Source organism: Scomber japonicus, chromosome 9 (genome assembly GCF_027409825.1).
Source record: "Scomber japonicus isolate fScoJap1 chromosome 9, fScoJap1.pri, whole genome shotgun sequence".
Taxonomy (NCBI): Eukaryota; Metazoa; Chordata; class Actinopteri; order Scombriformes; family Scombridae; genus Scomber; species Scomber japonicus.
In genome coordinates this window covers 9,294,206-9,355,153 of record NC_070586.1, presented here as the reverse complement: position 1 = coordinate 9,355,153, position 60,948 = coordinate 9,294,206, and the positions used below count along the sequence as shown (strand labels likewise).

General features: G+C 38.6%; 7 protein-coding genes across 7 annotated transcripts; 1 reads left to right on the top strand and 6 right to left on the bottom strand.

Annotated features, from left to right (window-relative positions):
• Positions 1-2,568: 2,568 nt before the first annotated feature.
• LOC128365225 (nuclear factor 7, ovary-like) lies at positions 2,569-4,118 on the bottom strand. The gene has a single exon (XM_053325885.1). The coding sequence runs from the start codon at positions 3,994-3,996 to the stop codon at positions 2,569-2,571; it is 1,428 nt and encodes a 475-aa protein (XP_053181860.1). The 5' UTR covers positions 3,997-4,118.
• A 5,332-nt stretch (positions 4,119-9,450) lies between these two features.
• LOC128365217 (nuclear factor 7, brain-like) lies at positions 9,451-10,969 on the bottom strand. Its single transcript, XM_053325878.1, has one exon. It carries the CDS (start codon positions 10,879-10,881, stop codon positions 9,451-9,453), a length of 1,431 nt encoding a protein of 476 aa, XP_053181853.1. The 5' UTR covers positions 10,882-10,969.
• A 4,682-nt stretch (positions 10,970-15,651) lies between these two features.
• LOC128364577 (nuclear factor 7, brain-like) lies at positions 15,652-17,236 on the bottom strand. The gene has a single exon (XM_053325137.1). It carries the CDS (start codon positions 17,112-17,114, stop codon positions 15,687-15,689), a length of 1,428 nt encoding a protein of 475 aa, XP_053181112.1. The 5' UTR covers positions 17,115-17,236; the 3' UTR covers positions 15,652-15,686.
• A 3,493-nt stretch (positions 17,237-20,729) lies between these two features.
• LOC128364576 (zinc-binding protein A33-like) lies at positions 20,730-22,219 on the bottom strand. The gene has a single exon (XM_053325136.1). The coding sequence runs from the start codon at positions 22,217-22,219 to the stop codon at positions 20,792-20,794; it is 1,428 nt and encodes a 475-aa protein (XP_053181111.1). The 3' UTR covers positions 20,730-20,791.
• A 3,251-nt stretch (positions 22,220-25,470) lies between these two features.
• On the bottom strand, positions 25,471-26,895 carry LOC128365216 (nuclear factor 7, brain-like). The gene has a single exon (XM_053325877.1). The coding sequence runs from the start codon at positions 26,893-26,895 to the stop codon at positions 25,471-25,473; it is 1,425 nt and encodes a 474-aa protein (XP_053181852.1).
• Positions 26,896-28,639: 1,744 nt separating this feature from the next.
• Positions 28,640-51,667, top strand: rufy3 (RUN and FYVE domain containing 3). The gene is made up of 18 exons (XM_053325771.1): positions 28,640-28,932; positions 37,219-37,392; positions 38,049-38,166; positions 38,380-38,481; positions 39,295-39,418; positions 40,694-40,758; positions 42,215-42,280; positions 42,373-42,442; positions 42,539-42,631; positions 44,069-44,152; positions 44,313-44,480; positions 45,666-45,763; positions 47,025-47,144; positions 48,116-48,233; positions 48,785-48,870; positions 48,973-49,000; positions 49,404-49,481; positions 51,195-51,667. The coding sequence occupies exons 1-18, from the start codon at positions 28,659-28,661 to the stop codon at positions 51,336-51,338; spliced, it is 2,010 nt and encodes a 669-aa protein (XP_053181746.1). The 5' UTR covers positions 28,640-28,658; the 3' UTR covers positions 51,339-51,667.
• Positions 51,668-53,893: 2,226 nt separating this feature from the next.
• grsf1 (G-rich RNA sequence binding factor 1) lies at positions 53,894-58,442 on the bottom strand. Its single transcript, XM_053325348.1, has 10 exons — positions 58,107-58,442; positions 57,541-57,685; positions 57,271-57,426; positions 56,440-56,574; positions 56,108-56,246; positions 55,288-55,430; positions 55,045-55,139; positions 54,798-54,933; positions 54,200-54,251; positions 53,894-53,977 (listed from the first exon to the last, which is right to left on the bottom strand). Exons 1-10 carry the CDS (start codon positions 58,326-58,328, stop codon positions 53,974-53,976), a joined length of 1,227 nt encoding a protein of 408 aa, XP_053181323.1. The 5' UTR covers positions 58,329-58,442; the 3' UTR covers positions 53,894-53,973.
• Between the last annotated feature and the right edge of the window lie 2,506 nt (positions 58,443-60,948).

Here is a 60,948-nt window from a genome sequence, read left to right as displayed (position 1 = left end):
CAATCTCTTTACGTGGTCACAATATTAACTGCATTTTATAGGCAAACAGTGTTTTATAAGTTAGTGAATTGTGACCTAAAGATTTAGGCTGTGTCATTTAAGCACCCTTTGACAATGAACATGTATTGTTTGGTTTCAGTTATTAACGCTTCTTCTAAGTCCAATAAGCAATATATCCAAATTAATCTGATCGTATTGCTAGCGACTAAAAACACATTCACAAATCACTGGCAATCATTCTTAGTCGTTTGAAACAATTCAAAGCAACAAATTTATTTTATACTTAAAGAAAGCTTACAAAACAGTAGAATTAGGCTATTTGATTTATTTTTTTTACATTCTTGACATTTAAAGGATGTATTGTATGATTTATTTCTCAGAATTTATAGCTATTTGTTGTACCGTAAATGTATAGTACATTCAGACTTTTTTTATTGTGTTTTTCCTCTGTTTGAAGCAGTTTGGATCAATATGTTATGTTTAATGTCCTAAAGTGTGTCCAATTATTTGTAACAAATAGCTGCCATTTTACCAAAAGAGTCGAAACAACAGCACTGCTATGAATTCTACATTTATGAAGTTTATACATTTTTGTGGACATTGTCAATAATAATATTATTCAGAAGAATAATATTCATAAGTGACGGTAATGACGTCTGGTCAACAATGTCAAAATCTGCTGTCAGTTCCGGTTTATAGAGGTAAATGCTGCTCTGTAACTCTGTCACCAGCAGATGGCGCCAACATCCCTCAGAGTCAAATAAAACAAATCAAACTCCATTGTACTGATGTTTTTCTTTATTCTAAAACAACACTTTCACAACAGAAATAACTCATCAAAAGACTTAAGAATATAAAAATCTAACTCTGATGACTGAAACTGTCACAAAACTAAAACAATCAAAGCATTCAGTACAGTGGATATATACTACTATACAATGTTGTTTGACTAAAAACAAGATTCATCTTTATTTTAAGAGGTCACACAACTAACTTACTAAACTAACTAAACATACTAAATCTATTTTTTTTTTCAAAAGCTAAAAAAAACATCAGAGCAATCAGAGTATTTAACATCATCAGTAAATATTCTGTTGAAATTCATTACAAAGTCAGCATAATATCAAAAGTAGGAGTCGCCATCTTTAATACATTTATTCTAAAGAGAAAATAACTAAATCCTGAACGGCTCAACGTCTTTAAAACAATTCAGATGAGAACAAAAATTTAGGTGTTCATGATTTTACATGAATATAAAATTTTCTGTGACAACAAATCAGATCTGTTGAAGAACAAAAGAACAAATAATAATCAGAGCCAGAATGATACACTGAACAACTGAAACTCATGGAGTTTTATAACAAAGTTCAGGAGCAGAGACCACGCCTCATGCCTTCTCAATTTCCGCACAAGCAGTATATAAGTCACACCCCGTCCGCTCTATCACCCTCTGTCTCATTTCGAATATGACTCCCCCCTCACCATCCTTCTAACGTCTTTCTCTCTTTTGTTCTATTCCAGGAACTGGGGACTGCATCACGGACCAGAAGCCGAGACAGCTCCCCCACCCAGAGTCTCAACCTGACCCGGTTCCCTCCACACACACCACTCGGAGACAGGTACAGCATCCTGCGCCTCCTCATCAACCAGGCTCCTGGCTTCAACTTCCACCCACACTACATCCTCCATATCTCTTTTTTCTCCCCATCTATTACATCCCATCCCTTCCCCCCATCCCCACGACCCTCACTTCTCCCTCCAACCCTACGACCCCTCGACCCTAACCCCTACATCCCCACGACCCTAACCCATACATCCAATCGACCCTCATCCCTCATCCAACCTCTTCAACCTTTCCACCGTTCATCCCTTCGATCCTCATCCCCTCATCCCTACCCTTCGACCCTCACCCCTCATCCAACCTCTTCAACCTTTCGACTGTTCATCCCTTCTTCCCTATCCTTCAACCCTTTTTCCTTCCACATAATAAATACTTAAATTCATATCTTAGTTGGTGTGGTCGTTGCTAGTGAATGAGTTTAAAGTGTAAAAAACTGAATTAACTCATCAAAAGATTGATTTCTAATTACAATTAAAGTTTTAAAAGTTCTCCACCTGTATTATTTCAGACATTACAGTGTTTATTAAATCTATATGATATTGTGTTCTGAAAAAATACAAGATGTTACTAACCAGGTTTAAAATTTATAATAAAAACAGATTTGATTTGTACCAAAAGGTCAACCTTAGATGATGTAACACAGTCTCAGTGATTCAGTGTTGTTTTTTCTGGATAAAACTTTATTTACATTGATAATGTGATCTAAATAGATACCAAAGTCAGAATATGTAAGCAATAGTTTTAATAATCTTTTAAAAGTGACTTTTCTATTGAAAACTGTTATTGAGGTTCACATGTGTCTGTTTTGTACATTAAAACCAGTTTGGATAATTTTTTTAATTGAGATTTTAAAGAGATGAAAACAGAAATCAAATCTGTTTAAAACAAAAGAAAAATATAATAAAAAAGTAAAATCAAAATGTTGATAACACAAACCTTCCTGAACATCACAGAGAAATCTCAGTTTGACAGATTTTGATATCAGTGGTTTTAGAATCACCAGCTGGTCCAATACAGAAATAAGGGAAGAGTCTCTCAGTAAAAATGTTTCTGTGAGTGAAGATGTGAGTCTCGTATTCAGGGTCGTAGAAGGACACCTCCCCCCTGTCATAGTCCACCTGGACTCTGATCCTCTGGAGACTCTTCTTCACTGTGACAGTCTTACCAGCTCCATTAGTGTATTTTCCACTGCAATGCAGTAAACACCAGAAGCCATATTTTGGTGAAGCTTTTCGTTCTCCCTTCCTGTCAACTGACTCTTTAACCAAACCCACATTCCAGTCAGGATGGTCTCCCACCTCCACCTCCCAGCTGTGTTTCCCTGAGCTGAAACCCTCAGAGCCCAGAACAATGGTATACTTAGTGTTTCTCTCTGGATTATCAGGGAGCTGCTGGTTTTTGTGTCCTTGTCTCACACTGGTCAGATCATCAGATAGACAGAGCCATCGGCTGGCAGTGTTTGGGTCCAGAATAACAGGACTGAAGTGGACCTTCTCCTTCATCTTCTCCCAGACTCTGGAGGACAGGTTGCCCAGGTGTTTGGCCTCATCTATCAGCGCTCCTGAGACCAGCTGTGGATCTGACAGTGAGCTCTGGGCTCTGGCTCTGGTCTGAGTGGGTTTATAACTGCTGAGGAATGACCCGTTGTGTTTCTGCAGGTCTTCTTCAACAGCAGAGATACTGTCTGACAGAGAGGAGATCTGCTCCTGAATCCTCTTCATCTCTCTGTTCATAGTCTTCCCCTTCTGCTCCTCTTCCTCCCTCAGAGCTGCCAGTCTGGACTCCTCTTCCTCTTTCAGGAACTGGTGGAGCTTGTTGAACTCTGCTCTGATCTGCTTCTCTGTGGACAACAGCTGCTTCTTGGAGTGTTGAATCATTTCATTGTATGTTTTCTCCACTTGTTTGTATTTGTCCATCTTGTCCTGTAGAGGCTTTAAGTCAGATTTCAACTGGTCCTTCAGGTCACTGACTGCTTGTTCTACAGGAACCACATTGTGACCGTAGTGGAGAGAAAACTCACAGACAGGACACACAGCTCTCTGTTCATCTTTACAGAACAATCTAGGCTCTTCTTGATGTTTGCTACACACCGCCTCCACCTTCTTTTCTCCTTTTTCTGTCTCAGATGATCCAGCTTTCTGTCTCCCGGCAAATGAGTCAGCTAGTTCCTTCAGTGTGAAGTCCACCAGTGTAAAATCCTTTGAAGATTTTCTTTTACAAATGGGACAGTTTTTGTTTTTAGCTTGTTCACAGACTTTTTGCAGACAGCTTGAACAGAAGCTGTGGCTGCAGGTCAGAGACACAGGATCTCTGAAAGTCTCTGAACACACATGGCAGCTCAGGAAACTTTCAAAAACAGCAATTTCTTTAGCCATTTTCTTTGTTGTCTAAATGATCTTTCAATAGACAGACTCACCAAATTACTGTCCCTTCACTTGATCACTTCAAATCCTTCAAACCAGTGTTTTCCAGCAGAGATCTCACACCCTGTAATAGCGTCTCAGCTCTGATCAACAATGTCAAAGTTTGCTTTCAATTTTAACTGTCACAGGAAATTATCAACATCAGGAAATGGTGTGATGTGGCTTTGTCACCAGCAAGGTGGTACCATCAGGACGTCTTTCAGAGGTACATTTTTATTTCTTCATTCATCGCAGTAACATTTCCTTGTACAGACATCTGTATGCTAAATAAAATAAAATGCTCATGTTTTAACATTTTTATTTCTTTTGTTTCTATTTCTACAGAATTGCTCAGAACAAATTATATAAACATAAAACAAGGAGAGGTTGGTGCTTTCAGAGGAGTGAAAGACTGACAGACACTAATCAAGTTTTTTAACCATAACCCCTAACCCTAACCATAACCCCTAACCCTAAGCGTCCTCATAACACAGTTATAAGGACGCTTTGCTCTCACATACGCGGCATTTATAGTCACAAAAACACACGGGCTGCATTTATAGTCACACAAACACACACACACATGCGCGCTGCCATGTCTCATTTGCGGGCGTCATGGAGACGCTATCAATATGCGGGAGACTCTCGGAGCTTCCGGGACAGTTTGGATGTCTGCACAGTGTAAGTTGACCGGCTAATGTGTATGTTATTATTACTCATTGTTGAACGTAACCGCTGTGAAACAATCAGAAAATAACGTGTTATTGATCTGATTCACCGACTTCTTACTGTCACCGCTCCCTCCCTCTTCATCCTCTCTACCTCACTCACTGCGCCCTCCCTCTTCATCCTCTCTACCTCACTCACTGCTGCCTCTTCATCCTCTCTACCTCACTCACTGCTCTCTCCCTCTTCATCCTCTCTACCTCACTCACTGCTCCCTCCCTCTTCATCCTCTCTACCTCACTCACTGCTCCCTCCCTCTTCATCCTCTCTACCTCACTCACCGCTCTCTCCCTCTTCATCCTCTCTACCTCACTCACCGCTCCCTCCCTCTTCATCCTCTCTACCTCACTCCACCACAGTTAACATAGCCTAACATCGTCTTGTAGCCGATCTCTGATGGAGCAACTTTGTCCTTCAATTCAGTGTTTTGAACTTTTATAAATAACAGGGAGACAGAATAAAGTTTAGTATCCCGCATTGAATAGACTGTCTGAGAGCAGAGGAGAGCGTCACCGTCACACACACATACAGTGAGTTAGCTCCTCCTCTCCTCCGTATCAGCGGGTGCAGCTGAGTGCTGTATGACACTGTAACCGTCTCCAGCCGTCTCCATGTTTCAAAGGCATCTCCCCTTGTTTTGTTTCTCAAATTGTCACGACGTATTTGAGAGTCATAATGAGTTTTTTTTGGTTTTGTAACATCAGACATTATCTGCAGTGTTCCTAGCTGCAGCTCAGTGGCAACTGGCATCCTGGCTGCTGAAACGCTACTGACTTGGTGATAGGTAGATAGGTGGTGGGTGGAGCATCAGTACTGACTTGGTGATTGGTAGATAGGTGGTGGGTGGAGCATCAGTACTGACTTGGTGATAGGTAGATAGGTGGTGGGTGGAGCATCAGGCCAAAACACAGAATGACAACATAAACATTACTTGAGGGCTGCAACTGAGCTTTTCAAATGTGAACATTCTGGCTGGACTACTACTATCAGTGATATCAGTGTTTGAAATTAACATGATTCCTTAATGTCTGGTGATATTTAGGGCAATTTTATGATTACTTGGAATGTATTTGTTACATACAGCTACTTTAAGTGTTATAAAATATAGTTTTACTAACTGAGACGACTCATTTGACCAAGACCACAGCAACAAATACATGCTGCTGTTTAATGTGATTTTGTTAATGATAGATATTAAATATGTCTGTCAACACAGTGACTTTAGTATCCTGAGTTATTTTAATGTATTTATGTTATGATGTAAAGTGATTGACTCTACTATTTTACAAATTCATATTGATTCAATAATTATAGACTATCAACATAGCAGCATTATACAGTCACCGGCCTCTTCATTGGGTACACCTGTGCAATCTAATTCAATCCAATACAACAGCTCTGCTATAAATTCTGCTTTTATGAAGTTTATACAGTTTCCGTTTTTGTTGACATTGTTGGGAAGGTGATATTTCTGCTTTATGTATATTATTGAGGTCGTAGCAGGTGATGGTGCTGCATTATATTGAATGGTGTTTCTAATATTTTGTCCACTCCATTAACATACATGAGGGGAGCAACATTTTGGGACAACCTTTCAATATAATGCACCTCAATATGCCACCACCACCTAGTACGACCTCAGTAATAAACATAAAATAAAATTATCATACTTTTGACAATGTTAACAAAAACTGAATTACATGTGAATTAAATTGTACAGGCGAACCTGTTGGAGTAGCCAATGATTGTATAAGAAAACTACCAAATTAACCTTTATATTGATTTAGCATAGACAACAAATTTGTGAACGTGAATTGATGAGCGAACATTAACCACTTTTAATGTAATAGATACATATTCAGAAGTGACGGTAATGACATCTCAGTTTTGGTCAACAATGTCAATTTCTGCTGTCAGTTCCTGTTTATAGACGTGAACGCTGCTCTGTAACTCTGTCACCAGCAGATGGCGACAACATGTCCCTCAGAGTCAAATATTTTACTGTAAACTAAAGAAAATAAATCAAACTCCATTTTACTGATGTTTGTTTCTTTTATGCTGATCATCATCATTGCAGTTTATCAATCCATGTTTACACCACCATTATGACACAGACAGTCTGCAGAAGCTCTGTCAGAATTAAAGCATAAATGTGTCTTTTTAGTTTTTTATTTGTTTAATATCTGTTCTCTGTTTTTTAGACAACTTGATTGTGATCATTGAGTGATCATTCAGCAGTCTCTGAGCCTATAGCCTTTAAGCATTACTCACTTCTATGATGTTAAATAATCTAAATATCTGCAGATTTCTCTCTGAGTACCAGAGGACCTGACAACCTTATCTTTACTTCTACTTGTATTGAAGGATCTGGCTGCTGCTGTGTTTTAGTTATTATCTTGATTTTATGTAACATTGTTTTTATTTTGTCTATTAATGTTCTTTGATTGTCCACCTTGATGTTTGTTTCTTGATTAAATTTATTAATAGATGGACCATTTGAATGCTGACTGTCTTCAGGTGTCAGCCCAGTTTTTCAATAATTTCAGTCAAGTCACTTTTTATCTTTTTCCTTTATGACTGATGCTCTATTTCACTTAGTGCCGCTGCATGGTATTCCCCCTTCTCTCCACGAGGTGGCGGTATTGTGTACAATCACACTTTCTCTGCTACTGGGTTGACAAAAACAAACAGCACTCAGATGGAAGACAGTGAGATTTTAGCTCCGCAAACTTTTGGTTAAATGTTGAGCTTCACCCCTTTCCCTACTCTACTCGCTAGCATGTCAACAGTGATACCAATGGATGTTTTAGGTTTTCCCGTTTCAGTCAACACCATGGTGGTCTACTATCTAGGGTCAATGATCACCTAAATAAACATCGTCTACTGTTTTGTGTCCCTGCCACTTACCAGTCCGTCTGCTGTCTGTCCCTCATCGTGTCCAGCCTGTAGATGCTCATCAGGTTCAACTTCCACCTGCTCCTCAACACTTTGGCTGACGTCCAGGACTACATCTGCTGCTGCTGCAGTTGTAATGCAGCCAAAAAGCTCTGTAAGCATTTTACATTTCTTGTCTTATAACTTTTCCCATCCACCTTACGTTTTCTGTTTGCTATTATCGCACAAATAATGATTTTACTCTTCTTCGTCGTTTTTTTTTACACTTGGCAAACCAATTATTGTATTAGCGCCCCCTGCTGTTGGCTGTTGCGTTATCTGACTTTTTGGTGGACTTTTCCAGAAAAGTCAGATTGCCAGTCTGCTCTTGGACAGTAATGACATCTCACTTTTGGTCAATGGTGTCAAAATCTACTGTCAGTTCCTGTTTATAGAGGTGAATGCTGCTCTGTAACTCTGTCACCAGCAGATGGCGCCAACATATACCGAAGAGTCAAAACATTTTACTGTAAACTAAAGAAAACAAATCAAACTCCATTGTATTGATGTTTGTTTCTTTTATGCTGATTATCATTTCAACATTGCAGTTTATCAATCCATATATACATCACCAAAATGACACACACAGTCTGCAGAAGCTCTGAATTAAATTAATTTAAAACTAAAACACTTGTTTCCAAAGAATAAAACAACACATTCACAACAGAAATAACTCATCAAAAGACTTAAGAATATAAAAATCTAAATCTGTTGACTGAAACTGTCACAAAACTGAAACAATCAAAGCATTCAGTACAGTGGATATATACTACTATACAATGTTGTTTGACTAAAAACAAGATGCTGATAACCAGGATAATTAACAGCTTTGATTTGTAAAGTTTGTGGCCTGATGATGTGATACAGTTTCAGCATTTTGTAGTCATATTTTCTTGTGGATTCATCTTTATTTTAAGAGGTGACACAACTAACTTACACACTAAATCTATTTTCTAAAAGCCAAGAAAGCATCAGAGCAATCAGAGTATTTAACATCAGTAATATTCTGTTGAAATTCATTACAAAGTCAGCATAATATCAAAAGCAGGAGTCACCATCTTTAATACATTTATTCTAAAGAGAAAAGAACTAAATCCTGAAAGGCTCAATGTCTTTAAAACAATTCAGATGAGAACAAAAGTTTAGGTGCTCATGATATAAAAATAAAAAACAATATCTGTGACAATAAATCAGATCTGCTGAAGAACAAAAGAACAAATAATAATCAATCAGAGCCAGAATGATTTTTGATACACTGAACAACTGAGACTCTGAGTTTAAAGTGTAAAAAACCTGAATGAACTCATCAAAAGATTGATTTCTAATTACAATGAAAGTTTAAAAAGTTCCCCACCTGTATTATTTCATACAGTCATTACAGTGTTTATTATATCTATATTATATTGTGTTCTGAATAAAAACAAGATGCTACTAACCAGGTTTAAAAGTTATAATAAAAACAGATTTGATTTGTACCTTTTATAAAAGTTCAACCTCAGATGATGTAACACAGTCTCAGTGATACAGTGATGATTTTATTTATCTTCAAATAATGTGATCTAAATAGATACTGAAGTCTTTAAAAGTGACTTTAAAATATATATATATATTATTGAGGTTCACATGTGTCTGCTTTGTACATTAAAACTTCATTGAGCAACAAAATTCAGTGACCCTCGACATGAAATCAAATTTGCGTCAGACAAAAGAAAAACAAATAATAAAAAAGTAAAATCAAAATGTTGATAACACAAACCTTCCTGAACATCACAGAGAAATCTCAGTTTGACAGATTTTGATATCAGTGGTTTTAGCATCACCAGCTGATACAATACAGAAAAAAGGAAAGAGTTTCTCAGTGAAAGTGTCTCTGTGAGTGTAGATGTGAGTCTCGTCTTCAGGGTCGTAGAAGGACACCTCCCCCCTGTCATAGTCCAGCTGGACTCTGATCCTCTGGAGACTCTTCTTCTCTGTGACAGTCTTACCAGCTCCATTAGTGTATTTTCCACTGCGATGCCATAAACACCAGATTCCATATTCTGGTGAAGCACATAGCTTTCCCTTTCTGTCAACTGACTCTTTAACCAAACCCACATTCCAGTTAGGATGGTCTCCCACCTCCACCTCCCAGCTGTGTTTCCCTGAACTGAAGCCCTCAGAGCCCAGAACGTGTGTATACTCAGTGTTTCTCTCTGGATTATCAGGGAGCTGCTGCTGCTTTGTGTCTCCACATCTCACACTGGTCAGATCATCAGACAGATAAATCCATCCACTGGCAGTGTTTGGGTCCAGAATGACAGGACTGAAGTGGACCTTCTCCTTCATCTTCTCCCAGACTCTGAAGGACAGGTTGCCCAGGTGTTTGGCCTCATCTATCAGCGCTCCTGAGACCAGCTGTGGATCTGACAGTGAGCTCTGGTCTCTGGCTCTGGTCTGAGTGGGTTTATAACTGCTGAGGAATGATGCGTTGTGTTTCTGCAGGTCTTCTTCAACAGCAGAGATACTGTCCGACAGAGAGGAGATCTGTTCCTGAATCCTCTTCATCTCTATGCTCATAGTCTCCCCCTTCTGCTTCCCTTCCTCCCTCAGAGCTGCCAGTCTGGACTCCTCTTCCTCTTTCAGGAACTGGTGGAGCTTGTTGAACTCTGCTCTGATCTGCTTCTCTGTGGACAACAGCTGCTTCTTGGAGTGTTCAATCATTTCATTGTATGTTTTCTCCACTTGTTTGTATTTGTCCCTCTTGTCCTGTAGAGGCTTTAAGTCAGATTTCAGCTGGTCCTTCAGGTCACTGACTGCTTGTTCAACAGGAACCAACTTGTGATCTTTTTGGTGAGGAAAATCACAGACGGTACACACAGCTGTCTGTTCATCTTTACAGAATAATTTAGGCTCTTCTTGATGTTTGCTACACACCACCTCCACCTTCTTTTCTCCTTTTTCTGTATCAGATGATCCAGCTTTCTGTCTCCCAGCAAATGAGTCAGCTAGTTCCTTCAGTGTGAAATCCACATCTGGAAAATCCTTTGAAGATTTTCTTTTACAAATGGGACAGTTTTTGTTTTTAGCTTGTTCCCAGAATTTTTGCAGACAGCTTGAACAAAATTTATGGCTGCAGCTCAGAGACACAGGATCTCTGAAAGTCTCTGAACACACATGGCAGCTCAGGTAACGTTCAAAAAGAGCATCTTTCTCAGCCATTTTCTCTGTTGTCTAAACGATCTTTCAATAGCCAGACTCACCAAGTTACTGTCCCTTCACTTGATCACTTCAAATCCTTCAAATTAGTGTTTTCCAGCAGAGATCTCACAACCTGTAATGGCGTCTCAGCTCTGATCAACAATGTCAAAATCTACTTTCATTTGTACTCACTTATAAACATGACATAAGGAGAGGATAGTGCTTTAGTGCTTCAGGGAGGAGTGAACGTTTCAACTGACTGACATTAAACCAGTTTTACAACATTTTTTTTCTCAACCAACAGGAGCATGTAACAGGAAGCATTTTCTATCCCAATGTCAGTTTGACTCTGTTTATTCCTTAAAAAAAGAAAATCTCAGCTTGAAAAATGTATTCCTGTTTTTTCTTTTCTCAAAATGTCCTCATTCAGTTACAATTTCATATATTTTCCTTCAAGGTCACAGGAGGACTTAAGTCTGTCCCATCATGCAATGGTTGAAAGAGGCTGAAAAACAAATGTGAGAGATTGAAATGTTCCTGAATGCAGAGCTGCACAGTAAAGAAAATTAATTTGTTCAAGTATAGTCAACTTAAATGTACAATAGTCAGAATTTAACATTTTTAAGTTATATACACTTAAATGGTTTAAATAATCAACAATCGAAAAGAATTGTGGAGTCCACTTAAAAGTAGTATAGTCAATACTTAATAGTATAAGTTAAATACACTTGAAATCCTAGTTTTGTTAAAAATATGAATATATTAAATGTTAAAATATTATGTTTGAGATAAGAAACTTCCAATTATTTTATTTAGACATACAACAAAGCAACAAATATGTATTAACAATGATGCTCTGTGTGAAATACCAGATGCATATCCAAAATAACAGTAAGACCTTGTTTTCATAAAATTATCAATATGGGTCTTTGCCAACAATTACTACAGTATATTCTTAGTTTTTGCTGCAGATATTACCGCACAGTACTTTTTTTATGATGCAGCACAGAACGTGTATTGAATTATTAAACGATTTCCTTCTAAATACAATCACAGCACAGTTTTTAATTGTTTGCTCTGTGAACAATTTTCAAGTTTGAAAACAAAAACAACAAAAAACAACAACAGTGACCATAGCAGCTTACTGCGAGGGCCAAAGGAAAAACTGTATGCTTTGTGTGCCACACAACAAAGCAGGCATTAAGAGCAACTATGCGGTGAGGAGTTGGTAGAAAAAAAAAACTTTCTAACATTTGTCTTTCAGTGAAAAACAACAGTAGACACATGCAGTACGAGAAGTATCACATACAAAATTAGCAACTGCAAGAATATTTGCTCCACTGAGTGCAATGTATTTGTGCAACAATCCAGACACGAACATGAAGAATTGTGCCATGAGCATAAATGTGTCTTCATAGTTTTTTATTTGTTTAATATCTGTTCTCTGTTTTTTAGACAACTTGATTGTGATCATTGAGTGATCATTCATCAGTCTCTGAGCCTATAGCCTTTAAGCATTACTCACTTCTATGATGTTAAATAATCTAAATATCTGTAGATTTCTCTCTGAGTACCAGAGGACTTGACAAACTTATCTTTACTTCTACTTGTATTGAAGGATCTGGCTGCTACTGTGTTTTGCTCATTATCTTGATTTTATGTAACAGTGTTTTTATTTATTGTCTATTAATCAGTGGTGGACGAAGTACACAGACCACGTACTTGAGTAGAAGTTGAGATACCTAGTGTAAAATATTACTCCAGTAAAAGTGAAAGTGCTCCCTTTAAATGTCGACTTGAGTAAAAGTATAAAAGTACTTGGCTTCAAATGTACTTAAGTATCAAAAGTAAAAGTAATTTGGTGTAATGTAGTTCCAATGTCTTGGTATGTCCTTTACACACTCAATCAAGTCATTTAAGGTTAAAAAGCCCACTAACACCACCCTGAAAACAAAATGTTTTCCATTTGTGATATCTGGTATTGATATCTTTTGAAATTATCATAAGCACATCATACTAAATGGAAATCACCTGATTAGGAATTAATAGGGAGGGGGAAAACCACACTAGACACATATTTCTTTAACTTCCATGTGTTGGCAGGGCAGGCTACTGGACAGCGAAACTTTGTCAAATGAATGCTAATAGAGATATGGATGGAGGAGAAGGCAAGTTGGGACAAGTAGCCAGGTAGGGGGCTGGGCCAAAACTGCTCGACACACGATGTGTTCTGATTGGTACACTTGCGGTGCACGTTCATTTGGACCTGTCACAGCAGCTGGTCATGCATGCATGTTGTGGAAAGGAACATTGAAAGGAACGACAGGTTTTTGGAAAGTAGTTGAGTAAAAAGTAAGATTTTCCTCTTCCAAATGTAGTTGAGTCAAAGTATAAAGTCTCACAAAACAATGATACTCAAGTAAAGTACAGATCCGCTAAAAAGTTACTTAAGTACAGTAACGAATTACTTGTACTTCGTTACTGTCCACCACTGCTATTAATGTTCTTTGATTGTCCACCTTGATGTTTGTTTCTTGATTGAATTTATTAGTAGATGGACCATTTGAATGCTGACTGTCTTCAGGTGTCAGCCCAGTTTTTTACTCATTTCAGTCAAGTCACTTTATCTTTTCTTTAATGATACTGATGCTCTATCTCACTTAGTGCCGATGCATGGTATTCCCCCTTCTCTCCACGAGGTGGCGGTATTGTGCACAATCACACTTTCTCTGCTACTGTGTTGACAAAAACAAACAGCACTCAGATGGAAGACAGTAAGATTTTAGCTCCGCAAACTTTTGGTTAAATGTGGAGCTTCACTCCTTACCCTACTCTACTCGCTAGCATGTCAACGGTGATACCAATGGATGTTTTAGGTTTTCCCGTTTCAGTCAACACCATGGTCTACTATCTAGGGTCAATGGTAACCTAAATAAACATCGCCTACTGTTTTGTGTCCCTGCCACTTACCAGTCCGTCTGCTGTCTGTCCCTCATCATGTCCAGCCTGTAGATGCTCAACAGGTTCAACTTCCACCTGCTCCTCAACACTTTGGCTCACGTCCAGGAGTACATCTGCTGCTGCTGCAGTTGTAATGCAGCCAAAGAGCTCTGTGAGCTGTTTACATTTAGATGCATCAGTCTTGAGAGACTTGGCTTTCTTTTCTTTTAACTTTTCCCATCCACCTTTCTCATTACGTTTTCTGTTTGATATTATTGCAACAACTAATGATTTTACTCTTCTTCTTCGTTTTTTTTTTTACACTTCGCCAACCAATTATTGTATTAGCGCCCCCTGCTGTTGGCTATTGCGTTATCTGACTTTTTGGCGGACTTTTCCAGAAAGGTCAGATTGCCAGTCTGCTCCTGGACGGTAATGACATCTCAGTTTTGGTCAACAATGTCAAAATCTGCTGTCAGTTCCTGTTTATGCTGCTCTGTAACTCTGTCACCAGCAGATGGCGCCAACATCCTCAGAGTCAAATATTTTACTATAAACTAAAGAAAACAAATCAAACTCCATTGTACTGGTGTTTGTTTCTTTTATGCTGATCATCATCTCAACATTGCAGTTTATCAATCCATGTATACATCACCAAAATGACACACACAGTCTGCAGAAGCTCTGTCAGAATTAAACACTGAATTAAAATAAAACTATATTAAAACACTTGTTCCCAAAGAATACAACAACACATTCACAACAGAAATAACTCATCAAAAAATCTAAATCTGATGACTGAAACTGTCACAAAACTGAAACAATCAAAGCATTCAGTACAGTGGATATATACTATTATACAATGTTGTTTGACTAAAAACAAGATGCTGATAACCAGGATAATTAACAGCTTTGATTTGTAAAGTTTGTGGCCTGATGATGTGATACAGTTTCAGCATTTTGTAGTCATATTTTCTTGTGGATTCATCTTTATTTTAAGAGGTGACACAACTAACTTACACATTAAATCTATTTTTTTAAAAGCCAAGAAAGCATCAGAGCAATCAGAGTATTTAACAACATCAGTAAATATTCTGTTGAAATTCATTACAAAGTCAGCATAATATCAAAAGCAGGAGTCACCATCTTTAATACATTTATTCTAAAGAGAAAATAACTAAATCCTGAACGGCTCAATGTCTTTAAAACAAATCAGATGAGAACAAAAGTTTAGGTGTTCATTATTTTACATAAAAATAAAAACAATATCTGTGACAACAAATCAGATCTGTTGAAGAACAAAAGAGCAAATAATAATCAATCAGAGCCAGAATGATTTTTGATACACTGAACAACTGAGACTCTGAGTTTAAAGTGTAAAATGAACTGAATTGACTCATCAAAATATTGATTTCTAATTAAAATGAAAGTTAAAAAAGTTCCTCACCTGTATTATTTCATACAGTCATTACAGTGTTTATTATATTTATATGATATTATGTTCTGAATAAAAACAAGATGCTCCTAACAAGGTTTAAAAGTTATAATAAAAACAGATTTGATTTGTACCTTTTATAAAAGTTCAACCTCAGATGATGACTTTATTTTCTGGATCAAACTTTAATCATCTTGATAATGTGATCTAAATAAATCAAGTCAGATTATAAGTAATGGTATTCATAATCTTTTAAAAGTTTTTTTTAATGGAAAACTATTATTGAGGTTCACATGTGTCTGCTTTGTACATTAAAACCAGTTTGGATAATTTGTTTCATTGAGCAACAAAATTCAGTGACCCTCAACATGAAATCAAATCTGCTTCAGACAAAAGATAAAATAATAAAAAAGTAAAATCAAAATGTTTATGACACAAACCTTCCTGAACATCACAGAGAAATCTCAGTTTGACAGATTTTGATATCAGTGGTTTTAGCATCACCAGACTTTCCAATATGAAAGTAAGGGAAGAGTTTCTCAGTGAAAGTGTCTCTGTGAGTGTAGATGTGAGTCTCGTCTTCAGGGTCGTAGAAGGACACCTCCCCCCTGTCATAGTCCAGCTGGACTCTGATCCTCTGGAGACTCTTCTTCTCTGTGACAGTCTCACAAAGACCATTAGTGTATTTTCCACTGCGATACAGAAAACACCAGAATCCATATTTTGGTGTTAGAAGTATCGTTCCCTTCCTGTCAACTGACTCTTTAGCCAAACCTACAGTCCAGATAGGATGGTCTCCCACCTCCACCTCCCAGCTGTGTTTCCCTGAGCTGAAACCCTCAGAGCCCAGAACATTGTAATACTTAGTGTTTCTCTCTGGATTATCAGGGAGCTGCTGATATGTGTCTCCACGTCTCACACTGGTCAGATCATCAGACAGATAGAGCCATCCACTGGCAGTGTTTGGGTCCAGAATGAAAGGACTGAAGTGGACCTTCTCCTTCATCTTCTCCCAGACTCTGAAGGACAGGTTGCCCAGGTGTTTGGCCTCATCTATCAGCGCTCCTGAGACCAGCTGTGGATCTGACAGTGAGCTCTGGGCTCTGGCTCTGGTCTGAGTGGCTTTATAACTGCTGAGGAATGACACGTTGTGTTTCTGCAGGTCTTCTTCAACAGCAGAGATACTGTCTGACAGAGAGGAGATCTGTTCCTGAATCCTCTTCATCTCTCTGCTCATAGTCTTCCCCTTCTGCTCCTCTTCCTCCCTCAGAGCTGCCAGTCTGGACTCCTCTTCCTCTTTCAGGAACTGGTGGAGCTTGTTGAACTCTGCTCTGATCTGCTTCTCGGTGGACAACAGCTGCTTCTTGGAGTGTTGAATCATTTCATTGTATGTTTTCTCCACTTGTTTGTATTTGTCCCTCTTGTCCTGTAGAGGCTTTAAGTCAGATTTCAGCTGGTCCTTCAGTTCACTGACTGCTTGTTCTACGGGAACCACCTTGTGACCGATTTGGTGAGGAAAATCACAGATGGTACACACAGCTCTCTGTTCATCTTTACAGAACAATTTAGGCTCTTCTTGATGTTTGCTACACACCACCTCCACCTTCTTTTCTCCTTTTTCTGTATCAGATGATCCAGCTTTCTGTCTCCCAGCAAATGAGTCAGCTAGTTCCTTCAGTGTGAAGTCCACCCCAGGTTCATCTTTGGAGGATTTTCTTTTACAAATGGGACAGTTTTTGTTTTTAGCTTGTTCCCAAAATTTTTGCAGACAGCTTGAACAAAATTTGTGGCTGCAGCTCAGAGACACAGGATCTCTGAAAGTCTCTGAACACACATGGCAGCTCAAGTAACGTTCAAAAAGAGCAATTTTCTCAGCCATTTTCTCTGTTGTCTAAATGATCTTTCAATAGTCAGACTCACCAAGTTACCGTCCCTTCACTTGATCACTTCAAATCCTTCAAACCAGTGTTTTCCAGCAGAGATCTCACACCCTGTAATGGCGTCTCAGCTCTGATCAACAATGTCAAAGTTTACTTTCAGTTTTAACTGTGACAGTAAATTATTAACATCAGGAAATGATGTAATGTAGCTTTGTCACCAGCAGATGGTGACGTCAGGACATCTTTCAGAGGTACATTTTCATTTTCTTCATGCATCAACGTAACATTTCATTGTACAGACATCTGTATGCTAAATAAAATAAACTGCTCATGTCTTAACATTTTTATTTATTTTGTTTCTATTTCTACAGAATTGCTCATAACAAATCATATAAACATAAAACAAGGAGAGGTTGGTGCTTTCAGAGGAGTGAATATATCAAACGACCGGTAGACACTTAACAAGTTTAAACATGTTTATTTCATGTAACTGTAACAGGAAACATGTTCTCATAACACGACAGTATGATTGTGTTTATTTCATCTACTATCATTAACTAGATGGTCCAAATTATTAATTAAAACCACATTTGACTTTTATAATCTTGTACAAAATGCTTAAAACTCAAATTTGCAACGTTTAATTCTTCACATTTCTTTCCCCAACTTGTTCTCTTTTAATCCCAGTTCGCCACCATCACTTAGTATTACCTCAGTAATAAAGGTAGAATAGAATTATAACCTTTTTTTTGACAATATCAACAAAAAATGAAAATGTATTAACTTGAAAAAAGCTGTTGTATTGGTCTGGACTGAATTAGGTGTACCTAATGAAGTGGCCAGTGACTGTATGTTGTCTATCAATGTGTGGCATACTGTTAAATAGTAATAGTAGTCATAATTAAGTCTCTACACTAATTCACATTCATCAGTCATTAATAAATGTTTAATTAATTCTTAATGAAGTGTATTATTTTCATGTATCACTATTTTATTATACAAGAGAACATTTTTCATAGTTTATTAAGACTCCAACAGCATGTTTGAATGCCAATTTTTGAATTTTAGGTCAAATTTAGGTCAATCTGCAAAAGACAAAAATGTGTATCAGCTGCACAAACAATAAAAAAGATGTATTTTATGTCCATTGTTGTATATTCAGGGTCACATTAGGAAAAGTCCTCCTAGAAGAAATGTGTATGTGGTGTTTTTACAGATCTTAAATGTAAAAATGGGACAAATTTGACCCGTGAACAGCATGTAAGGCAATGGAAAGCCAAGGCAGCTTAAATTTAACTTAAACTTGTATATAGTCCATGGAGTTCAACAATCTGACGGCTAAAGATAAAGAAAAGATACAAGATAAAAACTTTATTGATCCCACAGTGGGGAAAACGCATTGCTACAGCAGCTCAACAAGATAGTGATATGAGAAAAAACTAATGTATACAACAATAAAATCAAAAACTAAAAATAGGAAGAAGCTGTTGAACAAAGCTGTTGAAAAGAATGATCTTTTCCTGGATTTTGAAAGTAGGGATTAGGTAAGGGTTAAAAGAAAGTAGTCGTACTGTCATCGTTTTTCTAAAATGCTAAAAATGTCCCAGAAAGGTATAAATAGTTCATCAGAGAGCCTAACACAGAGAAGATGCACCACATTACACGTCAGAACCGTTGGTAGTCGCCGCAATGAATCATGGGAGCCCACTTGGCTTCGATTACTAGTCGTGAGTCCGCCTTTAGCGACACATCTTCCTCTGGTTGTACTATCTCTGGCAGTGGAAATGGATTGACACAGCTCGCAAACTCTCGCGAAATTAACAAGAAGATTTGACCCCAAATTCTTGGTGATATCCGGGTCACAGGGGGTTTGTGGAGGACGGAGTGACTACTGGAGAGATTTTGGAGTAAAACAGACTAACCTGTGTTGATTTGTTTGTGTTTTTTAACCAGCTAAGCTCATATAGCCTACTAGCTGTGTTGGGTCAAATGAATTGAGAGGAGGAAGAGGAGGAGGAGGAGGGGGATGATGGCGGAGCGGGACACACCACCACCACCAGGAGAGCTCTCCCTGCTGTCATCTTCAGAGGTGTCAGAAAGTTCAGAGAGGCAAAACTCGTCAGATGAAAACGGACATGTTGACAGTCCGGATGAGACTCTCTCCCCTACCTCTGTGATCTACTTCAAGGAGGCTTTAAACTCCTCTAACTTGAGATTTGGGACGGCTGGCTCACTGTCGCCCACTCCACTCCGACAGTATGACTTCCTCATTGAAAGGATCGAGTCAAAGTGATTAAATAACACATCATGACTAAGAAGCATCCATCAGATTTACATTTTATTAAATAAAGTTGATTCATAAAACAGTTTTTAAACATAATTGTACTGGTGTTTGTTTCTTTTACTCTGATCATCATCTCAACATTGCAGTTTATCAATCCATGTATACACCACCAAAATGACACACACAGTCTGCAGAAGCTCTGTCAGAATTAAACACTGAATTAAAATAAAAACTATATTAAAACACTTGTTTCCAAAGAATAAAACAACACATTCACAACAGAAATAACTCATCAAAACACTCAAGAATATAAAAATCTAAATCTGATGACTGAAACTGTCACAAAACTGAAACAATCAAAGCATTCAGTACAGTGGATATATACTACTATACAATGTTGTTTGACTAAAACCAAGATGCTGATAACCAGGATAATTAACAGCTTTGATTTGTAAAGTTTGTGGCCTGATGATGTGATACAGTTTCAGCATTTTGTAGTCATATTTTCTTGTGGATTCATCTTTATTTTAAGAGGTGACACAACTAACTTACACACTAAATCTATATTTTTTAAGCCAAGAAAGCATCAGAGCAATCAGAGTATTTAACAACATCAGTAAATATTCTGTTGAAGTTTATTACAAAGTCAGCATAATATCAAAAGCAGGAGTCACCATCTTTAATACATTTATTCTGAAGAGACAATAAATAAATCTTGAACGGCTCAAAGTCTTTAAAACAATTCAGATGATAACAAAAGTGTAGGTGTTCATGATATAAAAATAAAAACAATATCTGTGACAACAAATCAGATCTGCCGAAGAACAAAAGAACAAATAATAATCAATCAGAGCCAGAATGATTTTTGATACACTGAACAACTGAGACTCTGAATTTAAAGTGTAAAATAAACTGAATTAACTCATCAAAAGATTGATTTCTAATTACAATGAAAGTTTAAAAAGTTCCCTACCTGTATTATTTCATACAGTCATTACAGTGTTTATTATATCTATATTATATTGTGTTCTGAATAAAAACAAGATGCTACTAACCAGGTTTAAAAGTTATAATAAAAACAGATTTGATTTGTACCTTTTATAAAAGTTCAACCTCAGATGATGTAACACAGTCTCAATAATACAGTGATGATCTTTTCTGAATCAAACTTTATTTATCTTGATAATGTGATTGAAGTCAGAATATATAAGTAATAGTTTTAGTAATATTTTAAAAAGTTTTCTACATTAAAACCAGTTTGAATAAATTGTTTCATTGATTAAAAAAAGAAAATAAAAAACCCTCAACATGAAATCAAATCTGCTTCAGACAAAAGAAAAAAAGAATAAAAAAGTAAAATCAAAATGTTGATAACACAAACCTTCCTGAACATCACAGAGAAATCTCAGTTTGACAGATTTTGATATCAGTGGTTTTAGCATCACCGGCTGGTCCAATACTGAAAAAAGAGAAGAGCTTCTCAGTGAAAGTGTCTCTGTGAGTGTAGATGTGAGTCTCGTCTTCAGGATCGTAGAAGGACACCTCCCCCCTGTCATAGTCCAGCTGGACTCTGATCCTCTGGAGACTCTTCTTCTCTGTGACAGTCTTATCAAGACCATTAGTGTATTTTCCACTGCGATGCCATAAACACCAGAATCCATATTTTGGTGAAAGAAATCGCTTTCCCTTCCTGTCAACTGACTCTTTAGTCAAACCCATATTCCAGTCAGGATGGTCTCCCACCTCCACCTCCCAGCTGTGTTTCCCTGAGCTGAAACCCTCAGAGCCCAGAACAGTGGAATAATAAGTGTTTCTCTCTGGATTATCAGGGAGCTGCTGATATGTGTCTCCAAGTCTCACACTGGTCAGATCATCAGACAGATAGAGCCATCCATTGGCAGTGTTTGGGTCCAGAATGACAGGACTGAAGTGGAACTTCTCCTTCATCTTCTCCCAGACTCTGAAGGACAGGTTGCCCAGGTGTTTGGCCTCATCTATCAGCGCTCCTGAGACCAGCTGTGGATCTGACAGTGAGCTCTGGGTTCTGGCTCTGGTCTGAGTGGGTTTATAACTGCTGAGGAATGACACGTTGTGTTTCTGCAGGTCTTCTTCAACAGCAGAGATACTGTCTGACAGAAAGGAGATCTGTTCCTGAATCCTCTTCATCTCTCTGCTCATAGTCTTCCCCTTCTGCTCCTCTTCCTCCCTCAGAGCTTCCAGTCTGGACTCCTCTTCCTCTTTCAGGAACTGGTGAAGCTTGTTGAACTCTGCTCTGATCTGCTTCTCTGTGGACAACAGCTGCTTCTTGGAGTGTTGAATCATTTCATTGTATGTTTTCTCCACTTGTTTGTATTTGTCCCTCTTGTCCTGTAGAGGCTTTAAGTCAGATTTCAGCTGGTCCTTCAGGTCACTGACTGCTTGCTCTACAGGAACCACATTGTGACCGTTGTGGAGAGAAAACTCACAGACAGGACACACAGCTCTCTGTTCATCTTTACAGAATAATTTAGGCTCTTCTTGATGTTTTCTACACACCACCTCCACCTTCTTTTCTCCTTTTTCTATCTCAAATGATCCAGCTTTCTGTCTCCCAGCAAAAGAGTCAGCTAGTTCCTTCAGTGTGAAGTCCACAAGTGGATTATCCTTTGAAGATTTTCTTTTACAAATGGGACAGTTTTTGTTTTTAGCTTGTTCCCAGAATTTTTGCAGACAGCTTGAACAAAATTTGTGGCTGCAGGTCAGAGACACAGGATCTCTGAAAGTCTCTGAACACACATGGCAGCTCAGGAAACGTTGAAAAAGAGCATCATTCTCAGCCATTTTCTCTGTTGTCTAAAAATGATCTTTCAATAGTCAGACTCACCAAGTTACTGTCCCTTCACTTGATCACTTCAAATCCTTCAAATTTGTGTTCTCCAGCAGAGATCTCACAACCTGTAATGGCGTCTCAGCTCTGATCAACGATGTCAAAGTTTACTTTCAGTTTTAACTGTCACAGGAAATTATTAACATCAGGAAATGATGTAATGTGGCTTTGTCACCAGCAGATGGTGCCATCAGGACGTCTTTCAGAGATACATTTTTATTTCTTCATTCATTACAGTAAAATTTCCTTGTACAGACATCTGTATGCTAAATAAAATAAACTGCTCATGTCTTAACATTTTGATTTCTTTTGTTTCTATTTCTACAGAATTGCTCAGAACAAATCCTATAAACATGAAACAAGGAGAGGTTGATGTCTTTGAACTCTCATCTACACTCACAGAGCCACTAATTCACATTCATCAGTCTTTAATAAATGTATAAATAATCCTTAATGAAGTGTATTCTTTTTACTTATCACTATTTTATGATCCAAGACAACATTTTTCATAGTTTATTAAGAGTCCAAAAACATGTTTGAATGCCAATTTTTGAATTTTAGGTCAAATCTGGACATCTGCATGAGACAAAAATGTGTATCAGCTGCACAAACAATAAAAGGAGATGTATTTTATTTCCATTTTTGTATATTCAGGGTCACATTAGGAAAAGTCCTCCTAGAAGAAATGTGTATGTGGTGTTTTTACAGATCTTAAATGTAAAAATGGGACAAATCTGACCCTTGAACAGCATGTAAGGCAATGGAAAGCAAGGCAGGTTAAATTGAACTTAAACTTGTATATAGTCCATGGAGTTCAACAATCTGATGTCTAAAGATAAAGAAAAGATAAAAGATAAAACTTTATTGATCCCACAGTGGGGAAAACACATTGCTACAGCAGCTCAAAAAGATAGTGATATAAGAAAAAACAAATGTATACAACAATACAATTAAAAACTAAAAAAGGAAGAAGCTGTTGAACAAAGCTGTTGAAAAGAATAAAGGTTTTATCCTGGATTTAAAAATAGGGATTAGGTAAGGGTTAAAAAAAGTAATTGTCATCGTTTTTCTAAAATGCTAAAAATGTCCCAGAAAGGTATAAATAGTTCATCAGAGAGCCTAACACAGAGAAGATGCACCACAGTACACGTTAGAGCCGTTGGTATTCGCCGCAATGAATCATGGGAGCACAGTCGGGTTCGATTACTAGTCGTGAGTCCGCCGTTAGCGACACATCTTCCTCTGGTTGTACTATCTCTGGCAGTGGAAATGGATTGACACAGCTCGCAAACTCTCGCGAAATTAACAAGAAGATTTGACCCCAAATTCTTGGTGATATCCGGGTCACAGGGGGTTTGTGGAGGACGGAGTGACTACTGGAGAGATTTTGGAGTAAAACAGACTAACCTGTGTTGATTTGTTTGTGTTTTTTTTTAACCAGCTAAGCTCATATAGCCTACTAGCTGTGTTGGGTCACATGAACTGAGAGGAGGAAGAGGAGGAGGAGGAGGAGGAGGATGATGGCGGAGCGGGACACACCACCACCACCAGGAGAGCTCTCCCTGCTGTCATCTTCAGAGGTGTCAGAAAGTTCAGAGAGGCAAAACTCGTCAGATGAAAACGGACATGTTGACAGTCCGGATGAGACTCTCTCCCCTACCTCTGTGATCTACTTCAAGGAGGCTTTAAACTCCTCTAACTTGAGATTTGGGACGGCTGGCTCACTGTCGCCCACTCCACTCCGACAGTATGACTTCCACATTGAAAGGATCGAGTCAAAGTGAATAAATAACACATTATGACTAAGCAGCATCCATCAGATTTACATTTTATTAAATAGAGTTGATTCATAAAACAGTTTTTAAACATAATTGTACTGATGTTTGTTTTTTTATCCTGATCATCATCTCAACATTGCAGTTTATCAATCCATGTATACACCACAAAATGACACACACAGTCTGCAGAAGCTCTGTCAGAATTAAACACTGAATTAAAATAAAACTATATTAAAACACTTGTTCCCAAAGAATAAATCAACACATTCACAACAGAAATAACTCATCAAAAGACTCGAGAATATAAAAATCTAAATCTGATGACTGAAACTGTCACAAAACTGAAACAATCAAAGCATTCAGTACAGTGGATATATACTACTATACAATGTTGTTTGGCTAAAAACAAGATGCTGATAACCAGGTTAATTAACAGCTTTGATTTGTAAAGTTTGTGGCCTGATGATGTGATACAGTTTCAGCATTTTGTAGTCATATTTTCTTGTGGATTCATCTTTATTTTAAGAGGTAACACAACTAACTTACACACTAAATCTACTTTTTAAAAGCCAAGAAAGCATCAGAGCAATCAGAGTATTTAACAACATTAGTAAATATTCTGTTGAAATTCATTACAAAGTCAGCATAATATCAAAAGCAGGAGTCACCATCTTTAATACATTTATTCTGAAGAGACCATAACTAAATCCTGAACGGCTCAATGTCTTTAAAACAATTCAGATGAGAACAAAAGTTTAGGTGTTCATGATTTTACATAAAAATTAAAGAGAAAAAACAACCATCTATGACCACAAATCAGATCTGTTGATGAACAAAAGAACAAATAATAATCAATCAGAGCCAGAATGATTTTTGATACACTGAACAACTGAGACTCTGAGTTTAAAGTGTAAAAAACCTGAATTAACTCATCAAAATATTGATTACTAATTACAATGAAAGTTTAAAAAGTTCCCCACCTGTATTATTTCATACAGTCATTACAGTGTTTATTATATTTATATTATATTGTGTTCTGAATAAAAACAAGATGCTACTAACCAGGTTTAAAAGTTATAATAAAAACAGATTTGATTTGTACTTCATAAAAGTTCAACCTCAGATGATGTAACACAGTCTCAGTAATACAGTGATGATTTTATTTATCTTGATAATGTGATCTAAATATATATTGAAGTCAGAATATAAGTAGTAGTTCTAATAATCTTTTAAAAGTTACTTTTTTCTGTTAAAAACAATTATTGAGGTTCACTTGTGTCTGCTTTGTACATTAAAACAAGTTTGGATAATTTGTTTGAGCAACAAAACTCAGTCACCCTCAACATGAAATCAAATCTGCTTCTGACAAAAGAAAAAAAAAGAAAAAAGTAAAATCAAAATGTTGATAACACAAACCTTCCTGAACATCACAGAGAAATCTCAGTTGGACAGATTTTGATATCAGTGGTTTTAGCATCACCAGCTGATACAATACAGAAAAAAGGAAAGAGTTTCTCAGTGAAAGTGTCTCTGTGAGTGTAGATGTGAGTCTCGTCTTCAGGGTCGTAGAAGGACACCTCCCCCCTGTCATAGTCCAGCTGGACTCTGATCCTCTGGAGACTCTTCTCTGTGACAGTCTTACCAAGACCATCAGTGTATTTTCCACTGCGATGCTTTAAACACCAGATTCCATATTCTGGTGTAGCATGTCGCTCTCCCTTCCTGTTAACTGACTCTTTAGCCAAACCCACAGTCCAGGTAGGATGGTCTCCCACCTCCACCTCCCAGCTGTGTTTCCCTGAGCTGAAGCCCTCAGAGCCCAGAACATTGGCATACTTAGTGAATCTCTCTGGATTATCAGGGAGCTGCTGCTTTGTGTCTCCTTTTCTCACACTGGTCAGATCATCAGACAGATATAGACGGGGGTATGCAGTGTTTGGGTCCACAATGACAGGACTGAAGTGGACCTTCTCCTTCATGTTCTCCCAGACTCTGAAGGACAGGTTGCCCAGGTGTTTGGCCTCATCTATCAGAGCTCCTGAGACCAGCTGTGGATCTGACAGTGAGCTCTGGGCTCTGGCTCTGGTCTGAGTGGGTTTATAACTGCTGAGGAATGACACGTTGTGTTTCTGCAGGTCTTCTTCAACAGCAGAGATACTGTCTGACAGAGAGCAGATCTGCTCCTGAATCCTCTTCATCTCTCTGCTCATAGTCTTCCCCTTCTGCTCCTCTTCCTCCCTCAGAGCTGCCAGTCTGGACTCCTCTTCCTCTTTCAGGAACTGGTGCAGCTTGTTGAACTCTGCTCTGATCTGCTTCTCTGTGGACAACAGCTGCTTCTTGGAGTGTTCAATCATTTCATTGTATGTTTTCTCCACTTGTTTGTATTTGTCCCTCTTGTCCTGTAGAGGCTTTAAGTCAGATTTCAGCTGGTCCTTCAGGTCACTGACTGCTTGTTCAACAGGAACCACCTTGTGACCGTGGTGGAGAGAAAACTCACAGACAGGACACACAGCTCTCTGTTCATCTTTACAGAACCAATAAGGGACTTCTTGATGTTTGCTACACACCACCTCCACCTTCTTTTCTCCTTTTTCTGTCTCAGATGATCCAATTTTCAGTCTCTCAGGAAATGAGTCAGCTAGTTCCTTCAGTGTGAAGTCCACAGGTGGACAATCCTTTGAAGATTTTCTTTTACAAATGGGACAGTTTTTGTTTTTAGCTTGTTCCCAGAATTGTTGCAGACAGCTTGAACAAAATTTATGGCTGCAGCTCAGAGACACAGGATCTCTGAAAGTCTCTGAACACACATGGCAGCTCAAATAATTTTTAAGAAGAGCATCACTCTCAGCCATTTCCTCTGTTGTCTAAATGATCTTTCAATAGTCAGACTCACCAAGTTACTGTCCCTTCACTTGATCACTTTAAATCCTTCAAACAAGTGTTTTCCAGCAGAGATCTCACAACCTGTAATGGCGTCTCAGCTTTGATCAACAATGTCAAAATCTACTTTCAATTTTAACTGTCACAGTAAATTATTAACATCAGGAAATGATGTAATGTAGCTTTGTCACCAGTAGATGGTGCCGTCAGGACATACATTTTTATTTCTTCATTCATTACAGTAACATTTCCTTGTACAGACATCTGTAGGCTAAATAAAATAAAATGCTCATGTTTTAACATTTTTATTTCTTTTGTTTCTATTTCTACAGAATTAGACACTAATCAAGTTTTTTAACATTTTATTTCATGTAACTGTAAACAGAAACATACTGATAATACGACACTATGATTGTGTTTATTTTATCCACTATCATTAACTTAATGGTCCAAATTATTCATTAAAACCCCATTTGACTTTTACAATCTTGTAGAAAACGCCTAAAACTAAAATCTGCGACGTTTAATTCTGCACATTTCTATCCCCAATTGTTGGCTTTTAATCCCAGTTCACCACCATCACTTAGTATTACCTCAGTAATAAAGGTAAACATTGGATTGAATTAGATTACACAGGTGTACCTAATGAAGTTGCCAGTGACTGTATGTTGTCTATCAATGTGTGGCATACTGTTAAATAATGTGTCGAATTCAAATGTCTTTAATCCTCGCATACTGTTCATAATCTGACTCATAATTAAATCTCTACACTAATTCACATTCATCAGTCATTAATAAATGTTTAATTAATCCTTAATGAAGTGTATTATTTTCATGTATCACTATTTTACTATACAATAGAGCATTTTTCATAGCTTATAAAGACTCAAACATGTTTGAATGACATTTTAAGTCAAATTTGGACATCTGCATAAGACAAAAATGTGTATCAACTACACAAACTATTTTTTAAAAGTATTTTATTTCCATTGTTGTATACTCTGGCTCACATTAGGAAAAGTCCCCCCAGAAGAAATGTGTATATTGTGTTTTTACAGATCTCAAATGTAAAAATGGGACAAATTTGACCCTTACAGCATGTAAGACAATGGAAAACCAAGGCAGCTTAAATTTAACTTAAAGTGCAATTATAACAATAAAATAAAAAAGGAAGAAGCTGTTGAACAAAGCTGTTGAAAAAAATACATGTTTTAATCCTGGATTTTTAAAAATAGGGATTAGGTAAGGGTTAAAAGAAAGTAGTCTTACTGTCATCGTTTTTCTAAAATGCTAAAAATGTCCCAGAAAGGTATAAATAGTTCATCAGAGAGCCTAACACAGAGAAGATGCAACACAGTACACGTCAGAGCCGTTGGTACTCGCCGCAATGAATCATGGGAGCACAGTTGGTTTCGATTACTAGTCGTGAGTCCGCCGTTAGCGACACATCTTCCTCTGGTTGTACTATCTCTGGCAGTGTAAATGGATTGACACAGCTCGCAAACTCTCGCGAAATTAACAACAAGATTTGACCCCAAATTCTTGGTGATATCCGGGTCACAGGGGGTTTGTGGAGGACGGAGTGATTACTGGAGAGATTTTGGAGTAAAACAGACTAACCTGTGTTGATTTGTTTGTGTTTTTTTAAACCAGCTAAGCTCATATAGCCTACTAGCTGTGTTGGGTCACATGAACTGAGAGGAGGAAGAGGAGGAGGAGGAGGAGGAGGAGGAGGATGATGGCGGAGCGGGACACACCACCACCACCAGGAGAGCTCTCCCTGCTGTCATCTTCAGAGGTGTCAGAAAGTTCAGAGAGGCAAAACTCGTCAGATGAAAACGGACATGTTGACAGTCCGGATGAGACTCTCTCCCCTACCTCTGTGATCTACTTCAAGGAGGCTTTAAACTCCTCTAACTTGAGATTTGGGACGGCTGGCTCACTGTCGCCCACTCCACTCCGACAGTATGACTTCCACATTGAAAGGATCGAGTCAAAACGCCAAAAAAGTAAGTGTTAACTATCCTCAAATGATCAATATTTACCTCCTCCCCCCCCTCAGTAGCTTTTAACTATCAAGAACAAAACAACTTCCTGCCATGTGACTGAGTTAAAGTGTCAGCTGTAAACATTAGGTAATAAATAACATCCAGTCTAGTTTCGTCATGCTCGTATCTCTTTGCCAAAAAACGCAGTAAAACATCAGCAGTAGTCATTGTTATTTATTTATTTATTTAAAAGGGACATTGTAGAATTAACACAACTGCTAATTTGCATCTGTTGTTCCCTGGCAGGACACACACACACACACACACACACACACACACTCACTCACTCACTCACTCACGCACTCACGCACTCACTCATTCACTCACACACACACACACACTCTCTGTCACTCACACACACACACACACACACACACACACACACACACACACACACATATACTCAGTCACTCACTCACTCACTGTCTGTCACACACCCACACACACACACACACATATACACTCACACAAACACTCATGCTGTCACACTCACTCACTCACACACTCACTCATTCACTCACACACACACACTCTCTGTCACTCACACACTCTCACACACACTCTCTGTCTCACACACACACACACACACACACACATATACTCAGTCACTCACTTACTCACTCTGTCTGTCACACACACACTCACTCATTCACTCATTCACTCACACACACACTCTCTCTCACTCACACTCTCTCACACACACTCTCTGTCTCACACACACACACACACACACACACATACACACAGTTCTTTCAGTTCTGCTAGTTGCTTTAGAAAAAAGCAGTATAACATTAGCATCAGTAATTTAAAGTAATTAACACAAGATGTGAGGTTTAGAAACTTATCCAGCTGTAGTGTGTGTGTGCGTGTGTGTGTGTGTGTGTGTGTGTGTGTGTGTGTGTGTGTGTGTGTTGTTGTGTTTAACAGACTTCATAAAGCTCATTTAGCTCAATTTCAGATTATTTTTAATACACTCGATCACTTTAACTGTAAATGGCTAAGATGTGACTATAATTAGAAACAGGAGCTCAAAGTCAAACCCTCTTACTGCTTGTTTTGCCTCAGTGTGAACAACACACAACACAAACAAGTAAGTAACTACAAAGATATTCAATTAAGAACAGCTGTGAAAGTATTTATATCCTTTCAGCGGTAGACAGTAATAAAGTACTACACTTAAGTACAATTTTGAGCTACTTGTACTTTACTTGAGTTTAGGGCTGGGTGATATGGGCAGAATCAATATTTTTCACCAAATACCTCCTATAGAGATATTTTACCAATATTGTAAGGACGACTATTGGTGATTTTTGATCAATAATCATCAGTAATGTGGATATAATGACCAAGTGGATAAAGACAGATACTAGAAGAGTATGTTAAGCTCTTAAAATTACATTTTTACTGTATTGCAGCCTTTAAAAGCAGCTTATTGTATATCACCATATCACGATATTCGGAATCTAATACGATACCTATAAGATATCACAATGTGGATATAATATTGATTAATTACCCCGTCCTAATAGAGTATGTCCTTGTGATTAGGCATGGGATGATAACCGTGTTCAAGGTATACCGCGATTTGAAAAACCACAATAACCGAAACCGCCAAATCTTCTGTCATACCGTTCCTAACTCTAAGGTATGAGCTGTTTTTAGTCTGGTCAAAGACAGGAAGTGCTGGTCAGAAATCCCTCAGGTGGTGCAGCTGGTCGTCTTTATTTTTCTTTCTTTTAGGAACATTTTAGAGCTGTAATCGCAATACCGCCATACTGTGAAACCGTGATATTTTTTCTTATGGTTATCATACCGCCAGAATCTCATACCGGCCCATGCCTACTTGTGATGCTGCTTTATACTTCACGACATTTCAGAGGGAAATATTGTACTTTCTACTCCACTACATTTATCTGACAGCTTCAGTTAGATATATAGAAGTACTCCTGACTTTTAAGAGCCAGATATAACTTATTATTTTACACAAATATATCTGCTTTTTAAAATGATTTAGCTTTTAACACCCAGCTTATAACATTTACTAGAAAGTTCTTGCAACGTAGAGATCAATTGATCAATTTAATCAGGAAAATCATGAATATCCAAAATATAAAGAGACACTGAGCTGTATTTAAAGTGATTTCCAGTCCAATTAAACTTTGTACAACCTGCTTTTGTTTGTATGTTTAAACAGTTTTTGATGTTATATTTTATGCAAAGTGGATAAAACACAACGTGATCCTGATGATTAATGTGATAATACTTTCTACTGTGATGTTTTTACCTAAAGTAATCATAGCATGAACATTTGATATCAGCACATTCCTACTTAGGACGGGGGTAGAAAGTAATCGAGTACATTTACTCAAGTACTGTGTTTAAGTACAACTCAGACATAGCCTACGTGTACTTTGAGTATTTCCATGTGATGCTACTTTATACTTCCACTTCACATCTATCTATCTATCTATCTATCTATCTATCTATCTATCTATCTATCTATCTATCTACCTATCTATCTAGTGTGTAAAACCTGTGGTAATATGCTTGAATGACGTTAACTAAAAAGGTCTAACAGAGACTTTGGTGATAATTTATACATTTTGCTTAAATTTGACTTAAACAGTCAAATCAGAGCGGGTCAGTTTTTACCTGAAAGGACAAAAGTTGCACAGTTGATGGGAAGACAACAGGAAGGTTAAATATCAAAAAATTGTGACTTGACTTCTGTATCTTCAGTGGTTGCTATTGGCGATGTGAACAGCCCTAAATATTACTCATGTAATTTATTAATAACTTGATAAAGCTTAAATATTAATGTTTCTATGCTGTGAAATCATAAACTTAATCCGACTTTGTAACTGAGTAAAATGAACACTGGGTACCTCTGCCGGTTGTTATGGTTACCCACACAACATCCTAAATATCTCCTTATTTAATATAAAGTAATTAGGGTATTTTATTTTGTTAAATATTAATGTTTCTATGCTGTGAAATCATGACAGGTTTTTTTTTTTTTTACTTTAATCCGACTTTGTAACTGAGTAAAATGAACATTGGGTACCTCTGCCGGTTGTTATGGTTACCCACACAACATCCTAAACATCTCCTAATTTAATCTATAGTTTTGTGGGTATTTTATTTTGTTAATAGACTTGTTTCCTTTATGAGATGCTCCACCTTTTTCTGATTTTCCTGAATAGAAATCAAAAGAACACAATAATTAGTAACACTCAGGACCTTTTGGCCTTATTAACGCTGCTTTGCTGCTGCGGCCAGCTCCGTAATTACATCATCAAACACACCAGACCTCCTCTCTTTGAGGTCAGGGGGGGACGCTGTTGATGCTTGAGAGACAGATGAGTCCTCTGCTGCATCATTAGCATCAGATGGAGACTCTAGGGACCCCCCCCCCCTCCTCCACACACACACACACACACACACACACAGACACACACTCTCCTCCTCATCCCTCTCCCCCCCTTCCCTTTTTTTTTTTTTTTTTTACGCATGCACCATCTGCTCACGTGACGATGTGTTGCTGTATCCAACACTACCGTCAGCCATCTTGGTCGACACCCACCCAGTGCATTCACTGCGGTGCACACAGGCAGCAGCCCAATCACAGCAAACCGGTGCTAAAAGCAGCAGACCGGAGGAGGAGAAGAAGAAGAAGAAGGAGGGTAGTGATTTTTTTTTTCTGTGTGAGTGAGAGAGTGTGTGTTTGTGTGTATGTGTGAGCATCCAGCACGGTGCTGTCTTGCATTTTAAAACCTCAGCCCCTCACCCTCTTCACAAGTCTGCACAAAAGGGATAACAAGAGGCTGAAGAAAGAAAAAGAAGAAGAGGAGGAGGAGGTGGAAGTGGAGGAGGAGAAGAGAAGAGGCTTTCACAAGACTGGCAGCACATTTTACTCAGTTGTAAGCAAAGAGGAGGAGAGGACGCATAAAAGAGGAGGAGAAGCAGCACCTGCTAAAAAGCTGCTGTGGGCCTTTCTCTTTCTCATCTTTGCCTTTTTTTCCCCTCCTTTCTTTTTTTTTTTTGGATGCTCTTTTCATCCTCCGATTTCCTTTTTCAACCTGTTATTTTTGGATCGTCGCTGGCGTCTGGAACAAAAAAAAGCTACTACGCCTATTTTTCTTCCTCCCTCTCTCTCTCTCCCTCTCGCTCTCTTCCCCCCTCTCGGTCGGTGTTGGTTTTGCCTCCTCGCATCAGCTGAGTCATCATGTCTGATCTGACGCCTCAGAGCGAAACCCCGACTCCCACCACCGACAAGATCACCCAGGCCGCCCGGGAGACCATTTATCTCTGCAACTTTCGCGTGTCTGTCGATGGCGAGTGGCTCTGCCTCCGCGAGCTCAATGACATCTCCCTCACGCCGGATCCGGAGCCGGCCCATGAAGGTAAAAAAAAAAAAAAAAAAATGTGACGGATGATTTAGCTCAGCATCCAACAGTGGTGATCTGTTGTCAGGGCGTGGTGGTGACACACGGTTACCCCCCCCTCATCACCCCAGACGCTACATGTTTCACCTCATGAACTGTGGTAATGCTGTGTCATGATGCATTTAATAAAAAAAAGAGAGAGGGGGAGGGGGGGGGGGCTGGTGGTTTGGTGTTTGGTGACCCCGAGAGTTACACAGCAGGATGACGCTGCATGTAAATAAGGCAGGGCTGCGATACGAGACAACAAGGAAGTACAAGCGAGGACTTTTTGATTTGATTTATTAGATGACGTGATGCAACACAGTGTCCAACTGGTGTAATCTTTCATTAAAAAATCTAATGTGGAATAAATGTAATCCACTTTTAGTGATGCAATACTATGGTTTGCAACAGATTTAACATCATTTGTCTAAACTTATTTGGGAAAAAATTGTTTTTTAAGAAATGTCCTGCTCAGTATTGACAAAATACTTACACTTAAATACATATCAACTAGTTTGGCATGATCTTACATTATAACTTTTATATTAAATAAAGCTAATGGAATATTATTGTTCTAAATATTACATTTAATCTGGGTAACCATGGAGATCAGGAAACACTTACAGTCATTATTAGTATAAGTCCACTTAAATACACTGTAGGTGATAAAATATTTAATATTTATCTTTTTTTTGTGGTTACACCATTTGACATTTTCAGGAGCATTCAGTCTTTTGGTTTTAAAACAATTGTACAAATGTCATTCAAATTATATAAAAGCAACAAAAATACAAAATACACATTTGAACAAACCTGATGCTGCTTTTAAGACCTTTTTTTAAATTGCTGATGTTGCAAACCCTTAGTCGTCACTGACCCGTTATCACTAAATTAAGCTGACAATTAAATTATATTTGGCATCTCTCTTTTTAATGTTACAAAATATAACGTCATACTGCAGAGTTGAGTTGTTTTTGCATGTTGTGGATTTTAAGGATGAAGACTCTCCTCTTCCTCTTCTCTTTGCCACGCCTTCTCCTCTCACATCCTGCTCAGAGGAGGAAGCAGATTGGCAGATCTACAGTTTTCTCCCCCGAGCCAGATTCATGTTGAGTTGTTTTTTGGGGGTTTTTTTTACAACCACTTGGCAGAATCACAACAGTGCAGCTCTTTCAGCGTATAAGTGCTGTAGCAGGTTAATGGTCGACTGTAATGACATTACAAAAGGAGCCACTGATAGACAGATAGACATCAGCTTTGTTAAGAGGCTGTAACTAAATCACTTTCATGTTAAGCTGACTTGTGTTTATTGATAGAGACGCTTCATTTCGGATGTCTCATAAAAGGGGGGGGGGTTTGGTCTACATGTATATTTTTCATATTTTTTGCAGTATCAGCATATGTCTATTTCCAGCTGTGAACTTTTCCATCTTATACTTACAGTGAGGCTTTTATTTTATGCATCAATAATTTAACTCAAATGCAAAAAAAAAAAAAAAGTGCATTTACATTTTTTGCTTCTTGCAGTTTTCATCATTCCTGTAGCAGGTTTTTCTTTTCCAGATGTTAAATGTCTCAAATATCAACATAGTTTTAAAAATATCTAAAAGGAGAAGATTCATTTCTGCCTATATATATGTTTTATTAAATCATTTTAACATGTTAGAATAAATAAATAAATAAACTAAACTGAGATCTACAATCACAGGAATCATGTTAAATACTGTCCATGGCTAGCTGTTGGTATTAAATATGAAATAATGCCTCTCATAGTGACTTTTTATGTCCTTTTTATTGGCTATTAAATGTCTGATGGCTGGTGTTTATGTACATTTGTATTAGCACTTGAGCCATTGTTATTTCTGCACATTACTGGATACAGACAGACCTGTAGTTTCTTATTATGTGATCTGGTTTGAATCAGAGGTGGCATCTTATTGCATGTCGCCTTTTCAATATAAGAGAAAGTACTCCTCTATAATTAGCTGTACACTTAGATCCAAGAATTGTTTTAGTGTGGAAATTAGGTGGGGGGGGGGGGGGGTTGTGTTTTTTAAGGGTTTCATCCATGAATGTTTTCTTACTTTTTACTCCTATATTTCCTATTACACTAAGAAACTCATGCATTGGATTCAACAAACTCTCTTAACTGCATGAAATTAAATGTAAGGCTTCATTTTTTCTGTTTGTGGGCGAGTTTCATTCACGAGTTACAGAAGAGAGAAAAAAAAACACAGCGTGACTTTAAGTCCTTACTTTCAGAAATCAGCAAACAAACATATAACCAATGTAGGAGTGAAAGTAGGAGTCCTGAAACTGTTAGAAAACATGAATCCAGCTGCTGATGTGTCTTCAGAGCAGAAATAAAGAAGTTAATATCTTTCTAATGCAAAGCGCTCCGTGGTGAGAAGCGGTCATGTGACAGTCAGAGAGATATGAGAGGAGAATATATAACACAGCTTACAGGAGGTGATGTTACGCTGTCAGCTGTTACTCAACATGATGTCAGACAGGAAGCTGCAGACACACACAGAGGCCCCGTCAAAATATTCCAAAATAAATCATCAAATCTAAATTTTCACTGTTCCTTCTTTCCTCCCTTCCTTCTCTCCTTCCTCCATCCTTCCTTTCTTCTGTCCTTCCTTCCTCCCTCCCTCCCTCCTTCTCTCCTTCCTTCCTTCCTTCCTCCCTTCCTCCTTCTCTCTTTCTTTCCTCTCCCCTCCCTTCCTACCTTCCTTCTCTCCTTCCTCCCTTCCTTCTCTCCTTCCTCCATCCCCCATTCTTCCTTCCTTCTGTCCTTCCTTCCTCCCTCCCTCTTTCTCTCCTTCCTTCCTTCCTTCCTTCCTTCCTTTCCTTCCTCCCTTCCTTCCTTTTTCCTTCCTTCCTCCCTCATTTCCTTCCTTCTTCCTTCCTTTTTCCTTACTTCTTCCTTCCTCCCTCCTTTCCTTCTTCCTTCCTCCCTTCCTTCCTTGACTCGAGGACAACAGGAGGGTTAAATAAACCGACAGCCATGATGATTAAAATTCAAGATTCGCTTTATTGTCATTTCATAGAGTATTTGCACACAGAATGAAATTAAATACTATTTCTCATCAGCTCCTGTCAGTGTATTAAAACTTAGATAGATAGATAAATAGAAAATAACTAAAAATTAAAGATTGTACCTAAAATAAAATTATATTTTGAAAATATTTTAGAAATAACATACCAAATGTGTCCTTCCCTTTCTGTTGATTTTTTGCTTTTGATGTCACAATTATGTAACCTATACCTAAAGTCCATGCTAATGTAAACTAGAGATGCATTAATAATGTAAACTAATGCTATAGGACATATTAACCCCGGACCACTCCTCTACTAAAAGCCTCTCAGTGTCTGTTATCCTGTAATATAAATAATGGATTAGCATTGACATATACAGTACATGCATCATACAGTACCACCAATAAAGGGATAAAGTTATTAGGTGTGGCATATTGAACCATTTTCTCCTTATTGTAGATTTATATTAAAAATGAATGAAAGGTTTTTGCTGTTTTAGCTCCTAAAGTTTCACCCCAGCTTTCGTAATAACAGAAAATATGTTGTTGGTGATTTTATCCTCCTGACAAGACGTACTCCTGTCTCATGTTATCAAAACTACATTGATTTCACTTCCTGGAAAACAGCAGATATTTTAGTATCGAAGCTAAAACAGAAGTGACTAAAACAGATCTTGTTCCCTGATCTCTCCCGATGAGTCATTCCTGCTTTTTGTCTCATAACTTTGAGAGCACTATAATGACCTTTTTTGTTTTTCTTTTCTGTCTTTCTTTTCTAGACCCTAAGGATCCCATCACAATTGAAAGACTTAACCTGATGAACATGGCCAAACTGAGCATCAAGGGCCTGATCGAGTCCGCTCTCAACCTGGGACGCACGCTGGACTCGGACTATGCACCTCTGCAGCAGTTCTTTGTGGTGATGGAGCACTGTCTGAAACACGGCTTGAAAAGTACGAATAATACACTGAAATACATCCACAGCATGCTTTAAAAAGTACTTCATTAGTACAAGCACAAGTCTGTAAGGTTTAACCCTCCTGTTGTCCTCGAGGCAAGGAAGGAAAGGAGGAAGGAACGAGGGGAGGGAGGAAGGAAGGATGGAAGGGAGGGAGGAAGGAAGGATGGAAGGGAGGAAGAAGGAAGGAAAGGGGAAAGAAGGGAGGGAGGAAGGAAGGATGGAAGGGAGGAAGAAGGAAGGAAAGGGGAAAGGAGGGAGGAAGAAGGAAAGAAGGAAGGAAGGAAAGGGGAAAGGAGGGAGGAATGAAGGAGGGAAGGGTGGGAGGAAAGAAGGATGGAAGGGAGGAACAAGGAAGGATGGGAGGAACAAAGAAGGAAAGGGGAAAGGAGGGAGGAAGGAAGGAGGTAAAGGTGGGAGGACGGAAGGGAGGAAGGAAGAAGGAAAGGAGGGAGGACGGAAGGGTGGGAGGAAGGAAGGATGGAAGGGAGGAAGAAGGAAGGGAAGAAGGGAAGGAAGGTAGGAAGGAGGATGGGAGACTAGTTGGTTTCTGTTTCTCAGTATTACTTCCTGTGTGATGACTAAATGACCCAAATCCTTTAAGAATAAAATGCCAAATAACAAAACACCTTTTCTCAATCAATGAATCAGCCAAGAAGACGTTCCTGGGGCAGAACAAGTCGTTCTGGGGGGCGTTGGAGCTGGTGGAGAAGCTGACCCCCGAGGCGGGAGAGATCACTGCCAGTGTAAAAGACCTGCCGGGCCTCAGGTTGGTCTGCTTTATATCTGTTACCAAAATAGATTTTAAAAAAGCTTCCTCACAGTCACAACTTTAGGTTTAGTTTATTAAAAGATTTCTGCACAAAATGAGGTCATGCTTTGTGAATCAGAGATTATAAAGAGTTGTTTTTTATAGTTTTGTGTCTCAGTTTTAATTTCTAAGTGTATTCACGTCTAACTTTCCTTTTTTATTTGACGTCAGAACTCCTTTAGGAAGAGGACGTGCGTGGTTACGTCTGGCTCTGATGCAGAAGAAGCTCTCCGACTACATGAAGACCATCATCAACAGAAAGGACCTGCTCAGGTCTGGTCATGCTGCTTTTTTTGATATTCAAGGTTTAAATTTGTCTTAAAATGTCTGGAATTGTGACAGCAATGATATCATTTTTTCATTAAAGAGGTATTAAAAAGGTCTTTATAAGTAGGACTGAGCGATATATCGTTATCATATCTAGATACAAAGGTGCAAGATATTAATATTCCAAAAAGCAACGATATGGGCGATATCAAATGTGTCTATTGAACTGTTAACAAATAAACAGGAAAATGACGGGCTGACAGGCTTTCAGTTTTAATTTAAACAGAGTTATTAACATTATTAACATTATTATTAAAAACTCAAACGGTCTATCAGAGTCTCTCAGCGGTTCTATGTATTTATTTTTTATGCAGCCAAAGATTTAATTTTCACTGTTGTTACATTTAAAATATTGTTAAAGCATTGTTGAAAAGTAGAGGCTGCATAAAAATGTTTATTTTTTTATTCCAATGCATCTTAATACAGTTATTGGTCTGTTGTGATTAATAAATTATTTTGTCTATTTGGTATTATTATGCTGTTTTGTTTAAGAATACTTAATTTGCGCTGTTGCTACACTTTACATTTCAAACAAGTGTGAAATCATATATATCGTACATAATATCGATATCGAGATATTTGGCTTCAATATTGAAATACGATCATTTGTTCGTATCGTGCAGTCCTACTTATAAGTCATTACATTTGTACTTTAAAAGTTTGCAGATACTATATTAAAATAATCTAAATACTGTTCCAGCACATGATTTACATTCAGAAATGCTTAAAAAAGAAGTTGAATCTGTTTCCTCTCTGCAGTGAATTCTACGAGCCGAACGCGTTGATGATGGAGGAGGAGGGAGCCGTCATCGCCGGGCTTCTCGTCGGATTAAATGTCATCGATGCCAATCTGTGTATGAAGGGAGAAGACCTGGACTCACAGGTTAATCTGCTTTCACTTCCACCAGCATTCATCAGAAACACCACAAGGAACTGAATCAAATGCACTTCAGTTTTTCACTCGGGTTTGCAGGAAGTAAAGAGAAACTGTTCTTCAGAGTACTGGCTCAGTGTAGTTATGGTGTTTTTGTGACGGGAGTGTGTCAGCTGATACACTTTAAATAAATACACCAGCAGCAGAAAGAGAGACATAGTGTTTAGTTATGTTGGTTTGAATCTTATATTTGAACTTTTTTCATTCTGGCTTTTTTCATTTATCACCAAATGTGATATGTCCTCTAAGTATTGAATTTACACTTTAAGGAATGTTATTTATCTGTGTAAAGGTAATTATATGCAGCAGCTCTCCATCCAGATCAACAGATACACACACAGCTGATAAGAAAGAAGAAACCGCTGAGGGGTCCAATTCGGCCCACCTTCCTTCCTTCCTTCCTTCCTTCCTTCCCTCCTTCCTTCCTTCTGTCCTTTCGTCTGTCCTTCCTTCCATGTTTCCTTCCTCCCTTTCTTTTCTTCCTGTCTTCTTTTCGTTCCTTTTATCCTTCCTTCCATCCATTCCTTACTTCCTTTCTTCTGCCCTTCCTCCCTTTCTTCCTTCCTTCACTCTGTCCGTCCATATCTTTCCTCCCTCCCTCCCTCCCTCCCTCCTTCCTTCCATCTTTCTTTCCTGTCTCCTTTTCGTTCCTTCCTTCTTTCCTTTTTTCTTCCCTCCTTCCTTCCATCTTTCCTTACTTCCTTTCTTCTGTCCTTCCTCCCTTTCTTCCTTCCTTCATTCTGTCCGTCCATCATATCGTTCTTCCCTCCCTCCTTCTTTCCATCTTTCTTTCCTGTCTCCTTTTCATTCCTTCCTTCCTTTTTGTCTTCCCTCCTTCCTTCCATCTTTCTTTCCTGTCTCCTTTTCGTTCCTTCCTTCATTCCTTCCTTTTTTTCGTCCCTCCTTCCTTCCTTCTTTTTAATGATCCAGCCCACATCAGATCAAATTGGGCTGTATGTGGCCCTTGAATGAAAATGAGTTTGACACCTCTGGTGTAACCTCTCAGACACTATCAGAAGCTACACTGACTGCTGAAATATTTAAATCAACATTTATTTTTATTTTTGTCCAAGTCTTCATGATGAGGCATTAAACACGTCGCTCTATGCTTCAAACAAGGATGAGACAGCAGATCATTGTGCTCTCTCTCTCTCTCTCTCGTGGGTTTTCTTTTTTTTTTAGCTTGTCATTGATTTTCTGTTTCTTATTAAATTCTGCCTGCAGGTCGGTGTGATCGATTTCTCGATGTACCTCAAAGACGGCGGACACAGCAGTAAGAGTGCAGAGGGGTGAGTGCTGCTGCTTCATCTTTAACCATCAATTAGATTTATTTAACTCTCAGATATATTTAGTGTTACAGGATAGATTCACTAGTTGAAGAGCTGCAAATGAACACTGATGCCTGTTCATAATGTCTATTGACCTTCCTGTCGTCCTCCCGGGTCAAATTCCTCCCTCCTTCTCTCTTTCTTTACTCCCTTTCTTCCTCGCTTCTGTCCTTCCTCCCTTCTCTCTTTCTTTCCTCCCTTTCTTCCTTCCTTCTATCCTCTGTCCTTCTTTCTTCCCTCCTCCCTCCTTTCCTTCCTTCTTCCCTCCTCCCTCCTTTCCTTCCTTCTTCTTTCCTCCCTCCTTTCCTTGCTTCGTCCCTCCTTTCCTTGCTTCTTCCATCCTCCCTCCTTTCCTTCCTTCTTCCATCCTCCCTCCTGTCCTTCCATCCTCCCTCCCTTCCTTCGTTCTTCCACCCTCCCTCCTTTCCTTCCATCCTCCCTCCCTTCCTTCGTTCTTCCATCCTCCCTCCTTTCCTTCCTTCTTCCCTCCTCCCTCCTTTCCTTCCTTCTTCTTTCCTCCCTCCTTTCCTTGCTTCGTCCCTCCTTTCCTTGCTTCTTCCATCCTCCCTCCTTTCCTTCCTTCTTCCATCCTCCCTCCTGTCCTTCCATCCTCCCTCCCTTCCTTCGTTCTTCCACCCTCCCTCCTTTCCTTCCATCCTCCCTCCCTTCCTTCGTTCTTCCATCCTCCCTCCTTTTCTTGCTTCTTCCATCCCTTCCTTCATTCTTCCCTCCTCCGTTCCTTCCTTGACTCGAGGACAACAGGAGGGTTAAGAGATCAGTGCAAGAGATGTGGGACAAAATCCATTTTATTTATTTATTTATTTATTTGTTTTTTATATTAAACCATAAAAAAAGAGAGCTAAAAATCCTGTAAATGTGGCAGATATCCACTTGATATGACTCAAGCTCAGTTGGCTGAGGCTTTGTATTATCGGTGGATAAATATTTAAATAGATTTTTGTTCAAAATGAGAACTGTGGATTTTAATAGGTCATTTAATAGTTCTGTATAATCACCAGAAATAATTACAGAGAGCAAAATCTGACTGGTGTTTTAAGATAGATTTGAAAACTTATCATTTTAAATGTTCAGTACAGTTGAGATTTCATTTAGAAATCCCTCTGAAGTTATTGCCTTTTAATTTAAATATGGATCTACTTTCATTGCAAATCTAACATCCATGTGTTGTTGCTGCTCTGCCTCTAACTTCTTAGCATTCAGACGGACGGAGACTTATGATTCACACTTAAACATTTATCTTATGAAGGTGATATCAGATATTCTTTAGTGTGCTGCAGATTGAATTATAATCCGTGGTGCATTCACTGACTTAATTTAAAGTGCAACGATTTCTTTTTCCCCCTGTTTAATCTGTGTTTCATCCATCTTTCTCTTTTTTTTTGTCTCTCCTCTTCAGTGACGGTCAGATCACAGCGATTCTCGATCAGAAGAATTACGTGGAAGAGCTGAACAGACATTTAAGGTTTGTCATGGCGACCATCTCTCCGCTTTGCTCTGCAGCTCATTGAACATTATGACGACTAATAGGAGCGTTTTGTCTGTTTTTTTTAATAGTGCGTCAGTAAATAACCTCCAGGCCAAGGTGGACGCTCTGGAAAAGTCCAACACAAAGTTAACAGAAGAGGTGAGTTCAGCTTCATGTGATCAGGATTACTCGTCTCTCTTTTTAAAGAAACAACGCCTGTTTACAGAAGCGTTTGTTTGACTTTCGTCTCCACAGCTCGCGGTGGCAAATAACCGGATCATCACTTTACAAGAAGACGTGGAGAGAGTAAAGGAGGAGAGCTCATATCAGCTGGACTCCAGTAGGAAGGTGAACACAACCTCTACTAAATCAATTTAACATTTTTATCAAACTGAAATTTTCCCGTTTTCACCCAAACAGTGAATTCAGAACACTTAATCATAATATATGATAACTTTTTGAAGTCTTTGCTATTGCAGGGAGAGCTAAAGATGTTATTAAAACTTCTAAATTATGGGAGATGGTCCAGATTAACTCAAATATTGTTCTTTATCATCAAACACTTTTTTATGGATGTGATTAGTTGGGGTTTTTTTAAGTTGTTAACGGTAAAACAAACTTTGTATGAGTCCAAAGTATTTATAATTTAACCCTCCTGTTGTCCTCGAGTCAAGGGAGGAAGAAGGAAGGAAAGGAGGGAGGGAAGGGAGGAAGAATGAAGGGGAGGGAGTGAGGGATAGAGGGAGGAAGAAGGAAGGGGAAGGAAGGAAGGGAGGGAGGAAAGAAGGAAGGGAGGGAGGAAAGAAGGAAGGGAGGGAGGGAGGGAGGAAAGAAGGAAGGGAGGGAGGAAAGAAGGAAGGAAGGGAGGAGGGAGTGAAAGAAGGAAGGGAGGAAGGAAGGAAAGGAGGGAGGAAGGAAGGAAGAAGGAAAGAGAGAGGAAGAAAAGAAAGAGAGAAGGAGGGAGGGAGGAAGGAAGGGAGGAAAAAGGAAGGAAGGAAGGAAGGACGGAAAGAAAGAGAGAAGGAGGGAGGAAGGACAGAAGGAAAGAAAGGAAGGAAGGAGGGAGGAAAGAGAGAGAGAGAGAAAGAGGGAGGGAGGAAGGACAGACAGACGGAAGGATGGAAGGAAGGGAGGAAAGAAAGAACCACCAAATTAGACGGGGTCAATTTGACCCGAGAGGACGACACAAAGGTTAAACACATAATTAATATTTTTAGTAGCTTTAGTAGTAAACTTTTGTTAGAATGACTTTAAAGTAGTTAGTTTTTAAAGTAGTTTTTCATTTCAGTCAGAAACATTTAACATCAGAGTCTTTAAGCACATAACTAGATCTGTGGGTCACAGCGATCAGAACACTGGGTACTTCCTGTTCGGCCGGGCTATAATTCAATATGAAAGTTAATTGACTTTCAGTGGAGTCATATCAGGACAATAAAACCATCCTTTGTTCTCAATTTGAAAAATGTTGTTGTTAAAATGAATGATTTCATGCTACTTTTACTCAAACACTCAGAAAATATAACATATATGAAGTGCCTTTGATATTTAAGGAATTCAGTTCATCACATTAAATATATAGATATTTAAGATTTTTCCCACATTTGTAATATCATGATAGATATTAATAGCGAGCAAATATTCAAATCATGATATTTTAACCCATATTGACCAACTCAAGACAATACAATATTTGGTTTAAAGTTCAATATTTCTACAATATAAATTTACAATAAATATAATAATCTTGTGTTTCTCTCTTTTAATGCTTTTAATTCTTTTCTTCAGGCATTAAGAAGTGACTCAGCACCAGACGGTCAAGCTCTGGGTGAAACACGCAAGCAGCTTAAAGAGGAAACTCTGCTTCGATTGGTGAGTTTCAGACTCCCCAAAATACAAATGTCACCCTTTTTAGAGTAGAAGTACTTTACTGAGTTAGTTTATAGTGTGAAAGTGGTTGTTTGTGTCTAGATTATTATATATATATATAATGTCTGTGAGAGTATCTGAGGTGGAGCTGATCTCTGTGCAGGATGTGGAGAAGGAGCTGGAGGTGCAGATCGGGATGAAGCAGGAGATGGAGCTGTCCATGAAGATGCTGGAGAAAGACATCTGTGAGAAGCAGGACGCTCTGGTGGAGCTCCGACAGCAGCTGGACGACCTCCGCACCATCAACCAACAGCTTGGACACAAGTCACAGGTCAGGCTGCGTTTTCCCAACCTTTAAGTAGCATGCAGGATGTACACCAGCTGTTTGTTTGAGAAATTTGGTGTAAAGATTTAGTTTGTGGTTTTTTTCTGCTCTCACAAACCATTTCTGTCTGTGTTTGAAATATTAAATGTGTCACTTATCACTTTCTATATATCAGTGGATTTTTACAGGACAAAAACTCTGCAAAATATATTAAAACTTAGACATGGTGAATATGGCAGTGATCAGTTAGTTAAAATTACTCTCAATCCTTCTGCTAAAATGGGAAATATTTACCCTGAATTAAGGCATAGGCTCCACTAATAACAAAATATTTATATTTTGATATTTTTGATAATCACCAGTAATGTGGATATAATGAGTAAGTGGATAAAAGGCAGATAATAGAACAGTCTGTTCAGCTCATAAAATTACATTTTTACTGCAATACAGCCTTTAAAATCTTCAATATCCATATTTTAACAATATTGTAGGAATGACTATATATTTTTATATTCAAAATCAAAGACGATATCTATAAAATATCATGATATCGGTATAATATAGAGTATTGCCCAGCCCTAATCATGTTTTCATACAATCTAAATCAAAAACATTTTAGAAATACCCCAGGTTCAGGTTATCTTTGTTTCTATCTTTGTTTTCCATGAAGGAAGTTCCAGGTTAAAATTTAGGAGGCGGGAACTTTACAGGAACTTCCTCTCACTCAGTCTTCTAGGCCGTTGTGTCTCCATTGCAGAGTAGGACCTTGATAGGACCCACTGATCTCTGGAGGTTTCGCTCGTTGCACATTTATTTTGGGGCCTTTTGTCAACGTCACATCCCCACCCAGGAGTTTTTCGTACAAACTCAGAGGCAGGGACTCGTTTTGCCCCTCGTAAAAGTTCCGTCATTCAGGGGAGGTTCCTGCTATGGAGACACACGCCAACGGTCATGGCCCCGTAAAATTAGCCTGAAGTCCCTGCAGTGGAAACGGCCCTAAAATATGTTCATTCATATATTGTGTATATGTAAGATTATCAGTCGATATATATCAATGTCAGAATTCTTCCACCTATCGATATCTGAATTGACACCGGCCCCAAAAATCTATATTATTATTATTATTATTATTATTATTATCCTAGCTGTTTAATGGGATGTCAGTTGACTAACATGGTCCTTGGTCCTCAGAGCGCAGAGTCCAGCTCCAAACAGAAGAGTGAAGCCATCGCTCGCTTGGAGGAGAAGATAAACCAGATGTCAGGAACTGTGAAACATCTGGAGAGCAGGTGAGCGATCATACACATCTCACACAGTGTCACGATTGGTGTGTTGTTAAAAAAAAAAAAAAAAAAGTCTTACAGTTAAATCTCTTGTTGTCCTGTTTTGTCACATTTTTCTCCTTCACTTTTCACTTTTTTATATCATTTAATTATTATTTTTGTGTTTCCATCATCCATCCGTCCGTTCGTTATTATTATTTGAAATCTCTCGATCAGTGAGAAACATCTGGTGAAGCAGGCCAAAAACCTGAACTCAGCGGCAGGGAAGCTGCTCCATCTGCAGCAGTAGCGGAGCCTTTCCCTCGCTCCTTCCCGCTTTCATACATCTGAATACAAACATACAACCCTGCCTAATATAGAAATAACCAAAGTAGGATGTCTATCTTTTCTGTACGATGCTCCTCTGTTGTTGAAAAGACAAAAAAACACAAAAAAAAAAACATCTTCCCAAAAATCCTCCTCCTGCAGTGGCTCTCCTGCATCAGCTTTGAGTAGTGTGGACTGAATCGAATCCTTTTAGCAGCCCTTAATCCTTGTGTTCTCTAACAGATCTGTTCGCCAGGTCAGGGTTATACCTTTCTTTTTAATATGACTCCCATTAATGCTTATTTTTTGGCAAAGATAAGACGAGTTATGTTGTGTTGGAAAGTCTGCTCTGGGAAGTCTGGCTCTCTTTTTAAGATTTGATGGACTGATGATGATGATGACGATGATGATGATGATGATGATTATATTAATGTACGAGCAAAAAAACACAGCCTTGGATATTTGGGAAGGTAGTGTGGTGTTGCTTTAATGTAATCCCAAAGATATCAAAACACTACCAGAGAGAATCTAATGTGGCGTTTAGGGACCGATATCCGAGGGGGGGTTTGTGGTTATTTTGGGGATCTGCATTCAAGTGTAGAAGGAGAGGATGAGGGCCGAGGAGCGAGACAAACAAAGAGGAAAAAAGGGCAAAATTAATTTATTAATTTTGAATTGTATGTGAACATAACATTGGTGTAAACTGTAGTAATCATTAGGCTAATAAAACGATAAACAACAAAAAGAAAAAGGCCTGCTTCATAATTCTTTGGCTGAATCATTTCCTGTTGGTCATTGAGTTTGTTGTTTTTTAAATTTTTAGTTCACATCCCTTTTTTTCTTTTTTTTTTAACCATGTTTGTTTTCATTTTAAGTTTTATTTTTTATTTTTTTGTGTACCATAATTTTATGTGACACCCCAAACCCCCTTATACCCCCCTTCCTCCTTACCTCAAACCAGATCCAAACAGGCTGAGAAAGAGAAGGATCTGGCTTTAGAGGCCAACCGGCTCTTCAAACAGGAGTTTGGAGATAAAATCGAGAGTCTGCAGGAGGAAGTGGAGCAGCTCAGGAAACACAGGTAAGAAAAAAAATGGAGGAGGAGGAGGAGGAGGAGGAGGAGGAGGAGGAGGAGGAGGAATGTGATGTAGTTTTTTTTTTAAAGGATACTTTAAGTTAAGTTTTTTTTAAGGATAATTAAGTTTTTAACCTTTGTGTCGTCCTCCCGGGTCAACTTGACCCTGTCTGGTTCGACTGTTCCTTCTTTCCTCCCTTCCTCCCTTCCTCCCTTCCTTCCTTCCTTCTGTCCTTCCTCCCTCCTTCTCTCTTTCTTTCCTTCCCATTACCTTCCTTCTTTCCTGTCCTTCTTTCCTCCCCATTACCTTCCTTCTTTCCTCCCTTCCTCCTTTCCTTTCCTTCCTTCCTTCCTCTCTCCCTCCTTTCCTTCCTTCCTTCCTCCCTCCCTCCCTCCCTCCCTCTCTTCCTTCCTTTTTCCTCCCTCCCTTCCTTGACTCGAGGACAACAGGAGGGTTAGTATCAACAAATCCCATAAAAAAACAAAAAAACAACCATGATTTAATCCATTTAAATAAATGTTCTGACTTTTATCTTTTATCTTTAAACATGTTGTATTTTACTTGATTTTATATATTATATTTATTCTATTTTTTAAGCTACTTTTACTGTGTACCATTTTTTACTATTTTGTTGTAAAGTTGTAAAGCACTTCTGGATTTCTTGTATGAAAGGTGATAAACAAATAAAGTTACTATTATTACTTATATATATAAAATAAATATATATTACTTATATATATATAAAATAACTTACTCTATATTTTGAATTGAATTGATGCATCAAGTTTTGTCTGCTGATGGTAAAAAATGATGATGATTATGGTTTATGGTTTTCATAAATGTTCTCACTTTTTTCACCGTTAGATTATTAATAGTAGAAAAAATCATTTCCTTGTTTAAAATAATACTGTACCTTAAAACAAAACAAAAAGAAAACCAAACTTCAGTGTTTTTGAATATTTCTTTGTTGTTTCAGGTCTAATCTGGAGGTGGAGCTGAAGAAGGAGCGAGAGCGAAGAAGTGAGCATCATGTTGACGTCAGACAGTCCAGTACTCCTCGGAGGGAAAGAAAACACCCAGAGAACATACCAAAAGTACATTTATGCTCATAATTGTGCTCAATTAAAGAGGCTGTAATCAATATTTATATAATAATGTATGAAATATCACAGTTTAATGTCAACTCTGTAGCTCCAGTCAGCTTCATAGAGTTTCATAGTGAGTAGTGATTATCTCATTTTTTAGATGTCCAGCTGCAACTTTACTGTTTTGGTTCACTCTCAGGGCTCTCATGGTGTTGTTTTGGGCCCCAGAAGGCAGCTGTAGACTAGCTGGTGAACATAGTGGAGCATTGAGAAGCTAAAGAGCCAGATATTACCCTCAGGAGTTAAAGGTAGAGAGCAAAAACAGAGCTAAAAGAGAGTGAATATTGGACTTACATTCACCAGGTGGAGAGAAACACGACTCTAAATCAATGATAATAAGATAAGTTTTGAAGTTGTATAGTTTGATTAAAATGTGTGTGTGTGTGTGTGTGTGTGTGTGTGTGTGTGTGTGTGTGTGTGTGTGTGTGTGTGTGTGTGTGTGTGTGTGTGTGTGTGTGTGTGTGTGTGTGTGTGTGTGTGTGTGTGTGTGTTACCTGCAGCCTCCTCCTGAATCCCCGTCAGCCAAAAGGGAGATTGATCAGTTACACACAGGAGCAGAGGACAAAACCAGTCTGAGCTCCAGCTTGTAAGTAGTTTAAAGTACTACAGCTTTTAAAATATAGGAAATATTATGGGGAAAAAATATTTATATTGATATATTTTATATGTCTCTTTTTTTTCCTTTAAGGTCTTTGTCACATCACGAAGACGAGCAGGTGAGGACTAAAAATCTCTAAATGAACTGTCCCCCTTTTTTTTTTATTACAAGTGAAAACATTTCAATTTAACTTCTGAGAACACAAATACATCAAAAAAAAGTTTTGCTAGTATAATTTCCTTTTCTCTGATCAATTAAAAAGCCCAGATTGTTGTCTGAAGATGCAGTCATGTACAGGAACAGCTCATATCCAAACCAAGGATTTATAGCATTAAAGGAGCAGTGTCTAGAATTTAGAGACATGCAGTGAAACAGAAGTGGCAGAAATGGAATAGAAATATATAATATAAATGTTTTGATGAGTGTAAAATAATCTTAACTTAACTTCACCACTAGATGGCACTAAATCCTACACACTGGTCCTTTAATGCCTTTTTTTTTTTTTTTTACATTTTCTCCAGGATGAGTCGTTCGTGGAGATCAGTCATCCGACCATCTGTACAATGTGTGAACAGGACGACTCCCTCCTGAAGACAAAGGTATTGACGATTGATCCGAATTGTGCTGAATCATCTTAAATTACAAGTTTTAGCACTATAATAATGTTGAGTGGTTTATTAGCAGTCTGTTTAGTATTTATGCAACTATTTTAAATAAACTTGACACCTTACAGACTCTGCCTCTGCCTAGAAGTCATGTTTAGTCTGGTTTTGGGATATTTCCACTAGCCTCAGCTTCACTTTGTGCTAAGTGCTAATTAGCATGCTAACAGGCTAAGCTAATTTAGTGAGCATGGTAAACATTACATTAAGTAACTAACGTGGCTGCAGACTCACAGTAAATTGATTTTAGGAGCCTGACTTGTTTTTTTAGTCCAGTCCAGAATAAAATATTGACATTTAATCTCATTTGTGCCTCACTGACAGCCTGAAGAGGAGATGTATGAAAACAGCGATGATAACGTCAAAGAAATAATTTAGTTTCCTTTTTTTTTTTTTTTTAATCTTCGGTTCGATCAGCACAGATGTCACATAATTTAATCTCAGAGGGAAAAGATCAAGCTGTCATTTATAAAATGGTTTATCGAACCCTTTTTGTTTTGGAAAAGGGCAACAGACAAAGAAATAGTTTGGTTTCTTGAGTATATCAGCTGTTTGGTTTGAAACTCCTGTGATGACTTTTCCTTCCTGAATATATAAAAAATGAAGATTCATTCAGAGGTCAGGACTGAAATTGCCCAAAGTTGATTATTTTTGTCTCCAAGTGATTTTCTTCTTCTTCATATCAGATTTGGGCCATTTACAAATGTGTCCCTAGATCTGATTCAAATCTGATCTCTGGCTGTGGCATCGATGTCAGAATGGTCATATTTATATATGTCACATTTCATTGCAGGTTTTTTTTGTTACATCTCTTTAAAATTCTTTTAATTTGCCCAAGTAGTAATGAAACGTCTCCCGTCAAACGATACCTGCAATCCATCCCTTTTGCACTTTTGCACATTTGTATGGACGTCCTCACAGCCAATCACCGCAGGCGTTCTTCGATTTAATGCCACATGTGATTGGCTAACTGCCACAGCAGCTATGTCATGGTCAATTTGAGTTAGCGCACTTAGCAGTTCAGCACCCAAGAGCACTAAATGAGCACTAAATGTGTAATGAGTATCTAATGAAGTACTCTATTAGTATCAGTATTACTTTAAGGATTTAAGGAGAACTTGGATTGGTACTGGTATTGTCATTTTTTAAACGCTACCCAACCTTACTCACAGCCTGATTTAAAAATAAACATGGAAGTTTAAAATTTGCTGGGACATTAATGGAGACACTTTTATTTATTTATTCTATTTTTATTCTATTTGACTGTCACATAAATGATGTTATTGCTCTTATTTTTGATGCAGTTCACATTTTAGTTAAACCTGTGCATGTGCAGCAGTTTAGGATCTCAGCAGTGTTCACATAGGAGTCAAATACATGTCATTTATAAACATGAATATGAACCATTGACACAAAAAGATCAAATCTGACCAAAAAAATCAGAATTGAGCATGAAGGTAATATTATATAAAGTAATAGTTAAAAATCTTGCAGAGACACGACTGTTGAGTCAGATATGTAACTCCTTTATTTTAAATCAACACTCACTTACTATAATTTTATCATTTTTATATATTTCTTCCATATGTGTTCATTATTATTATCCTGCCCCCCCCCCCCCCCCCCCCCCCCTTTTTTATTTATTTGTAGAAACAGTGTAAAAACTGCGCCGGTGTTTTCTGTGAGAGCTGCGTGTGCAACGAGCTGCCGTTACCTTCCTCCATTCTCCCAGAGACTGTGTGCAGCGCCTGCTACTCTCAGCTACTCCAACAATACGCTTCAACGCCAACATGAACCAGCTCCAGCAATTTTACCCCGAAACCATGACGACCAACATCAGACACACGGAAACACGCAAGGCATTGATTTCTAAAACTGGCACTGCTAAAATGCACTTTTTCACTTCATGACTCGAGACGTCGTGAAAGATCTGACGGGGGTCCTTTTTTAAATTCAGCGGGGCTCAAACTTGAGCTGTGTGTTTGCAGGTTTCCATGACAATTAGAAATGCTGCTGGAGCCATTTTTTTTAAAAAAATCCCTTTTCTGGTTGAAAGTGTGTTACATAGTAAGTTCGGCTGCTGTGGTATTTCTGTTGGGAGTGAAAACCTGCACGCATACAGCTGAAGAGTAAAACTAAATCATCTCATTCATGGAAACACTTAGAAAAATCTTTCCACAATGTCCACTAAGTGGATTTTGGATGAAAAGGTCAACATTTTTAACCTCAGCTTTTAAACATTAAAAAAAACAAAAGCCAAATGGAAAAACTGGATTTGACAGCTCAGTATTTATGAAACACAAATGCACTCCTATCGTAACCGTTAACTACATACAAATCATTTAAAGCATCGTTTCAGTTAAATGAAGCATGAATTATCCTGATTCAGGACGATACTGACAAACTCAAATATCACACACAAACACTTCTGACCAAATACGTTTAAAAAATAAGTAGATATTTAGAGAAAGGCTTTATGTGCTGTTAGAAGTTTCTTACATGATATAAAGTTGTTTAAAAGAATCATAAATATACATAAATTGTCAATTCATAACTTGAATAGGTGAAGAAATGTGCTCGTAATGCTGTAATACAGAATTTAACACCCAAAAAAAAAAAGATCAATATTTAATTATCTTGACTCAAGGTCGGCTTTAGTAGCTTTTTCCTGAGCTTTCAACCGCATGCACCTCGTAACTCGATGAACTCCACTTGCTTATTTTAAAAAAGCTGTGAGATGCAGTTGAAGCTCATGCGATAACCAAAATCTTGAAGACTACATTATATCTAGTCTCTTATTGATCTCGTGATATTGATATATGTGATTGATCGGCTCTGCAGCTGCTGTTCAGACTTTGTTTTATAAAGTGTACAAAGCTGAATATTCAGGATAGATATTATTCTTTATTACTGTTGCTGTTCTGAGTTATTTCTAACTGGCATTAACACACGAAAAACAAGCTAAAAAAAACTATGACATCATCTCCTGTAAATCACAGCAGGGTCAGCTTTAAACAGTGCTGCAGTAATTCCAGCATTCAGATATTCAGACTCTGATCTTTTCCTCTCATCATTATTATTATTATTATCTAACTCTGTTTCTGAGTGTCTTAACATATCTCAGCACTTTTTTAAAAAATGCACGGCTCCCTGTCGGACTGGTTTGAAGTGGGCATATCTGTGTGTATGAGGCATTTCTTTATAACAGCTGTTTTTAATGTTGTGTTGATTTATATGAAGAATAAGTAGAAGCTGCGTTATTAAAAAGAAAAAACACACATCGGTTAAACCTTTAGTTGTTTTTTGTAGAAGCTTAATTAACATAATGTGAGATGGAAATGCTTCTTAGATCAACAATAAAATTTTATTAAATTTAAAAAAAGTGTGTGACTCTTATTTTGAAACTTGTATTTCTCTTTTAGAGTTTGTATTAACCCTCGTGTCGTCCTCCTGGGTCAAATTGACCCCGTCTTATTCTTCTTTCCTCCCTTCCTTCCTTCCGTCTGTACTTCCTCCATCCCCCTTTCTTCCCTCCTTTCCCCAATCCTTTCCTTTCCTCCCTCCCTCCTTCTCTCTTTCTTTCCTTCCTCCTTCTTTCCTTTCCTTCCTTCTTTCCTTTCCTCCCTTCCTCCCTCCTTTCCTCCCTTCCTTGACTCGAGGACAACAGGAGGGTTAAGGTATGTAATATAAATGTATAATTACATATGACATACTTACTACTTATATACTTTTCTTGATATTTAACCATTACACTACAACTGATCATTTTAATGTGAAATTAAACTAAAAGACACATTTCTTCTGGTGACATTCAGATGTGTCTAAACCCTGAAAGAATGAGGTGACACTTATCTTCAGTTCTCGTAACTGTTGAACATAAGTTGAAATCTCCATGATTTGTATGAATGTATAGTTTCAGTCTTTTAAGCTCTTCCCTTTTGCCAATATGAGATGTTAAATCGTCTCATTTCGGAAATTCCCACAATGGACTAAGTAAGCACGAGTCACAGCAGGTTTTTTCCACAAAGTGTCGTCACTGATTTAAATCATGATTGATCTCAATGTTACATGGACAGAGAAGAGACGTCATTTAAAGTCAGACTTTAAGAAAAAACATTTCATTTTGACTTAAAGCCTGTTTATTTTTCTCTTCTTCAAGAACCAACTATTTTATAAAATATATGATTAACATGAACTCATGAGACAAAACTGCATTTCTTCCATATTATAATGTCAATAACCTTTTATTTAAAAAAAAAAAAAAGTCCAGTCAGGTACCACATTCATTATGATCTTTATTTATCAGTATGTTGCTGTGATTGGCTCCCTCCTGTTAGATGGAGACAGATGGGACGGGTTGTTTGATGTTGGGAAATAAATATAGTAGATTAGTCTTCTGTGTGTTTATTTGGCATCTTGAAATCAGCATTCACCTGCAGGTAAGAAAATCCACAGTGTTAAATCAAACCTGGAGGAAAGTTTAACTAATGACACAAATAAAAGTAACGAGGGACGTTTAGTGAATTAATTTACATTTTGAGGGTTTCAAAACATTTAAATGCTAAGAATCATCATACAGTAACTCTCCATAAGTGTATTTGTCTTGTGAAGGAGTCAGAATATAAAAACTGTGGATCTGCTTCAGTGTTTCTCACCTTCCATCAGAGTCTGGTGGAGAGTTCAGGAATAACTCGATGTATCTTTCTCCTAAAAATTAGAGAGAGAGCAAACAACAACAACGACAATTATTATACATTATTATTAAAACAGTATATTTTAAGTGCAATATGATAATAATTTGTAACACAATGCAGAACAGAAAGTGTGTTAATCCTGCATCAGCCTGAGGGATCAGCAGAGTTAAAGTCTCACTAGATTTATAAGGATGGATCAGAATATAATGTATATGTGCATTTATTAATACTAGCAATCAACAAAACGGTATTAAAACTGTAAAATTCTGATTTACTACATTGTGGAAAAAGTAATTTATGATGATATTTATAATTAGTAATCCTCTGCATTCCTTTGGGATTATAGATTCCTGACCCATCATGCCAATAAAGCTTATTTAATTTGATAATAGTGAAGATATAACAGCAGACACTCACCATCATGTCTGGTTCATGAAAACTGAGAAATCTCTTTTACCAATTAATCAATTAACACCTCAGCTGATTCTTACATGAGTAAATATAAAACCCAGACTGAAGATCAGCGTCTCATGTTTTAACAGCTCTGTAACAGTCTCACCTATGTGCATCCTGTCTCTGGACATGGCGACCACGGCGTCCTGGTGGCAGCTGAAGTAAATGTCGGCCTCTCCGCTCGGCCTCCCGTCAGGACCGCACTCGATCAGGATCTTCGACACAATGAGAGGAGAGAAGAACTGCAGGAGGAAAAGAAAGAAGTAACACGTTAATCATCATATAAATCATGTCCAGCTGTTTTTTCTAATTCAACACAACCAGCTGTAACACTCATTATCTTTCTTCTTCACCTTCACGATGTCTTCTCCGGACGAGTTGAAAGGAAGTCCTCTCATGTGGATGTAATGAAGCGTTGCGGACGATCTCTGAGAGGATCCTGATGGAGCTAATAAACAGTTCATTTAATAACTGATGGAAAAAAAACCTTTACTAAACCTTATTCCTGTGTCATTTGTGCTTTAATGTCTTATCTGTTTTTACTCATTTTCACATTTTGTTTATTTCACTATATCGAAGTGTAAAAATCTTCTCACCAGTTCTAGTGTCAGCCATTGTGGCAGCGAAGGACTTCCTGGTCGTTGACTCCGAGCTCATCTCTGGAGAAGCTGAATTCGGCGTATTCCTCCTCCAACTTGAAAGGATTTCTTTCTTATTACTGGGAAACACCTCGATGTATCTACGAATGTCACAAACATCACACCATCGTCAGCAACTACAAAGATTTTCAACAGATCAACTATATGTGCTGCTTTGTTGCTATTTTAACCCTCCTGTTGTCCTCGAGTCAAGGAAGGAAGGAAGGAAGGAAGGAGGGAAGCAAAGAAGGAAGGAAAGGAGGGAGGGAGGAAAGGAGGAAGGAACAAAGGTAGGAGGGAGGGAGAAAGGAAAAGAGGAAGGAAGGAAGGAAGGAAGAAGGAAGGAAAGGAGGGAGGGAGGAAGGAAGGAAGGAAGCAAGGAAGGAAGGGAAAGAAAGAAGGAAGGAAGGAAGGTAGGAGGGAGGGAGAAAAGAAAAGAGGAAGGGAGGAAGGAAAAGAAGGAAGGAAGGAAGGAAGGAGGGAAGCAAGGAAAGAAGGTAGGAGGGAGGGAGGAAACAAGAAGAGGGAGGGAGAAAGGAAAAGAGGAAGGGAAGAAGGAAAGGAAGGAAGAAGGAAGGAAAGGAGGAAGGAAGGAAAGGAGGAAGGAAGAAGGAAAGGAGGAAGGAAAGAAGGAAGGAAAGGAGGAAGGAAAGGAGGAAGGAAAGGAGGAAGGAAAGAAGGAAGGAAAGAAGGAAGGAAGAAGGGAGGACAACAGGAAGGTGAAACATGAATACTGGACTCAGGATTATGAAGCTCCAGGTGTTAAAATGAGCGATACCTGTTTCCAATGACTTCTCTGTCTCTCTGCAGAGCTTGATCAGCTGCTTCTTGGGAGGAAAACTGCACGTAGGCTTCACCAGACCTCCTTCCTCTGTTGTTCACGACGATGCTGATCCCGTTCTCTACTACATCAAGACCTGACGTGCACAGATTCAGACTTTTAAGATACTTTCAAAAAAGTTATTGTGTCTAAGATAATGTCTTTTTTAAAATCTTTAGAAAAAGCTCCAAAGACGAAGAGATGAATGAATCCTCAAATATTATTGTAACCAGTCAGACAGAGCAGTATCCAGTGGTTACCATGGCAACCATCCGTTGTGGAGTACCTACCTGAAAAGAAGTTAACGATGTCGGCCTCGGTGCAGGTGAAGGGGAGACCTCTGATCCGCACCACTCCGTTATCAGCTGGAGGATGGATGACTTTCTTCAGGAGGGATTCAGCATCAGCGTCTGTCACTTCAAACACTGAAAACACGGCAGGACATGTGATTTTATTATCTACATATCTGGAATTGACCCTTTTTTTGTTGCTAGGGGAGATTAGAGGAGGAGTTGGATTGGTCATCTCTTCTTATCATGCTCAATTTTGTAATACAAAGTTTGGTTGTTGTTATCGTCATACTAGCTGTTTAACCCTCCTGTCGTCCTCCCGGATCAAACTGACCCCATCTCTTTTGACTGTTCCTTCTTTCCTTCCTCTTTCTTTGCTCCCTCCCTCCTCCCTTCCTTCTTTCCTTCCTGCCTTTCTTCCTTCCTTCCTTCTCTCCTTACTTCCTTCCTCCATCCCTCCTTACTCCTTTTCTTCCTTCCTTCTTACTCATTTCCTTCCTTCTCTCCTTCCTCCCTTCGTCTTCTCCATCCCTCCTTACTCCTTTCCTTCCTTCCTTCTTTCCTCCCTCCCTCCTTACTGCTTTCCTTCCTTCCTTCCTTCCCTCCTTCTCTCCTTCCTCCCTTCCTCTTCTCCTCCATCCCTCCTTACTCCTTTCCTTCCTTCCTTCTTTCCTCCCTCCCTCCTTACTCCTTACTCCTTTCCTTCCTTCCTTCCTCCTGTCCTTCCATGACCTGAGGACAACAGGAGGGTTAATGATCCATTCCTAATGTGTTTTCAGCTTTCAGCTTTCAGCTTTCAGGTTTGGTTCATGAAGTCAGAGAGAGACGAACCTTCGACATAGCGAGGACCGAGGTACTGTCTGTGCTTCTCCAGAGCTTTGCTGACGTCTTCCTCGTGCTCCATCTCGATGAAGGCTCGTCCCGACGGCCTCCCCTGCCTGTCTACTGTGAGGTGGATCCCCATCTCCCCGCTACGGATCCTGCACTCTGAAACACAGAAACAAATATAACAGCTGATATTAAACATCATCACATGGATTTATTGATGTCAGAGTTATGAGCTCAACCTCTTCCCTGGAGTGGAAATCCAAAAAGTCTCACCTGAGAAGAACTTCAGGAGGTCCTGAGTGGTGCACGACCACGGGAGACCTTTGACCTGTATGATGTACACGTCTTTCTTCTCCGGCTCTGAATCACCTTGATAGGCCGGCAGTGGAGGGTATTCATCCTCAAAAGGAGCCCCTGCCTGGAGGACAAGGTGTGAAATATGAGCCTGTAATACTTTAACTGCATCACTCATAATACTTATAGTACTGTAATACTTTAACTGCATCAAGCTCATAATACTTATAGTACTGTAATACTTTAATACATCACTCATAATACTTATAGTACTGTAATACTTTAACTGCATCACTCATAATACTTATAGTACTGTAATACTTTAACTGCATCACTCATAATACTTATAGTACTGTAATACTTTAACTACATCACTCACATTTACTACTAATACTTGTGTACTTTTACTGCAGTATCATAACTACATTTACTACTAATACTTGTGTACTTTTACTGCAGTATCATAACTACATTTACTACTAATAATGATGCATTTATTTACTCCTGCAGGACTTTTAATGAAGTATTTCACATTAAAAGCTCACCTTGGTACAGAGGCTGTTCTGGCTGTATTTTAACGCGGTCTGCAGCTGACAGAAGCTCCGCAGACAGCCGGTCCTGGTGGTCGGTGTCCGGTTCTGGATGAACCCACACCGGGCTGACAGCACGCCGCTTCTGGATGTTTTGATACCTGCAGACGACGTTACGTGACGCAGAGAGACGCAGCGCCGCAGGAAGAGCAGCACAGACGGGCTGCTGCACGACATGTTGGTGGAGGAGACTGAGAGGCTGAAATAAAGTGAGGTTTCGTTTCAGTGTAAATGAAGCGGGTTAATTTGGACTCACGAGCCGGTTTCACATGAGGACAGGAAGAGGAGCAGACTCACGTGGGTCAGTCAAGGGCGTTTTAATGGAGGTGTAAAGCTGCGTGCTCTTATTTTCTATATCCGGTCTGATAAAATACTCATTTCACAACATAAATATACTCATTTGGTTTTTACACAAGAGCGTTTGTATTATTATATATATATCAGTGGCGGCTGCTGGTGTTTTAAACAGGGGAAGCTCACTTTACATCTTCATTATAAAACGTGTCATATTGAAGCGAGGCAGTTACAATAAAAGGAGTGTTTAATTGAGGCTGTTGTATGCTTCATCTATGCCATAGAACCACATCAACACACAAACACTTAACACCTGAATTATTCAACATAAACGTGTTAATTCATATTTAATATATAAGACCTAATCTAATCTAATTAATTAGACCAATCATATTGTTTTCTGTACCATTTTGCAATGTAACTCTCCTCTCTGCTCGGACTGCAACTGGGACTGCTGTACGAGGCTGCTGTGAACCTGACTGAGTGCTTTGGGACGGGGGCAGGGCTCACAGCAGCACCCGCTGCTCGTTGAGGACAGAGTGATACGTGCTTTCATGTCAGTCTCTAAAACATCAGAAAAACTCGCTAGATATGTCGATAGTTGCCTTTGAGAAAAAAAGTCGCCAAGAAGAGTTGGAAAGTCGCTAGATTTAGCGAGAAAGTCAAGCTACACTGGCAAAACTACACTAGGAAGAGTCAGCCTATCCAAAGTTGTCTGTCAAGGGCTTTGAGCTGTATAAAACATTTCATCCAATCATCATACAGAAGCAGAGCGTCCGACCCCGCCCACTGCTCCATTGACCGCCAGAGACGCTCAGCGTCCAGGGGCGGGACGAGTTTGTCGCATTATCCAATGAGCGTCTTATCCTGGCTTGTCCCGCCTTATAGTAGGGAGGTTAAGCCCAAAAAATAGGCCTTTGACTTCAAGTCATGATGCAAAGGTCCCCTTTGGTATGGAAGTACCTTAGGGTCATACAAATAAATTTATCCAAAGACACAAGTGAGATCACACTTTGTATCGGAAATACACACATTTTTAAAAAATGCCCACCGACCATACTTGAGAGGGCCATATCTTTGTTTCTGTTATAGATATAATGACACATTTGGTGTCAAAGTATACATTTATGGGGTCAAGGAATCCAATAAAATAGGTTTCAAGACTAAAAAAACCAACAGTTTTCTGCTACCATGACAACTGGGGGTAAATACGCACATTTCACATAAAAAAATGTGTCATCAGAGTGACTTAACTTGTTTTTCTTTTCCTTCAAAAACTTTAATTTTTTATTTAAGCAGTGCGGCTACTTCATTGCATTATATTTGTCCTAAGTAGCACGAGATTTCGACCAGTCCGGAGTGGCCTATGTATTGTAATGTGAATGTGATGTTGTGATGTGTAAGGGGAGTCTCTGAGGCAGAGCCATGGAGATATAATTCTATCTCCATGGCTCTGCTCTGAGGGAGTTCTAAGGTGGTTACTAGGGCATTGTTACTTCGCAACAGTGTAGCAGTTACGGGAGCAAAGCAGCAGTCGGGAGTTAAACGTACAACAAAAACTCTTTGATAAATTGAAACATTGGAGCAGATTCATCTTCCTGCTGGACTGAAGTTAGTTCCTGCAACAACACATCCCATCTGCACCAGGGACTGTGACAGCCGTAACAGCTGTTGAAGGTCAGAGGTTACAGGTTAACACTTTGAGGTTTGTATGACTTTTTCATTGAATAGAAAAATGTTTGTTAGATAACTAATAACTAGCTAGCTAGTAACTACTTAACTTCATTATAACTACCTAATAACTAGTTTAACTACTTTAACTAGTTAGCCATTATTATTGAAGCCAGCACATAGGCTACATGGTGCTGCCTAGTTAGTTAGCTTCATTATTTGATAAACCTTTACTTTTGTGAATGCTTGTTCATCTCATCTACTATCGCATGATGTTAAAGCAACTTTATTTCTTCACATCAAACAAACATCAAATGCAATACTACACACCTTCGGGAGGAAATTGAACGCCTGATTCCTGATATCAGATCCGTACAAATAAATCGTGTCTGGTCCCTTGTATTTGATGATGACCTGAGCAAAGCTGTTGTTGACATGAAAAACAAAACATCTACTGATGTCTCCATCATCTTCAAAGCAGCCAAAATCCTTCGGCAAGAGTATCTCCCCATGAAGCATGCTTTTACAGGTTCCTTCTCAACTTCCTGTGAAGCTGATTCTATCCCTCCCATGCTGAGATCTTTCTTACACATGCTTCTTGATGGATCAGGTATTGATCAGCCACCTCCTGGACCTGAGAAGTCCCAGGCAGCAACATCCATTGGGCAGCAAATAATCTTCAACTCTGTGCGATGCAGATCAAAGAAACATGGCAGTGTTCCTCATCATATAAGAGAGAGGGAAACACCAGGATCTTTGAGGGTGCATGGGAGTTTGCCCAACCAGTCCACATGTGTTTTGTGGACTTGGAGAAGGCATTCGACCGTGTCCC

Excerpts from the sequence above, each read along its gene's own strand:
- LOC128365225 (XM_053325885.1), bottom strand. The coding sequence starts at position 3,996 with ATGGCTAAAGAAATTGCTGTTTTTGAAAGTTTCCTGAGCTGCCATGTG.
- grsf1 (XM_053325348.1), bottom strand. The coding sequence starts at position 58,328 with ATGTCGTGCAGCAGCCCGTCTGTGCTGCTCTTCCTGCGGCGCTGCGTC. Across the intron at positions 56,575-57,270 it reads CGGTCCTCGCTATGTCGAAG|TGTTTGAAGTGACAGACGCT; the intron begins GTTCGTCTCTCT and ends CCGTGTTTTCAG. Across the intron at positions 54,252-54,797 it reads CAGAGACAGGATGCACATAG|GAGAAAGATACATCGAGTTA; the intron begins GTGAGACTGTTA and ends TCTAATTTTTAG.
- LOC128365216 (XM_053325877.1), bottom strand. The coding sequence starts at position 26,895 with ATGGCTGAGAGTGATGCTCTTCTTAAAAATTATTTGAGCTGCCATGTG.
- LOC128364576 (XM_053325136.1), bottom strand. The coding sequence starts at position 22,219 with ATGGCTGAGAATGATGCTCTTTTTCAACGTTTCCTGAGCTGCCATGTG.
- LOC128365217 (XM_053325878.1), bottom strand. The coding sequence starts at position 10,881 with ATGGCTGAGAAAGATGCTCTTTTTGAACGTTACCTGAGCTGCCATGTG.
- LOC128364577 (XM_053325137.1), bottom strand. The coding sequence starts at position 17,114 with ATGGCTGAGAAAATTGCTCTTTTTGAACGTTACTTGAGCTGCCATGTG.
- rufy3 (XM_053325771.1), top strand. The coding sequence starts at position 28,659 with ATGATGGCGGAGCGGGACACACCACCACCACCAGGAGAGCTCTCCCTG. Across the intron at positions 48,234-48,784 it reads ACCCAGAGAACATACCAAAA|CCTCCTCCTGAATCCCCGTC; the intron begins GTACATTTATGC and ends TGTTACCTGCAG. Across the intron at positions 49,001-49,403 it reads CACATCACGAAGACGAGCAG|GATGAGTCGTTCGTGGAGAT; the intron begins GTGAGGACTAAA and ends CATTTTCTCCAG.